Here is a 72,089-nt window from a genome sequence, read left to right as displayed (position 1 = left end):
TTTAACTATTTACTCATTATAATGATTATGGAATTTTAATTAAGCTTTGTGTATATTTAAATGAAAGTCTTGTAGACATGGTTTTTATTTTTGAAATATTGTATATAATATATGTATTTGTTGCAGGAGCATCCGACCAGGCACTGGCTTAGTGACTTGTTTTTAAGAGTTGCCATTCGGCCACCCTTAATCAAAAGTCAAAGTCAAAGCTATGGAGGAGGAGACGTGGACAATCATGTAAATCGGGAGCAAATTTCTGTTAAAAACGAGCTAATTTGATGGAATTGGTAAGTCTCGAGAAGACTTAATTTAATGTAGTAATCTGTCATGTATGTGTGTTAAGAGATTTATGGATTGTTTGAACGATTTTAGGAGAAGATCATGGATCTGGAATGATCCATGATTCTATAGTTATTTCTATATATTATGAACCTGCATGTTCTGATGGGGAACATAGATGGGGAGGGTGGATTCAATGTAGTCGAGAGGAGAATTTGTGACTAACACTGAAATGCTTTAGAATGTAATCTAATTTTGTGTATAATATAAGATATACGTGTTATGTGGATTTCTGTATGCCTGTGTATAATTTGCATATATATTCATTACTGTCAGTTAAATTCTGTGTCACGAGATTGTTGATCGACTATCGATTACTGTAAGGATCGATGGCGATCCAATGTTAACTCGTTAACTGTTGTATGAGTGTTGTGAGTGTTTAAACAAAGTGAATTTGGGTGGAAAGGTGAATTCCATCGTAAGCAAACAAGTGCAAAGGGAGGCGTCGCATAGTTTAGATCGATGGATATTAACGGCGGAGGAATAGACCGCGGGGGATAGGCGTGTACGGGTGTCTTGATTGCAGTTGAAGGCCCGCACTCAATCACAACCGTCGATCTAAATTTCAAATGCTTATGTCACAGTCAACTACGGGGGTTGAGCTGTTGGCAAGCCGTGTGCTAGTTGAAGAGCTGCAGACCGTCAAATTGAATGTAATATCAATGGCGGAGATTGAACCCAATAGGGCTTGGGCCTGAGCGAACCCGAGAAGTGTATGGATGCAAGTTTTATTTTATTTGAGATCTGGTCTTATGCATTCAGGTGGGACCAACATTAGTTGACAGATTATGTGTTATATCGTTGTTAGAAGATTGGTGGGGTTTTTTTGTTTAAACCCACAATGTAACGCTTCCAATTGGTATAAATGGGTCATAACCCAGAGGTTTACGGTAAGGTGATTATGAAAACCAGGGAAATTTCCTTTTGGTGGTTTTTCCTATGTCAATATTTAAAGATGTATATTTTGTTTGACGTACTTGTTTGATATAAAAAGTATTAATAATTGTTAATTTAAATCTAAATGTCAATACATGAAAAAAAGTTCTAATCTCTAGAATATAAAATATTCTTATAATATTGATCATCTATATTATTTGCTCCCTGTTTATATCAAAGTTTCAAAGTTTTACACATCTCATCCATGGTTGGTTGTAATATCAATTACATTTTAGATATTATATAATCTCCATGTTGAGTGGTGAAGGTTACACATCATCTTTCTACGAAAAGGTAGAAGTGGCAAATATGGATGAAATTAAAATATTTTAGAGCGAGTTACATTATCTATCTAATTATGTTATCTATGATGGGCATTGAAGTATTTTGTTTATAGGTGATATTGAAATGGTTTTTTTTCTTTATTATTAATATTTATGTTCAATATTGAATAATTTCTATTATTAAATTTTTTATGTACTTGCTATTTTATTTATCTTGATGTAACATTACATGACGAAAGCAATAATTAATATTAATATTAATACTAATTTTTTTTACTATATAAAATAAATATATAAAGTAATCACATTAATGTGTAGGTAAAATATATTCTTTTTTTATTGATCTTTTAAGTGGGAGTGGGGGAATATCTTCCCTATCTATTGGAAAGAACTAGTAATTTTCAACATATAATTGTTTAATAATAAAAATTTACATGGAATGAATTTTCTATTCGTCTTAAATAGATAACAAACCAAAGAACAAACCATAATACATTTGACATCAATGTTGAGATTAAAAGTACACCAATATTTAGTACAAGAACTGAATTTTAAAACTAGGCCTCCTCTAAGAATAGTGCATTACATTTCATTGGAAAAATAGTTCATTTCATTTCATAGGAAATTTTGTTTCAAAACTAAAGACACTAATACTTTGTAAATGGCTCATAGGCCTTTGAATTGATTCTCATCGAGGTTTATTCCCACTCCCCTATCAAAAGCATCGGCCTTGCCGCATCTTCAATGTCCAGAACTGCATGACAATAAAAACATTAAGAAAGAAAATATTTAGCATTGTTAAAAAAAAAATCTAAATATTACTAAGAAAAAATTGATTCCCACATTATGAGTGTAAGATCAATCAAACCCATATATGAATTTAAGATATGTTATTAATTTGAATTCAAATATTATAGAAAATGATAACAAAAGGAGTAACATTTTTCCCCAACTAACATGATGTAAGTGTGGTTAGAGGAATCTGACATTTGTCCATGATTATTCTATCCTTGAACTAGAATTATTAACTTCGATATTAAATTTACCTTTCATCGAACTTCACATGTTCAAATTTGGAATCAGTAGGCTTGTCGGCATGTTTGTGCCAATTTCTTGAATTGCTACATAATTTGTTTGATATTTTATCAGAGACCACGTCCCGAAAAAATAAAGTTAGAGTTGATTGCATGACATAGTGCACTAAATATTTAATTAGAGAAGATTCATTCAATTATATAAATAAACAACAATAATTTATAAATGTGTACCTGTTGAACCCTCGACAATATCATCAGAAAATAATTGTCAAATATGACTTTGTTGATTCTGAGATGTAGATCCCTCAATATTTCCATGGTTTTTTAAAGAAAGTATTTTCATTTGTTTTTCCATGCTTTTCCTTGACTTTGAGCAAACTCGCCCAACCTTTTCAAATTGTGGTTTTTCCTTCCTTGAATTTCTTTCATGACCATGTCGTATCTTTTTACTTTGTGGACTCAAAAAACTATGTTTTCTCTTAGTCATAATTCTTGATGGAGACATCACAATAGCAAAATTTTTATTTGTCTCTTCACCAAATGTGCTACACATCTCATAAATGCCATTATCAATTTCTTCTAAAATCTCCAATTTTGTAGGCAAATTGTTTAATATATCCATTAGCTTTTTGTTGATTGATGCACGTACAACTTTTGATATTTCAATCTCAGAGATTGGATTTGTGAGTGGCGTAGTTGCAAAATCAATAGGTTCTGATAAAATATGAACACGGTGAATGCTTGATTGGTCTTCTAAAAACGAGCTCATTGTACCTGGTTGATTTAAATCAACTAAAAATCTACGACTTTCAATAATTGGACTAGAAAGATTTGGCAACATGTTAAAGTCCAAACCGTGTTCACTGGCCCACATTTGAACTTGGAAGATATGCTTACAAACATTTCCATTCAATTCCCAATCACAACTACAAAAATTAAACTCGGACCCTGTGCATATGACGTTATACTAGGTATGAGGAGTATCCTTATTTTGGATACGAACCATAAATTCATTTATACTCTTAGGGTCATGCAGACAATCTTCATCTCGTATATGATTTTCTCTAGACTTTGAGAGAATCTCTTGTTTCTTACACTTTGTAGGCCTTATAACTCCTTCTTTTAAACGTTGATTGTGAATATAATATAGTTCAACTTTTTTCAACAACACAAATATTAGCCAATCCACACGTTTGTGGCAAGCATTATTTGCCTCATATAAGTACTTATACTTTAGATGCATATGGTAGGACTCAATTGAATTATTTGTGTCTTGATTAGAATGTGGAAACTTTCGATAAGCTTTTGCCCACATATCTGCAAAAGGTAATGACCACAAATTATTATCAACTATAAGATAATGACTGAAAACATTCAATTATAGACTAATAGTCATGATATGATGTTGCATAACACTTACATATTTTATCATTAGATATCCAAGTGGTGTCAAAATATTTCAAAAAATGTTCCTCTTCACTAAATATTTCAAAAACTGTTCCTCTAATACAAAACTTACAGAAGCTTAGCGTGTGATGTGTAATTGCATGCAAGTGATCAAGTGAGCATGAAAAGTGTGATAAGATGTGGATATTCGGTGATCCATTACGGGATCTTCCTAATTACACTATATTTCAATTGTTCCTTGTGTTGCACTAAAAATTATCACATTGACATTCTGCTATCTGTGTGAGTTCATTACCACTCATACTTCCCCCTCTGCAAGTCTGAAGCCTCAGTACCTCATATCAAGCCTTGAAAATAAGAGAAAGACCTCAAAAGTCTTTAAAACTCTGGTTCCGCACTTTCTTTTAGTCTTACATGCGGTCCCGCACCTAATGGTCAAGTCTCCTGCGCACCTGACTGCTCTGTTTCTGTGTTAAGGGTGTGGACCCCTGTAAAAGTTAAAAAGGCGCGAGTACATTCGGAAAAACTCACTTTCAGTCATTTCTAGAAGCTTCTGGAAGGAACCTTGAGGTGGCAAGTTCGCTCTCTTAAGGTTCATGCATCCCATACCTTAAGGAGCTAACCCCTTGATGTGAGGAGCTTATCCCTTTGAAGGAGGATTTTATCCCTTCATAGATGGACCTGTAACCTCCTCCTCTACACTATAAAATGAAGCATTGGGCTGGTTACTGGAGAGGTTGGAAGCTGAATATTTTTGAGGTGAAATGCTGCTGGAACTTAGTCTTCTTAAGTTGAGTTTTTATGAGGAGAGATTACATACCTCTAAGATCTCATTTGAAAGAGTGCAAGACTTGTCAAACTAAAAGAAATTCCTGTTTCGGATCCCAAAAAGAGCTTGTTCAACATCAAGGCTGAAAAGGTTGTAAGGTTCTTCTACTATTCAAAGTTAATACAAATAAGTTTGTTTTTCTCAATAAGCTGTTGATTCATGGTTTATTTTATGGATTCCTTGATCACCATAATAGACATGATTTATGATATTTTCTATACAACTGCTATTTAATGTTTGCTTGTTTGTGATTTTAGGTCCTCAAAGGTAACTCTTTCGAAGGACCAGAGGATGACTACTACGAACAAGAATTGGATCTAAGGTAGGATTTTAACACCTTTGTAGTATTTACTTATAAATCGCATATGTCTATAGAAAGATAGGTTTGTTTGTCCATTTGTTGCTAGACTATCTTCTGATACTAGGGAGATTAGCCTTGTCCGCAAGATCGATTTATCCGGCCAACAAATTGGCGACTCCACTGGGGAATGAAATTGATTTTTGGTTTTCCTTTGCTTTGACTTGAGAAAATTGTTTTCGTTTCTGGTTTTTGATTGATGTACACTGGCTTGGGTAGTTTTTAGAATCTGGATTATTTTTTGTTTTTTTCAAAGTTTTCAGGGGACCGCACTTTGTCTTTACAGACAGTGTGGGCATCTTCACATTTTTCCTTTAGTAAACAGAGCGGAACCGCACCCGTTTCTTCTGGAGCCTGCGGACCCTGTAATTTTTTTTGAAAAACTTAAAATACCTTCTTCCAGTTAAGTTTAGGTTTCATTTAGGATTTTGTGTCTACCCAGATCTGTATTTTTCCTGTCAAAAATCTCTTGTGAGTGAGTTCCGATAGTATTTTTGTTTTAGATGATTTTCTAGAAGTTTTGCATGCTTGGAGTGGTTTTCACTTTGTCTATGTAGTGACTCAAAGATCAGAAGCTTGAGAAACCTTAGATCACCCTGGTGTCTTTTCATCTTCTTGATGAGTCTGACTTGGTTGTGAAATCTATCCATTGTGAGAAATAGATTTAGTTTTCTCCTTGCAAATCTTTGAACAAACTTTGTTATAAGTTCTGAATTTCATTTTTACAAAAGAAAACATATTTGGATGTTTTTTGATTGGTTTGTTATCCTGAACAAATGAATCCTTAGTTTACTGAACAACTAAGCAAAACGTCCTCAAAAAGAATTGAAGCTTTTATTTAATTAGATTTTTAAAGTTTTTAGATCTCAAAATTAGTTTTTGTAGTTTTTAGTGTTTTTCTAGAACTTGTAGATCTCTTTTGAATCAAATTGTTTTTTGGTAGTTTCAAGTTTTGAAAAGGGAAAGGGATTTATTGTGAGTATTAATTATTAGTCTCGTTTTGAGTTCTTATTGAAAATGACAAAAATATTTTCTTTCCATTTCCATGTTGAAAGAAAGAATTGTTTCTTAAAGAATTGCATTCTCGAACTCTTTCTTTTAGCTAGAATTTCATTGAAAGAGAAACGAATTGCTTATCATTTTAGGTGCATTTTTTAGTGTTTTTGGAGTCGAGTCTTCACACCATCAAAGTTTTATTTCCATACCTATTGACTTAAAGAACAACCCATAAAAGCAATGCTTAATTAAAATTGATCTAGTAATCTTTTCTATTTCTAGGGCTCTTATCACCAATATAGCTTAGGCTAGTATCTTGGAGTAGGGAATAATTAACTCTCCAAGATAGTTAAAACAAACAAGTAGCTACATCTTGCGGTAGGAAATAAATCTAATTGTAATTGATACATTTTGGGAAGCTTCTCTTAAAGGAGTCAATCACGAGATCATGTCCAAACCTTTGAGACAATCAATTCTGTTTCATTGGGAAAGATAGAAGATTTGCGCGTATTATAAACGACAAACCTCAGATTAACCATTGTCGAGGAGCCTGGGGTCACTTGTTGGTAAACCTTGAATTGACCATGTCAAGGAGCCTTCAAGGGGATTGAGCTTTGTTACTGTGCCCTTGCACGTAGATCGGATCGTAGACTGTTCCCCCAATTGTATTTGTTGATGTTGGTAATCTTAGTGTCCACAAACTTAAGATTATTTCCTAAGGTGACGGTGAAGGAAGGATTTTGCTGTACCTGGAGCAGACGTCGACTAGAATCACTTGGACTCTTTCGGGGGTTCTCTTCACTCGAGATGGTTTTGTGAAGAAACTTGTGCCAGTCTATTTCATTAAGCAGGTTGTCAGGGTAATTGTTCCAACCGCCCTTTCTGTATTAAACTTCTGCTAAGTTGGATTTCATCACCAACTAGTGTTTTTAGTACGAGAAGTTACTGTTTGTGTGTGGTTTGAACTCTTAGATTTTTTAGGCGTGTGATTCAATTGTTTGTTCTTCAGAGACTTTAGGTGTTTTTATTGAAATTTTCTTTGTTTGAGTGTGATTAATTAATTTAATCGTGGCCGAATTACCCATACAATCTCATAGACTTCAGGGGACCCCTCCTGAGTATACACCAAGTCAGCTTGAAGGGCTATGAGCTCTTGTATCACCTAGTGAAAATAGAGTTGGATTACCAAAAGCCAGAGAATCATATTTAATTGTTCATCCTGATTATCAAATATAAACAACAAAGTATATTCAAGAGCCAATTTAATTTTCCAAAGTTACTGGTAGTATTTCTCCTTCCAGTGAATTAGTTGAAGAACCTGGAATTTCTGAGCCTGACACTGAACCTGTTGTTACTCCAACTTCAGGATTTGCTTCTCCAACTTCTAGTGGTTCTTGTTCACCTAGGGTAAGAAATATCATTACTCAAAATCTTCCTTCTGGCCTTATTTCTATTGAAGAACTTGTTAGTCCAGATGAATACATAACTCTTCCCGAAAACCAACAGATTTTAAATCTTAGGAGCATGAATCAATATTCTACAGTCCTTTTAGGAGTGACGCTTGGTATGTATCATTGAATTTTTTTTTAGAATACCCGGGTCTTAGTTTTTCACCACCTCGAATTCCTTTTCATCCTACACCATGAGGTTATTATCCTTCATCGATCATGTCAAGACAGTCATCTATGTTTTCCCAAACACCGAAAGCATTTTTATCCGATGGTCCTTCTGTTTCTTCGGGGTACCAGTCACTCTCTAATACTTTTTCAGGAGCATTTCCTCGACCGTTTGAACAAGTGTTATCATCTGGAAGTAATGGAACTCAAGCGTTGAACATAGAACAAATCCTTATGATGTCTGGTAGTATGCCAAATCCTCAACCTCAAGGTAGTCAGTTACCGCCTCGGGGTAAACCTCAAGGTAGTCAATTACCGCCTGGGGGGCAACCCCAAGGTAGTCAGTTACCGCGTAGGGGGCAACCCAAAGGTATTCAGTTACCGCCTGAAGGGCTACCTCAAGTTTATCAACCTTCATGACAGTACATACCCCAAGGTCAACCTTCAGGATAGTACATACCCCAAGGACAACCTCAGACTCAGTACATACCTCAAGGTCAACCCTAGTTTTAGTACATACCTCAAGGTCAACCCCAGTTTCAGTACGTGCCTCAAGGTTATCAACCTCAAGGTCAGTACCCAACTCAATTTTTCCAACCACCTTCTGGTTAATCATTTTTCAAGGAGCTGGAAATGTACCGATTAATTATCAGCCCTACGTTCAATCAGGTTATGGTCCTCCACATGCACAACCTTTTGTGGGTCCGTACTCTGGAATGAACATGGTGTGGGATCCGTCTCAAACTCAATAGACAATGCTGCCTAATGTGCAGTGACTTAATCAACCTGGATAGCCTTTGGTTTCTGGTGCAACCCAACAACCTGTCCAACCTACTATTCAAATCCCTACATCTGGTACAGTTCAGCAGCCTGGGCCTAGCTCACCTCGAACTCCGCCTCAAACTACTGCAACTACTGCAACTTCTGTTTAACCTACAACACCCGTTTCTGGAGTATCAACAGCTCCGGTTTCTACTACCCCTGCATCAGTGAAAATTCCTCAAGTCTCTGTGCCACAGTCATAAACTACGGTTCAGACTTCGGTCCAGATGCCTGCAGGACAAGCTAGTACGATTGCTACAATTGCCACAAGTCAACCACAATTCACATATCAACCGTACCAGGGACAGTATCAGTTCGGTCCTACAGTACAAAATCTAGTTTATCAGTATCAATCGTATCCTGGCTATACTTATCAACAGCCTCAACAACCCCAGTTTGGTCCGGTTAATCCTGGTTTTCCAGGAGGTTATAACATTCCTAATGAAAATCGGATTACAGGTTATCCTGAATATCCTCCTCCTGGAGCTAGTCTCGTTACTCAAGGTTTTCGCAACCCTAACTGTCAGTGACCATTTATTGCAACTTTGGATTTACCTGATTTGTTGCACCTTACGAACGATCCGATTTACTATCTTTTGTATTGGCCGCCAATGCCTAATAAGTTGCCTAGTGATATCCTGAAATTCGAGGGTAAGTCAGGAGAGGATCCATCAAATCATGTTATGACTTATCACCTCTGGTGTGCATCTAATTCCATCATTGATGATTCAATTCGATTGCTTCTTTTTCAACGAATTCTCATTGGTCTTGCCGCCAAATGGTACATTGAGTTACCCCGAGCTTCTTTTTATAATTTCAATCAGTTGGCCACTGCTTTCTTAACTCATTTTCAGTTGCCTGTCAGATATGACAATGGCATGGAACTGTTAACTTCACTCAAACAATCCATGTCCACATATATTTCTGATCATATTCATGAATAGCGACGTAGAAGGCGTTTAGTGAAAGTTTTCATTCCGGATCAAATTTTAGTAGAATGGTTCATTAAATCATTGTTACCCAAAATCACTGAACATGTAGCTAAGGGAGGAGTTGTTACTGAAGAGCAAGTCATTGCTCAAGCTCAGTACCTTGACCTCGTCTATACGCAGTCAGGTACTTTAAATGAAAAAATTCCTGATCTTCCAAAACACGGTCAAATAATTGCAGCTCCTTCAGGGTCTCATGCCACTGACGGTATGATTGGTTTAATTAGTACTAACAGTAAGAAGAAATCTTCAAAGAATTCTTCTCCTATAATAACTTTACCTCATTCCCCGACAGGAGAATCTTTCGCTGAAATTTTTTCCGACATCCATGTTATAGAGTCATCTACAGCCAAATCAAAATCGGGTAGTAAAAAGAAAAGGAAGAAGAAAAACAAACAAAATTCAAAAGATAAAATAGATAAAAATGAATCTGGTGATGAAAAACGGAAACCTCATTATCCTTGTTTCATTTGCAACGAGGATCATTTTACCAAAGACTATCTACATTGAGTAGAGGTTTCGAAAATCGTTAAAGGTTCTCAAACACCTATTGTCTTGAAGGATCCTTTTCCTACTCAAGATAGTAAGATGATTGGTTCTTCCTTGAATGCCTAAGAAGAACCCATCATGATGATGTCTCATGTCGGGATTGCGACGCGATTGCAAAATTATGGTAGTAAAAATCCTGTTGGTGGTAAAGAAGCAGAATCTTCTAATTCAAACACATCAACTACACCACCTTCTGGTTGCGGTCCACTACAGATCGAGAAACCCAACCCTGAATTAGTAATCAAACCGCCTGCTAAAGGTATACTTTGGAAGTCAGCTTTTAGTCCACATGCGAGAGCTGCTCAAAATTATAACATTGTTGAAGACTTAGCTATTTTTCCTTCAGCAATGTTGGCTTTGGAAGTGCTGCAATCGTGCCCAGCACAACGTAAATTACTATTGTCTGCTATAGGAGCTGTCAATATTCAAGATTCGAACCTAATAATCTTCGATTTAGAGAATAGTACACCCTGCCTCCCTCATCAAATGGCTTTCCAGATTCCAATTTTAATAAAAAACAGACCTTGCTTTCGGACTGTGATTGATGAAAGGGCTTTTACGTGTATTATGCCGATCCGGTGTTAGAAATCGCTTGGTTCTCCCACACTTAATCAGTCTCCGACATTTCTAAAGGCTTTTGATGGCCGAGGGTTCCATCCTTTTGGCATTTTGCAGGATTTACCTATAGGGGTCGAAGGCAAAACCGTAAATCTAAATGTGGAAGTGGTTGATGCCCCTCTAGATTACAACCTTCTCTTGGGTCGCAGTTGGTCTTATGCTATGACTGCTATTGTTTCATTGATTTTTTGGCTTATCAAGTTTCCTCTTAACGGAAAGATCGTTACGATAGACCAACTGACTTATTTTTCATCCGACCCAGCCTCTATAGATAGTATCCAGCACATCGGTAAAACGACTATCCCTTACAAGGATGTTGGCGTAGGTTTGATTAAAGATTCTGGTTTACTGGGAACTTTTTTCCTTCCCTCCTCCTAACGTATCGCCTTCTATTGCAACTATTCATATGATTTCATTGAACACTGTTACTTTTGATGATCCTTGGATCGTACCTTCCGATTATGAGGTGGATTCATTTGGTGGCGCGATGCCTCTGAGTCCCTTTGAAATTGCATATCAAGCTGTACAGTCGTTTTTTGATTCTTATTCAACCGAAACTGATCCAATGAATGTGGTCCATGAGGAATCACTTTCAATATCAATATTATTCTTGCTTATTTGGGATGAGATCGCTGATCGATCTTTTAATGCACTCAAACACGCGTTGACCCATGCATCGTTACTGCATTCTCCCAATTACAACCAGGATTACTTTTTGTACCTCGCCGCTTCTCATTCCACCATTGGGATGGTTTTAGTTCAGGAAGATGAATTCAACAATGAACATGTGATTTACTATCTTGGTCGAACTCTACATCCGACTGAGCTTAAATATTCACATGTGGAGAAATTGGCCTTGGCAGCTGTTCAAGCTATCCAAAGATTTCGTCACTACATCTTACTATGCAAAACCACGGTAATTTCTGACTGTAACCCTATGATATATATCTTGACCAAACAATTTCTAGGGGGCAAGTATTCCAAATGGATAGTTACCCTGAAGGAATTTGACTTGGAATTTGAAAAATTCAAGGCAAAGAAATCTTTGGTTTTTGTCGAACTGATGTGTGATTTCCCGCGTACTGATACTGAAACTGTGGCGGAAGAACCCATTGCAGATGAATCCTTATTTCTTATCAGTACTCTTGATCCATGGTATGGAGATATTATTGTTTATCTCTAAACCAATCTTTTCGGCTTGAAATCTCATGACCTCAGCGACGGAAAATATGTTTCCAATCCCAACAATACAATATTATTGGTGATGCACTTTATCGTCGTGGAGCGGATTCTGTTTTCCGACGTTGTTTAACTCATGAAGAAGCTGAAAAGGTTCTGAATGACTGTCACTCTAGAGCATGTGGCGGTCATATGTTTGGGTACGCCATAACCCAAAAGATATTGCGCGCTGGTTATTTCTAGCCATCCTTATTCAAAGATTGTATCTATGCAGTTCGGAAATACCACAATTGCCAAATCTTCGATCGTAAAATGCGCGCTCCACCCGCTCGTCTTCACCCTATAATTACTGTCGGTCCTTTCGCAAAGTGGGGTATTGACTTTATTACATGTAACCCTCACTCAGCCGAGGGGCATGCGTATATTATCTTAGCGGTAGATTATTTTACTAAATGGGCCGAGGCGATGCCTACATTTTCGGCAGACGACAAGACTGCTACAACTTTCGTATTCAATCATATAATTGCTAGATTTTGTGTTCCTCAAGCTATTATTACTGATCATGGAAGTCACTTTCGAAACATCATGATAACTGAACTGAAAGATCAACTTGGCCTGCGCCACGATAGTTCTACTCCATATCACCCTTAGGCTAATGGTCTGGTTGAAGCTATCAATAAAGTTTTAGTCACTATGATCAAAAGAATCATTGGTATTCATAAGTTGAATTGGCATACCATGTTATTTTCAACACTTTGGGCATATCGGACCTCAGTGAAAACATCGACTGGTTTCACTCCTTTTCAACTGGTCTATGGTTTGGAAGTAGTGTTACCTATTGAATGCGAAATTCCGTCATTACAATTAGCCATGGAATTACTCTCAGCTACTTCTGAAGAAGAGAAACGTTTTTTGTACTTAGCTTATCTAGATGAGAATCGACGCATTGCTGCAATAGCAAATGAAACTCATGCGAAATGAATAAAAGCTCAGTACGACAAAAATGTTACACCTCGTAATTTTTCAGAAGGAGACCTGGTTTTACTATACGATCAAGCAAACGATAAGCTAGGGGTTGGAAAATTTGTTCTTATGCGGCATGGTCCTTACATTGTTAAGCGAAAGCTGGCAAAAGGGGCTTATGAATTAATAGATTTTGACGGTGTCTCTTTGGGTAAACCCAGAAATGGACTTTATCTGAAGAGATATTATGCTTAAATTCTGGGTGGAGATTTTTTGTTAGATTAGTTTCTTTACGGCTGATGTGTTTTAGATTAGAAAATTGTGCCTAGTTTAGAGAGTGCTCTTATCATTATTCCTGCTTATCTTGAATTTACTCTTGACATTGCAGATGTCGATGTCTCTTCAAACATACATTGGTTTTGTTGATGGTGCTTGTCGTAATACACGAAACATTTCTTTCGCAGCTTGGGTTATCTATTCACCCTCTGATGAGTTAGTATCTATGCATGAGGTAAGCCTCGGTCAAACAACGAATAACATTGCAGAGTATAGTGCAGTGATTGAGTTATTATCTGAATCCATCTCATTTGGGATTCAGAGTTTGATTGTTAGGTTGGATTCTGAACTCATTTTATTACAGCTTAACATGGTTTATGCCATTAGAAATCTAGTGTTATTAAAGTTATTTTTGAGAGTTCGTCTCTTGGAACGTAAATTTGACTACATTGAATATCAACATATTCCAAGACATTTAAATACATTAGTAGACGCAGTTGCTTCTAGTATGATAAATAGACATTTGCAATAATCAAAACAGTAAATTTAATAACATTCGATAACATGTTACACGAGATAGCCGGTAATAATGATATATCATAGCATAGAAGTAGTGTTTCAAAATATACATCGTCTTTGATCATAGGTTGAAAAACACCTTATGATCGGAAAAAATGATAATACAAAAAGTCAAAAATGTCATGAGTCTACAAAATCGATCATCCTATCCCTGGCGATGATCACGATAAGAAACCACTGCTCGGGCCACCCTACATAGGAACCTCCTAAAAGGTCCTGGGACCCCAATCACATATCTCTGTAACCTAAGTGGAATATCATCTATGTCAGTCTCTGGAATATCTAGTGTCAAGCGCTTTAGATGATGCTCCTGTTGAAAACACTGGGGGGGGTGAATCAGTGTTTCTTACTTTTTAATTGTTCTAGTGATTGCCAAAAGCATATATAAATATGTATATGTATACACAGAACACAGAAATCAATAGCTGGAATTAATGCTTTTATTAAAAACTCAAGACAGTGCGATGAAATAAATACAATATAAGTATATATCGGATTGTGAATGGTTGCCAAGCTCCAACTTGGACTCTAGTGAGGCTCCAACCTCCAGAGCACCAACTCTGTTTTGCATTGGTTTTGCACCTAGGAGCACCTACCCCCAATGACTTCAGTCCTGTTCAATTCTGAGGCTCCAACCCAACCTTGATATAAACTGTTCTGCTGTTGTTCTCTACTCACAAGCTTGTTGAGCTTCTGCTATTCTCCTGTTCTCTTGCTTCTCTAGCCTTTCCTTCCTCTTGCCTGTTCTTCGGCTTCCTCTCTCACTGATTATCTATCCATCGATAGCCATCTCACTTGTTTTTATGTTTTTATGTATTTCAGATGTATTTGACTCTTCGTTTCCGCTTTCCACGCCTCTTTGGTTTCCTCCTCGGTCGTTGTCGTTTCCTCTGACTCGCTTGATCTTTCAGCTTCCCGATCCATGGCTTCCTATGTCTATTCGGATTCATCAAATTCTTACAAGTCACGTTAATGCGGAAGAGAGGCCGAATTGCAATTGTTAGCTCTGCTATAATCCAACAATTCGAGGATCAAATATAGGCCTGATCAGTTCGTTTACGCTCAAAAGGGATGTGCATCGGTCATTCTTCTTCTACTTCTTCACTCCGTTTGATTTTTTTTTACTCTATAACTCTGTGAAAATTCATCGTTCCTCTCCTAATCCTCAAATTCACTGTTTCCCTGTCAAAACAATCGGAAACTCGTGCGATTGAACCTGCACCGTTCGATCATTGCATCACGATCCGATGGTCTTCGCTGCTTTCCCCGCTTGTTAAACCCATTTTATTTCCCCCCACCATCGATCGCGTTCACCACAATCTAACGACGTTCGCTTCTCCCGATGCCGTAACTTAACCGCATGTTAACGCACGATAATGCGGTTTTTCGCCGTGTCCCGTCATCCACGTGTCGTGCAATGAATGGTATCGCACACCATGGTACATTTACCACCTACCTCCGAAAGCGGTGTGGGGAATACTGCTTACCGCCATCCCAGCTTGCTATCTCCCGTGCATCTTTATCGCCTGCGACCGTTGGATCCGCCCGTCGTGCTGTATCTGTCGTCCATCTGCGCAATCCGATAGTGTTAAACTCATATATGCATGGTTTTTGTCGCCGATAGTGTTATGGACTCCCGATAGTGTTTAAATTCATGCACATATATATGTTTTCTCCTCTGATGGCTCCCGATAGTGTTATCTGTGGCATATTTGCTCCTCTCGTCTCCATCTGCTCCGATGGCTCTGTTCTGTTGTTCCTCTTGGCTTCATCTGCTCCTCTTGGCTCCATTCCGTCTGCTCCTCTTGGCTCCGTCTGCTCCTTGAATATTGCATATTGACATCAATGACAATCTATGTCCAACAATCTCCCACTTTGTTATTGATGGCAATATTCTTCTGCTCTCTCCCCCTTTGACATCAATGGAAAAGGAATGCATATGGACTCCCCCTGTCCTGCTACATCTTTATGAATGAAATTGAGTGATGATAAAGAAATAACCCCCATCTTTTGACGCAGATGTTCGGATGCTTCTCGAGGAAGAGGTTTGTGAAAATATCAGCTATATGCTCCTTTGTACTGATATATTCCAGGACAATGTTTTTTTTAGCTACTTGCTCACGAAGGAAATGACACTTGATTGGTATGTGTTTGGTTCTTGAGTGCATCATTGGATTTTTTCTGAGACTGATAGCACTTGTGTTGTCACAATAGATGAAAATTGGTTGATCTGTACATATGTCGAGATATTTTAGAGCTTCCTTCATCCATAGTATCTGAGAACAACAGTCTGCTGCAGCAATATACTCTGCTTCGGCTGTGGATAATGATATGGATGACTGTTTTTTGCTGAGCCAGGATACCAAACAGTCTCCTAGGAAGAATGCATTTCCACTAGTACTTTTCCGATCATCTATACTTCCATCCCAATCAGCGTCGGTGTATGCACTTACAATCAGTGTTGAGTCCTTTGGATACCAAAGACTGAAATCAGAAGTTCCCTTTAGATATTTGAGAATTCTTTTTACAGCTAATAAATGGGATGGTTTGGGAGCAGATTGAAATGTTCCCACCATTCCTACTGCTTGTATTATGTCTGGTCGTTAGCTGTTAAGTATATAAGGGCTCCAATAATTGACCTGTAATGAGTTGCATCTACTAGAGGGGAGTCATCATCTTTGCTTAGTTTGCGATTTGTGGTCATAGGTGTGTTCATGGGTGCATAGTCCTCCATTCCATATTTCTTGAGCATGTCTTTTAGATATTTGGTTTGAGATATACACAATCCTGCTTTGGTTTGAGATATTTGAAGTCCAAGGAAGTGGGACAACTCTCTTATCATTGACATCTCAAACTTTTTTGACATGCTTTGAGAAAATTCATGGCTCATTTCATCATTATTACTAGCAAAAATCAGATCATCGACATAAACAAGAGCAACTAGTAACTTACCTTCATCTGTCTTTATGTATAGATTACTTCCAGCCACTCCCTTTTTGAAGCCTTGTTGTTGTAAATAGTGATCCAGTCTTGCATACCAAGCTCTAGGAGCTTGTTTCAACCCATATAAAGCTTTTTTCAACTTACAAACTAAGTCCTTTCCTGCTATTAGATCAAAATCTTCTGGCTGCTCCATGTAGACTTCCTCCTTGAGTTCCCCATTTAGAAATGCTGATTTCACGTCCATTTGATAGATTTTGAATCCTCTTGAGCAAGCAAATGCCAAGAACATCCGAATAGCTTCCATACGGGCCACTGGTGCAAATGTCTCTTCAAAGTCAACTCCTTCAATTTGTGAATAGCCTTTGCAGGCAAGTCTTGCCTTGTTTCTGATAACCTGTCTTTCCTCATTCATTTTATTTTTGAACACCCATTTGGTTCCTATTATGTTCTTGTCCTTTGGACAAGGTACCAGCTCCCATGTCTTGTTCTTCTCAATTTGGGACATTTCTTCTTCTATGGCTTTTACCCAATGAGGATCCTTACTTGTTTCTGCAAATGTTTCTGGTTCTATCATAGATAGGAGGGCAATGACTTTTCTCTTGGGTGTGATAGTTATCCTTCTTCAGGTCTGCACACCTTCATATCTATCGCCAATGATCTGCTCTTCTGGATGATGTCTTTGGACATACTTCATCTTTGAAGGGGTATTAGGTGGTTCTCTTTCCTCTTCTTCTTCTTTTTCTTCCTCTTCTATTTCTTCCTCTTTAGGTTCTTCTTCTTCAATGAGAGAGTCATCTTCATGCTCTTCAATTTCCTTTTCTGGAAGATCTTCATCAACCTTTACATCAATGCTTTCCACTATTTTCTTCAGTTGATAATTGTAGCACTTGTAAGCCTTGCTCCGTGTAGAGTATCCAAGAAATATCCCTTCATCAACCCGAGAATCAAACTTTCCAGGTGAGCTATCATTTATTTTTATGAAGCACTTGATTCCAAAGATCTTGAAGTACTTCACCGAAGCAGGTTTTCCTTTCCATAGCTCATAAGGAGTTTTTTCACAACTTGGTCTTAATTGAGTTCGATTCAGTGTATAGACAATTGTCCCTACTGCTTCTCTCCAGAATTTAGGTTGTAAGTATGCTGTTAATAGCATAGTTCTTTCCATTTCTTGGACTGTTCGGTTTCTTCTTTCAACTACCCCATTTTGCTGAGGTGTTCCGGTAGTCGAGAATTCTCTTTTAATTCCATGAATATTACAGAACTCACTAAACTCATTTGATGTGAATTCTCCTCCTCTGTCTGTTCTGAGACACTTAATTTTTGAATTATTTCATTTCTACAAGGGCTTTTAGATTCTTAAAACACTCAAAAGTTTCAGATTTATACTTTATGAAATATATCCACATCATTCTAGTATAATCATCAACAAATAACACAAAGTACCTTTCTCCTTGGAGTGCTTGATTTCTAGTTGGCCCACACACATTAGCATGGATGATCTCCAAGGGCTTCGATGTATAGAGCTCCTTTGTCTTGTGGCTGGTTTTGGTCTGCTTTCCATTTTGACATGGACCACACATTTCTTGATTTGGTTTGGACAGCCTTGGGATGTCTCGTATAGCTTTGATCTTGTTGATATTGATCAAATTTTCAAAGCTTGTATGTCCAAGTCGCTTGTGCCACAACCAACTCTCATCTGTCTGACTTAAGTAGCATTTATTTTCTTGAATCTTGTTCAGAATGTAAATTTTGTCTGATTTTCTCACCCCTTTTGCCACAAGTTTCCTTGAGGCAGAGTTCCTTATTTCACAGTCTTTGGTGCTGAAAACGACCTTATGTCCTTGATCACAGATTTGGCTGACACTCAGGAGGTTGTGTTTGAGCCCGTCAACTAGCAGAGCATCTTGAGCTTTTCCTTTTCCATTGATCAGAGTCACTGTTCCTTTTCCTGCAATTCTGCCTGATCCGATTCCAAAGGACACATTCCATTCCTTTTTACTTAGTGAGACAAACTTCCTTTTGTCTCTTGTCATGTGTCTGGAGCACCCACTATCTACAAACCACTAGTTTTCATTATTTTGAGAATATACAGCCAGGCCGCATTTGTCCATGCTGGAGTTCTTGCTACTCGTCTTTCTTCCTTTGAGTGGGCAGTCTTATTCATAGTGTCCATTATTGTAGCAGAAAGAGCAAATCAGATCAAATTTGGTCAAGGGATCAAAGGAATTGAACGTTTTGATTTGTCCCCACCTTTTGGGGGCATATGAGTTGATTATTCGGTCCTTTAGATTTGTCTTTCCACTTCTGTGAGCCATACAATGTCTTGCTTGATGACCGAAGTTTTTACAGTGAAAGCAGTGTCCAAGAAACATGGTTTTGTACTTGTTGAAGCAACCACGATTTGAGTCGATTTCCATCATGGGAATTAGTCCTCCCTCGTTCTTCAGATTTGCGATGGGCCTTTGGTGGAGTGCAGGTTTGTATTTGCTGTAGTGTCCATGAGTTGACTCCACATTCTTCTTTGGAGCAACTCTCTCTTCATTCTTGGGGTCTGGGATGCACTTTTGATAACATATTCTTTCATCTTTTGGATTGCAGGAAAGTGCATCGGCATAGCTTTTCGCACTACTCTTAGTGCTTGAGGATTTTCCTCTGAAACCTATTCCAGACTTGTCATGTTGAGGTTTTTGATTTTTCAGAATAGTCTCAAGTATTTGGGAGCTTTTACAACCCTTTTTAATTTGCTCCAACTCCTTTCTCAGAGACACTATTTCAGCCTCGTGTTCTTCACAAGTCTCTTCCTTTTCTTTAAGCTTTGCTTCCAAGAGATCTTATCTCCTTCTTATTTCCTCATTTTCTACTTTGAGAGAAATGATTTTGTTTCGTAGTTTCTTATTTTCTTCAATGGAACTTATTAACAGTTCATCTACATTTCCTTCCAGCCCTGAGTCATCATCATCTGCAAGTGCCATGAATAATGGTTCTTGGCTTTCATCATGATCACTTTCCTCATCTGATTTCTTTTTTATGACCATAAACTCATCCTCATCAGACTCATCTTGCTTGGAGAAGAAATTTTTCTTATTGAACCCTTTCTTTTTATGTGCCATTCTTTTAGAATTTCCTTCATCATCACTGTCATGTTTATGAGGACATTTTGCTGCATAATGACCTATTTTACCACATTTAAAACAGATAAGAGGATACTTGCCTTTAAGCTTAGATCCTCTCTTCAGCTTTCGTACAAATTGAGCCAATTCGGATTCCATATCTGACTCATCACTACAGCCATTCCTTTCTTTCCCCTTCTTTGACTTTGAGGCCTTGAATGCTGCATCTTTGGAGCTTGGGCCACCTTTCCTCATTTCATAGGAAGTGAGAATTCCATGGAGTTCATCCATTTTGAGGGTATCTATATCCTTTGCTTCTTCTATAGCGCTTATTTTGGAGTCAAATCTGTCTGGAAGAGACCTTAACACCTTTTGAACAATGGTACTTTCTTTAATTTTTTCGTTCAATCCTTTCAGGGAATTTACCACTTCAGCTACTCGGAGGAGATATGTTGCAATGTCTTCTTCATCTTCCATCCTCAAACTTTCAAATTGTCTTCTGTGAGTTTGAAGATTTGCCTTTTTTACTTTTGAGTCTCCATCATACAAGCCAACTAGCTTCTCTCACATTTCTTTCGCAGATGTATAATGAATGATTTTTGTAAACTCGGAATCAGTGATTCCACTAGTGATGGAGTTCATGGCCTTTACATTTGCGATGTAGGCTTTCCTCTCATCTTGGTCTGTTGGAAGAGTGGTAGTCGTTTTGTATTCATTTTGAAAAAAATGCCAAACTTCAGGTCCAAGGGACATTAAGTAGTACGTCATTCTTTTCTTCCAGAAACCAAAGTTAGTGCCATCAAACAAAGGAGGTCTTCCTGATGCTTCGTGATTTCTCATCATGGCTACGGATCCTTCTTAAAGCTGTTAGGCTAGTATGAAGAAGCCAGTTCTGATACCAATTGTTGAAAATCCTGAGAGGGGGGTGAATCAGTATTTCTTACTTTTTAATTGTTCTAGTGATTGCCAAAAGCATATATAAATATGTATATGTATACACAGAACACAGAAATCAACAGCTGGAATTGATGCTTTTATTAAAAACTCAAGACAGTGCAATGAAATAAATACAATATAAGTATCTATCGGATTTTGAATGTTTGTCAAGCTCCAACTTGGACTTCAGTGAGGCTCCAACCTCCAAAGCACCAACTCTGTTTTGCAGTGGTTCTGCACTTAGGAGCACCTACCCCTAATGACTTCAGTGCTATTCAATTCTGAGGCTCCAACCTCTTGGGCTCCAACCCAACCTTGATATAAACTGTTCTGCTGCTGTTCTCTGCTCACAAGCTTGCTGAGCTTCTGCTATTCTCTTGTTTTCTTTCTTCTGTGGCCTTTCCTTCCTATTGCTTGTTCTTCGGCTTCCTCTCTCACTGATTATCTATCCATCGATAGCCATCTCACTTGTTTTTATGTTTTTATGTATTTCAGATGTCTCTGACTCTTCATTTCTGCTTTCCACCGCCTCTTTGGCTTCCTCTTCGGTTGCTGTCGTTTCCTCTGACTCGCTTGATATTTCAGCTTCCCGATCCATGGCTTCCTTTGTCTATTCGGATTCATCAAATTCTTACAAGTCACGTTAATGCGGAAGAGAGGTCGAATTACAATTGTTAGCTCTGCTATAATCCAGCAATTCGAGGATCAAATACAGGCCTGATCGGTTCGTTTACGCTTAGAAGGGATGTGCATCGGTCATTCTTCTCCTACTTCTTCACTCCGTTCTCTTTTTTTTTTACTCTATAACTCTGTGAAAATTCACCGTTCCTCGCCTAATCCTCAAATTCACTGTTTCCCTATCATAACAATTGGAAACTCGTGCAATTGAACCCGTACCGTTCGATCATCACATCATGATCTGACGGTCTCCGCTGCTTTCCCCGCTTGTTAAACCCAGTTTATTTCCCCCACGGTCGAACGCATTCACCACAATCTAACGATGTTCGCTCCTCCCGATGCCGTAACTTAACCACATGTTAATGCGCGATAAAGCAGTTTTCTGCCGCGTCCCATCATCCACGTGTCATGCAATGAATGGTATCGCACGCCATGGTACGTTTACCACCCACCTCCGAAAGCGGTGAGGGGAATACTGCTTACCGTCGTCCCCACTCACTATCTCCCGTGCATCTTTATCGCCCACGACCGTTGGATCCGCTCGTCGTGCTGTATCTGTCGTCCATCTGCGCAATCCGATAGTGTTAAACACATATATGCACGGTTTTTGCCGCTGATAGTGTTATGGACTCCCGATAGTGTTTAAATGCATGCATATATATGTGTTTTCTCCTCTGATGGCTCCCGATAGTGTTATCTGTGGCATATTTGCTCTTGTCGTTTCCATCTTCTCCGATGGCTCTGTTCTGTTGTTCCTCTTGGCTTTGTCTGCGCCTCTTAGCTCCGTTCCGTCTGCTCCTCTTGGCTCCGTTTGCTCCTCGAATATTGCCATATTGACATCAATGACAATTTGTGTCCAACAGCTCCAAGTCGGTCAGAATATCTGCTGATTGGTCATGTGGGGCTGGTGCTGCTACAGCTGGGTGTCTCCTCTCGAAAGGCTGGAGAGCCGCTGGTCGTCGTGGACCCACATCTCATTTAAACTTTGGATTGTCAGTTTTGGACAATTTAAAAATAATTAAAAATTTAAAACTTAGAAAGTGTTGAAAATGATTTTACTTGAATCATCCCATTGTTCTCCTGGTGGAAGAATCATGTCTGGGTCACCACGATAATCCATCCCGGCGTATGGAAAATCCTGAATCATAAAAAGTTGGCTGTTCAACCAACGAAAATACTCAGGCGAAAATCGAACAATCTCTGTACCCTCCTTAGGGTGGTGGGCCGTCAAAGCAGCCCAACGAACTATCCTAGGCTCTCGAGGAAGACCAACATCAATAGGAATATGTTGCAGGGCTAACATGGGGATCCTCTCTAGAGCAAAGCTGACTATGATGAATCCATATCCAAAATTTTTCAGCTGTCCATTCTTTGCTCTGGTTAGTTGGCCTTTCACATTTTCCAACACAGCCTCGCACCAGTTGAATATGGTGCCTCGAAAACAATCTACAACCATTTGCATCTAGGATCCAATAGCCACATGCAATGTTGTAGTCCCGCATAGCCTGGTAATAATGAATGCAATAACCTTAAGCTCACGACGGTTGATAGTTTTAATATCAATCCGTTTGTCCTTTGTTTGATCATCGCAAAACTCCAACCAGAGACTAGCGACAGACTGGCCACCTCGCCTAGTCCCAAAAAGAGATCATTGTTCGCCCCTCTTGGACAAACCAGTCAAAAAGTATATTTCCTCCAGCTCGGTTTCAAGCCGGTGGCTTCTAATCACGAAGCACTGGTCCTATGTGTTCCATACGTTTACTAGCCATTGCAAGAGGTCTACTTGGGCCCTCATACCCTGTATGCCCCAGAACTTTAACAACCCGCATGCTCTCAATGCCTGCAATGTGGGCATATGATTTAGTGCAGAAAAATATACATCCTCATGCTCGTGTTCTCGCCAAATAAGCATTTTGAATGTTCTACAATGCATAAAAAGACATATTAGAACAACCTTGTTCGGAACATTTTGGGCAAAAATGGAGAAATTTAAGTTTTTAAATTTCATTTCATGGGGCCCGCACCCATTGCTTACAAATAGTGCATAGGTCTGCACGGGTTGCGAGCAATAGGTGCGGACCCATGACTTTTTTCTATAAAGAAAAAAGTCGCGGTTCGCAGGGGCCGCGTGTTGCACCTGCGGACCCCCGTGAGTGAATTTCTAAACCTATTTTCACCTCGAAAATCAAATTTAAAGCCTAAAAATGAAATGTAAACAGATGAAATGCAAGTTAAGGAGGATGTGGATTACCTGGAGCTGACGGTTTTCGATTCTGACGGACGGATTTTCCAGAATCTTCACAGGAACTTTTTTACCCAAAAGCTCTCACTTTTCACTTTAAATTCAAATGGTAAAAATGAAGTTAGAAAAGTCTTTTTTATAAGTTTTTTTCGAATAAATGACTTTTAATTTATTTATTTTTCACTTTAAAAAGGTAAATTTTTAAATCATTTTGTATTTATCTTAAACAGATATGTTTAATGTTTTGAGTTTTTGTGCAGAATATTGGATTTTTCGGGGAAATTGATCTTTTTTCAACAAAGAGCATACTTTTATCACTTTTTCGGACTCTTTAAAAAAATTACGAAAAAGCGAAACATTGGAGTCCTCTTTAAGCTCTTTTCAGACTCTAGAAAATTGAAAAGATTGCCGAGCACTTGATTGTTCAAACTCGTTAAAATAAATGAATAATCGTCCCTTCAGTATAACTTTACCCCTTTTACATACTAAAATGGACTATTTATGAAAAAGGTACATGTTGACTAATTACGGTCAATAGAGTCCTCTTTAAACCCTTTTTAGACTCGTTAAATATGAAAAGATTGTCAAGTGCTTGTCTTTTCAGCTCGTTAAAGTATTGGAAATGTCATCCCTCTTGTATTATTTTATCCTTTTTCGGACCTAAGAGATTATTTTACGAAAAAGTACCCGCATGGAGTTTTCTTAAGTTTTTCTTCTGATTCCCCTAAAATTGAAAAACACCGAGTTTTTCCTATACTGGACTCGTTAAAATTTAAACAGTAAAGGGCCTGTTCAATTTCAAAAATGAATGAACCACTCATTCTTAGGGTTTGAATTTTAAACTAAGTTGGACTCATTTGAAGGATGAGTTTATAACAGGTAAATGTTATCCTCCTCAAGCTTGTCAAAAAAAAGAGGTACTTGTTAGAAATGGTGGGGGAAAAGAGAGAAAAATGAACCTGTTTGTTACATTTTGTTTTGTAAAAAAGCCCTCAACCACTCTTGAACACGACTCTTTTTATTCACCCGGGTTGGGAAAATCCTTTGCCTAACAGTTAATCAAACCACATTGAAAGTCTTCAACCGGTTTCTGGGTATTAGCTTTGGGTCAATTGTCACCAACCCATATGTAGTGTCGTTATGTGTTCAAAATATTAGTTCAAACAAACCATTCATCTACAAGATATCTGTCATCCATTTTTACCATCCCTGAGTCAGTCCTTGCCAATATATTTCTTCAAAACTTAATCTATGATCTCGTGTTGTGGGCTTGCCTACGACGGATCGTTTCTATCGACTTCAGCTCATTATCTAGGAAGTTGATCTAGAAATACTCAATACCTTGAAAACTGCATGCCCTAATGGCAGTTTTCTTGCCTTCGACGATAGGCTGCATCATTGACCTTCGATTGAATGATTCTATGACATGTTCGACTTCAGCTCATTTATTCACATTTCATGGATTGTACTGGGTACTTTGAGAGCCATTGACATTACTAGTGGTTTTTTTCACACTTGTTAACAGTTCACATCATTGATTGGTAATCAAGTGGTTTCTACCATGTTCGACTTCGACACATTCATTCACATGGATAGAATCGTACTAGTTCGGTAAGCAAAAATCAAGACCCTAGATCTAGTTTCTACCATCTAGGCTGCGAGGAATTTTTTTATTCATTATACAGTGGACTATTCATAAACAGATGGTTGCGTCCATACTGTGTCTACACATGTCTATACTCTTGATGTATTACAAATCATTCCTGTATCAAAAGAGATTAATTAGTTTTCGTCAGTTTTGATCTGAGTATGGGAATGCCTACCTCAACGATGATATGTCTACATATATATATATATTCTGCATTAAATGTTTTTACAGGTTCCGATTGGGGTGTCCACAAGATGATCCTTGAAATGATAAAGTACTTCACTCTTCATAAATGACAGACTCTATCTTCATCTATTACAAACTTCGCACTTTAGGGGGGCAATTTGTTGCACTAAAAATTGTCACATTGACATTCTGCTATCTGTGTGAGTTCATTACCACTCATACTTCCCCCTCTACAAGTCTGAAGCCTCAGTTCCTCATATCAAGCCTTGAAAATAAGAGAAATCCCTCAAAAGTTTTTAAACCTCTAGTTCCGCACTTTCTCTTAGTCTTACTTGCGGTCCCGCACCTAATGGTCAAGTCTCCTGTGCACCTGACCGCTTTGTCTATGTGTTAAGGGTGCGGACCCTTATAAAAGTTAAAAATGCGCGAGTACATTCTCAAAAGCTCACTTTCAATCATTTCTAGAAGCTTCTGGAAGGAATCTTGAGGTGGCAAGTTCGCTCTCTTAAAGTTCATGCATTCTATACCTTAAGGAGCTAACCCCTTGATGTGAGGAGCTTATCCCTTTGAAGGAAGATTCTATCCCTTCATAGATGGACCTGTAACCTCCTCCTCTGCACTATAAAATGAAGCATTAGGCTGGTTACTGGAGAGGTTGGACGCTGAATACTTTTGAGGTGAAATGCTGCTGGAACTTAGTCTTCTTTAGTTGAGTTTTTATGAAGAGAGGTTACATGCCTCTAAGATCTCATTTGGAAGAGTGCAAGACTTGTCAAAGTAAAGGAAATTCCTATTTCAGACCCCAGTAAGAGCTTGTTCAACATCAAGGCTGAAAAAGTTGTAAGGTTCTTCTAATATTCAAAGTTAATACAAATAAGTTTGTTTTTCTCAATAAGCTGTTGATTCATGGTTTATTTTATGGATTCTTTGATCACCATAATAGACATGACTTATGATATTTTCTTTACAGGTGTTATTTAATGTTTGCTTGTTTATGATTGCAGGTCCTCAAAGGTAACCCTTTCGAATGACCAGGGGATGACTACTACGAACAAGCATTGGATCTAAGGTAGGATCTTAACACCTTTGTAGTATTTACTTATTTATCGCATGTCTAGAGAAAGATAGGTTTGTTTGTCCGTTTGTTGCTAGATTATCCTCTGATACTAGGGAGATTGGCCTTGTCCACAAGATCGATTTATCCGACCAACACCTTGCATGAAAAAGAAATGATGTGCAGATAATGGGCCGCTTACTCTTTCTTTTACTACATCAGGTGTGACTAAAGGGAGGTGGAAAACACAAGTGTGCTAAGAAGACTTTCATATGCTAGCCCAGGTTCGCCTACAAGACGCAAGGGAAGTAGAGATTACTTCCGTATATGCACATCTCTTTCGTATATGCGCAACTTTCGTATATGCACATCTCTTCTATATATGCACATCTATTGTATATACACATCTATTATAAATGTGAAACTTCCAAATATGAACATATACATAAGAAATGAACATATCCTAAATAAGTGCATATATGTGCATATCTTCCGTATATACACGTTTTTTATGTATCTGCATCATATATGCATATACGGAAATTGTGCATATCTTCGGTATATTTGTAACTTTCTTATATGTGCATATTTTCCGTATATGCACATCGTTTATGTATCTGCATCGTATATGCGCAAATTCCATATACAAAAATTGTGCATATATGGAAATTGTGCGTATACGGAAAATATGTGCATCTCTTCTGTATATACATAATTTTCGTATATGCTCAAATTCCATATACAGAAATTGCGCATATACACAATATATGCGCATATTTTTCGTATATGTGTATCTTTTATATATGTGCATCTATTGTATATGCGCAACTTCCGTATATTCACATATCTTCGTATATGCGTAAATTTCTTATATGTGCATATCTTCCGTGTATACACGTCTTTTATATATGTGCATCTACTATATATGCACAACTTCTATATACAAAAATTGCGCATATACGAAAATTGTGCATATCTTCCGTATATGTGTAGATTTATTATATATGCATATCTTCTATATATGTATATCTTTTATGTATATTCATCTACCGTACATGTGCAACTTCCATATATGGAAATTTTTCATATACGGAAATTGTGCATACACGGAAGATATGCGCATATTTTTTGTATATGCGAAATTTTTCTATATGCACATATCTTCCGTAGATACGTAGCTTTCTTATATGTGTATATCTTTCGCATATGCATGTCTTTTATATATGTGAATCTATAGTATATGCGCAACTTCCATATACAGAAATTGCACGTATACGGAAATGTGCACATATAAAAAAGTTTATGCACAATTTCCATATGCAGAAATTGTGCATATACAGAAGATATGCGCATATCTTCCGTATATCTCTAACTTTCTTATATGTGCATATCTTCCGTATATGCATGTCGTTTATGTATCTGCATTGTATATGCACAAATTCCATATACAAAAATTGTACATATACGGAAATTGTGCATATACGGAAGATATGTGCTGCATATCTTCTGTATATACATAATTTTCGTATATGTGCAAATTTCATATACAAAAATTGCGCATATACGGAAAGTGTGCATATACGGAAGATATGTGCATATTTTCCGTATATACATAACTTTCTTATATGTGCATATTTTCTATATATGCACGTCTTTTATATATGTGCATCTACCATATATACACAAATTCCATATATAGGAATTGCGCATATACGGAAATTATGCATATACACAATATATGCGCATATTTTTCGTATATCTCCATCTTTTGTATATGTGCATCTACCATATATGCGCAACTTCCATTTATGCGCATATATTTCGTATATGCGTAAATTTCTTATATGTCCATATCTTCCATATATGCACGTCTTTTATATATGTGCATCTACCGTATATGCGCAACTTCCATATACAAAAATTGTCCATATACGGAAGATATTCGCATATCTTTCATATATGCGTAACTTTCTTATATGTGAATATCTTCCATATATGTACGTCTTTTATGTATGTGCATCTACCGTACATGTGTAACTTCCATATATGGAAATTTTGCATATATGAAAATCGTGCATATACGGAAGATATGCGCATATGTAAAACTTTTCTATACGCACATATCTTCTAGATATATGTGCAACTTCTGTATATGCACATAAACTTCCATATATGCATGTCTTTTATATATATGAATCTACAGTATATGCGCAACTTCCATATACAGAAATTGCGCGTATATGGAAATGTGCATGGTTCTCTTGGGTGTATAGGAGGGTAATCAAGTCACTTTTTCATGATTTTACAAGAAGAACCCCTAAACAACTTTACTTGAGCATTCAACTAGGCCAAAGGTCATATACCGAAAAAAAATGCGCATATACGGAAGATATGCGCATATACAGAAGTTGTGCAGAACTTTAGCCTCCATATATGTGCATGTCTTCTGTATATGCACTTCTTCAGTATAGGCACATAAGATATGCGCATATGGAGGCTATCAGATATGCCTATATGGAGGATATGCGTATATACGGAAGTTGCACATGCACATGATATATGCACATATCTTCCGTATATGTGTAGCTTTCATATATACGTTTCAAGTATACGTGCATATCTTCTGAATATGCATATATATGGAAGATATGTGAATATACGTAAGATACACATATAGAGAGAATATGCACGCATATAAAAGTTTTGCATATACGGAAGATATGTGCAGGTAGAGCAGTTGAGCATATATATGGACTGTTGTGTATGCATATGATGAAAATTGTGCACAACTTCTTTATATAATTAGCTTTTGTATATGTGCATATACGGAAGTTTCACATATATAGAGGATATACCCATATACAGAAGTTGTGCATATACGGAAGATATGCACAACTTCCATATATACATAGCCTCCATATATGCGCATATACAAAAGTTGAGAATAACTTCAACCTTCTTATATACTCAACTTTAACCTCCATATATATGTGGATCTTTTGTTTATGTGCATATATGGAAGATATGCACATACATACAAGTTGTGCACATACGGAAAATATGCGATACGAAATATGCACATATACAGAAGTTGTGCTACCTCCGTATATAAAATTTATGCTTCTTTCGTAAATACACATATCTTCTATATATGTTCAAATTTTCCGTAAATACGCATAACGTTTGTATATGTGCACATCTTCCATATAAAAACTTTCGTATATGCGTATATTTTTAGTATATGTGAAGCTTTTTGTATATGTGAAGCTTTTAGTATATCATAATGATATGTTAATCCACGCATGCAACATCAAATAAGATATAAATATAAAAGTAACTTAACTTGTAAACTTGATAATTTGTAAATAATAAAAGCAAAATCCATTACAACTACATTCATCAAAAGTAATGTAACATTGATAGAATATAACATTGCATCCACATAAGGATTTAAAATTCAATGAAGATGTTGTCATAAACACAAGTCTAAATTTATGTATTTTTATTCAAAATTGGTCCAACTAAACATTTTTCTTTTTTACAAAATAGAACTTCATTTCCAACATAGATAATGGAATCTCAAGCCCATAAATGACATAATGGAAAAACAACATCATGATCGATCTAAAGTATGGGTCTATAAGTCACCCTCGTCCCTCTTGGCACTCCCAGGTGGATTTCCAAATTGATATCTCTGTAAAAATTACAATAATCAATTAGTTGTAAAAATTGAAAGGCATATAATCAATTTCATTAATTCATGATGATATTTTGATCAAATACTCATTCTCACCTAAGGATCTGAGGCAATGGAGAAGACAACCCTCCCTGGGTAGATGATGGAGCACTTGGTGACGGATATAGGCATGGTTCAGGGGTGCTGGATAAAGGCATGGTGGAAGTGGAATAGGGAAAAGGTAGTGGGTGTGGGCAACGATACACCCCCACCGATTGTAGAATAGTGGGAATCACTGTAGGCCGGGGGATTAACCTAAGGGGGGAAATCGGAATGTTAAGGGTGGACGATTGAAGAAATGAGAATGGTGGATGAATAAAGGGTAAGGGTGAGCATTGGGAAGGTGGTTATAGGCATGGAAGAATTTATGAAGGAAAAAGGTGGTGGGTGTGGGCGATGATACATCCTAATTGGTTGTACAATAGGGGGGAGCACCCTTGGGGAGGATATTGGGATGTTAATGGCTGAAGCAGTGTTCCCAATGCTCAATATTTTTTCAATAGCATGTTCATCAAATAAACGAATTCGACAATTTGGAATGTTGTGAGATGTGGGTCCCCAAGCTGTAACAATAAAAAAAAGTTCAAATAATGATGCAAATGTGTTGAACATGATAATATATCGCATTTAACGTAAAACAATGCATAGCATGAAATTTCCATACCAATATTGGGTATAATAGAATCTTGCATTATCTTAGGCGCGTGGTCCACATTTCTTTGTTTTTGAGAAGATAACTCTAATTGTTCATCCATTCTTTTGTTCTTGCATGAACTCGTCCAACCCTTTCAAATTGTAGTTTATCTGTCCCTGACTTTGACTTGCAACCACATCATCTTTTTTTATTCACTGGACTCAAGAAACTATGTTTTCTCTTGGTAGTGATCTTGGATGGAGTTATAGTATTAAAAAACATTTTGTTGTATTCTTGACATGCTTTGTCTACCAAGTTGTTCAATGCATATGCCTGTTCCAAAGTTGTAGGTATTATGGATCTCAATTTCTCATGAGTTGATGAGTTAACACGTTTCATCTCATCATTTTCAAAGAATGAATTATCTTGTCGTACATTGGTTGATTCAACATTATATGAGAAATTCTCTAAATCATCAATGCTTGTTTCATTATGATAATTCAGATTGGGAGGAGAATCAAAGCATGGCGAAAGATCTGTTTGGATTTCTGGGCCCAATATAGCTGTTTCATTCAAATCAAATAAAATTTTAGGCCTTTCTGTAGTGGGATCAGTGACACTAGGTGCTACATTTTCACCCAAAATAGTGTTACTCACTAACATCTCAACTTTCAATACATGTTTACAGATATTTCCATTCAGGGCACAATTGCAATTGGAGAAGTGTAGATTAGAACCCTTATATATGACATTTTACCAAATGTCACGAGTATCCTTATTTTGGCTACGAACCCAATAATCATTACTCTTTTCATTAGGCACACAATCTTCATTTGGGGTTTTCTTAGCTTTACACTTGGATGAATTCAATTGTTCCTAGATTTTTCTGGGTCGTACAGAACCAACATCTTTTAAACGGTGCATATGATTGTAATATAATACAACCTTTGTCAACAAAACATAGATTAACCAATCAACCCTTCTATGGTAGGCATTTTTCTTCTCATATAGGTACCTTTCCTTGATATACCGATGGTGCGATTCAATTGCATTGTTCGTATCCTGATTGGAATGTGGAAAATTTCTGTATGCTTTTTCCCACATATTTGTAGAAAGAAATTTATTAGTTATATATTAATAAGTATACATATGACATGAAAAATAGAGTCATTAAAACCACCAATAAGAAGCTTACATATTTTGTTGTTGGCTAACCAAGTAGTTCTAAAATATTCCAAAAACCTTTTTTGTTCACTGAATTCTTAAAATAAGCTTTCAACTTTCTTTTTCACAAATTCATCATCTTTACACGTGTGCATGATTTCTCCTAAACCACGAAAAATGCGTATTTGGTTTTCCCTCCCTTGGACCTTGTTTCCAACATTCTTCAACCATGCACGACTAACATGCCACACACAAAATAATAATTTACACTTGATTGAAGACCTATAATAACATAATTTTTAGAGAGATTATACATTAACAATATTTTTATGCCTCTTATAAAAATAATAAACACATCACCTCAACGTTTCAATTTCGGCAGTAGCATCATCTGTGATGAAGGCAAGAACATGCCAATCTGGTCGATCTTTGTTTCCAATTACAAATAAGGCCAACATCCATTTAGAAAGATCAACTATAGTATTGCGTGATGATATCACCCAAGCTACTGGAACCCCATTGTGATGTTCATCGAAAACCATTAAGGTGTAAAGTTGATACTGCATTACAAAAAATGTGCATAATTATATTTATATAAGATACATGCATTAATATGAGGTTAAATAAATGAATCAGATTTAGGATAAATATGTACTCAGCTCGTACTTATTTGTACTAAAGTTTGAACCCATTGAGATAATATTATTGTGAGAGTATTTAAGCATCATTGAACACATCCACTTTGTTTGTATGCCTATGATAAAAGGGATATTTTTGATAAGATCTTGTTTTTGGTAAAAGAAAAAACTCTCTGGGTTTCCTTATACCAGCATTCTACACTATTTGGATCACTTTGATCTTTAACATACTCTAGCCTTATGGTATCATTGTAAATGTTAAATATATATTTTCTTGTCATGTATGTATCTCGAGATATCCTTGTGTATAACTCATCAGATCCATCCTTCATATCAGAGATGAACTTGTCCCATATCATTGTAACATTAAAACCTCTTTTAATGAAATGTTGGACACTAGATCGCATATCCCTTGTTAAATGTGGTGCATAATTGAATCTCATGGGCTTACTGATTGCATCTGTCCCATGACAAATAACATTGGATTTATCAATATGCCTACATGCAGTATATATCATTACAACATCATTTGGTCTCATTTGAAGTCATCGCACAAAGAAGTGACATTGGAAACCAACATTAATACTTTCATGTTAATTGCGGTTTGTCTTTGGATCTGATGATGCACTCCTAATTCTCTTTTTCGACTGTGGACCATATGAACACCAATAATTGTACGTATAAAAATTACTACAAATTAGATATAATATTTATGCATATTGAAAAAATTATACATATCTTGAAAAAGCATATAGAGACTCACACAACGTACTCCAGATATGTTGAGTAATTGGTGTGTTTGATATCCTCTATTATTTTACTTCAATGATTCTGAAGAAGAAATTGAGTGGGTGCACTTTCATTTGATTCCTCTCCACTTATGAAATCATCAAGTCGACAATATGGAATAACTGCAACTTGGTCCCCATAAATCTTTGTCCATGTTAAGTCTTCTGCTGAAAATTGTATCATATCTTTCGGGTCTTCAACTTCGAACTCATTAATCCTCTCCCACTTAGTCATTCTTAAAATACCTATACAAATTGCATTGAAAATAATTAGTTTGAGTAAATATTATGGTCTTGATCAATGCATAGCGTACTAAGCATGGAAGTCTCATTTTTAGGTAAATATTTTATACTTTTCATGTAAACCTCTTTGGGATTAAGTAATATTGAGGGGATCTTAGATTGCATTGTACGATAAGTAAGATCATAAGATATTGGGTCATTAATAAGCTTAAATATTTTTGACAAATCTAGACTAACCATGTATGACATATGAATTCTTTCTAGAGGTGGTGCCACCATGTTATTGTCAAGGGGCGACTTGTGATGAGTCACTGAGCTGGAAGGGGTCAAAGGGAACTACCTAACACTGACACATGAGATGGTGCGCTAATGGGTCCCTTCAAATAGGGATGAAAGGGAGAGACATAAAACCTCTCCCCAACAAACCCCCCAATATTAAGAGTAAAACCACTAAAAAACTTTGTGAATTAAGACAAGAGGAAATCTCCTCTATTAAATCTTCTTTGAGAAAAAAATACACGTTGGTGGTGACTTCTTAATGTTATAGAATAGGATAGGGACTCAACTAGGATAGAATAGGATCAACTAGCTCAAAAAGACAAGACTCACCAAACCACACATCATTTTGCAATCTAGTTCCTCTAGCTAAAAAGCCAAAGCCTATAACCATCATCCTTGAAGAATAAAGGGTGGCATTGATTTGCATATATATTGATCAAAGAATTATTCCTCCTTAAAGCATCCAAGAAGTTAACCCTAGATAGTTTTTGGATACCTCCTTCACCCACTTTAGTATTAGAGCCAAAAGAGTGTTCAATGGAGTAATGTGAACCATACGCCTTGTTACATTCTAAAAATTCATCACCACCTTCAAATTTTGAAAACCAAAGTAAAATGAAGCCTTCAAAACTTCAAATAGTGCACAAGATTCAACATAATTAATTATTGAAATATCAAGAACCCAAAGAAATGCACTTTCAATTAATCCTATAGGATCTGTAATAACCCTTGTATCACCCACCAGCCCACTTTATAACATGATAATTAGTGAGTTAAGAAAATTAGTAGAGTTTTTAGAATTTTAATTAAATCATTAATAATTATTAATGGTAAGGAATTAATATTCTAGAATTTTTATGTTCTTTTTGTCTTTTTAATTAAATTGACTAATTAAAAAAAATGCCACATAACCAAGTGGGTTAGACTTGCCTTCGTTAATTTGCACCTAATCTACCCATTAGTACCATTTTTCTACCCATCAGTTCATTAGTTAATTTATCAATTTTCTAAGTAATAAAAATCATTTTTAAATAATAATAACATAATTCAAAAGCATAATATAGTTAGCAATTAAATATTAACATATAAGACATCATGTGTGAGATAAACAACTCTTTCCATACAAAAATTTCACTACTTAATTTATAAAATAAAAGTATACATATCCTCCGCTCCTTTATATTCAAATATAAAACATATAAAATAAAAAAACACATAATGTTTAACCAACTTATTGGAGTTACAATTAACTAGTAATAATTTAATAAAATAATTGATTAAATATTTCAAATATTTAATTATTAAGGAGTTTACAATTCTACACTTAGGGATTCAATTATGTCTCAGAGGTGGAACGGTCCTTCATGCTAATGGACCCATTTAAGCATCTTTCATGAGATATTTGGGAACAATCACTTATACCAACGATCGATGGTCCCAAAAAATATAATTAGTACAATTTCCATGTTTTGTCATTTAAGAATGAAGCATCGAATGAATTTAAGTTAGTCGTCCCCATAATATCATTGCTCACCCTAGCTTACATACTTAATATTAAACAATTAACCAACTTAACATAAGCTAATGCACCCCGCATCTTTGCTTTATTAGAAGAATAAGTTGAGGCTTATTTAGCCTAACAACACCCCTCTTTTTTAATTAAGTATATTATGGAGATTCCTTCACTAGATCTCAAGGTATGTGGTTAAAGATAATGAGTCATTGAGAAAGGTAACTTTTAAGTGTAAAAGCATAGGTTGAGGCTTCTCGAGTCTAATAATACCCCTCGTTTTTTACATAAGTAGATTGGAGAGGTCTTCACCATGAGATGTCATGGTATTGAAAGTTGAGAATGAATTGTTCAAAAAGTAATATTAAGTTTAAGTTATTGTGAAACAATATATAAATTATTGTAGATATTCACCTGAAATAATTTATTATAGCCTACATTGTCATTTTTGAATTTTAATTTTGTTTATTATTTTATTATTCAAATATTTAAAAATAATTTAAATAATAAATAAATAAATGGAAATATTAGTTATATGATTTAATAAAAGATGTAATTTAGAAAATATGATATCAGAGAAATCTAATTAAAAAGTAGACTTATATTCTATTATCTTTTATTTAATTATGAAACTATACATACAAAAAAACAAGTATTTATTACAGAGTTTTTTTTGACATTGTATTCTAAATGGTTCTTATGTTATGCTCTTAAATCTAACTCTTAAATGCTCTACTCAACCACGAGACAATACAATTCTAGAAAGATGGAACCCCCTCTCTTTCTAGTGACTTGGTGTTTAACATAGCTTGATAATGATTTTAGATTGGGGTTTTCACATGTCTCAACACTTCGTTAGTGTTAAATACATAGAAATATTGAAACCCATAAAAGAAAAAATGTAAATGAATATAGAAATCATATAATTTAATACAAGATATAACTCAGGGGATGTCATATCAGAGAAAACCTAATTAGAAGGTGAGGCTTATACTCTACTCTTTTTTATTTAATTATGGAAATACGAATACAAAGAAAGGGGTATTGACTATCGAGTTGCCTATAACATTGTTTTCTATATGGTTGTTGCAAATTATCTTTCTCCTTTGTTTTGATCTCAAATCCCACTCCTAGATGTTGTGCTCAACTATGTTTTAATACAATCCTAAAAAGATGGAACCCCTTCTCTTCCTAGTGACGTAGTGTTTAACATAGCTTGGAAACTATTTAAGGTTTAGGGTTTTCACATTTTTCAAGCCACTATTAGTGTTAAGGTTTTGAACCTTTTAGGATCTTCTTGAATGTCCACACGTCACTAACTCCACATATCTAAGTAATGGTGTTGATGTAGCATCCACTTGGTACCATCGTGTGAACAAGTTAGCTGAACTTGTGGGAGGCATAGCTTCTGCATATGAAATTTGATTGAGGTGATTTTCACATTGTTTGAAATCTAGAATTGGTGTGTAAAACGACATTAAGAGGCAGAGAGCTATGCTCACAAAGTTTTCACTCATTTCATATCCCAAAATAACTTTAGATGGCTTTAAATTCTAAATCTCAAAATTAAGACATATCATACAATATGTCACAAAAGATAATTCCTCCAATTTTTCTACCCAAAAAATATCAAAATAAATAACAAATTATCCAATAATTCATTTTAAATTAGTGAAAAAAAATGTTTCTTTTCAATTTTTATTTGTACAATTTATTTTAATGTATATTTCGGTGAAACAAGAATTGGAATGTTTTGTGTATCATTGTCTTGTTATTCTTAATATGAAAAAGTAAAGTATTTATGTATTCTTAAAATGGAATGTGTGTCACTTTTGTGGTGAGGAGAGGAATATGTATAAAAAGAAATTACATACATAAAGCAAAATGAAAAATAAAGCGTTACTTTCCCTTTAAGTTAAGCTACGTGATCAATCAAACAAGGAAAATAGTTTTAGTTTGTTTTGTGTATGATAGAAGGTCCTATGAAGACCTATTTGTCCTTTCTACTGTACAAGTAAGTGGGCCTTGAGGAGATATCTTTTATGACAGGTATTGGGGCTACGTCTCGAAAGAACTGGTGACGCTTCCAACAGCCAAAAAATGATGGGTACTGGGGATACATCTCGAAAGAACTGGTGACGCTTCCGGTAGCCAAAAAATGACGGGTACTGGGGCTATGTTCTGAAAGAACTGGTGACGCTTCCAGCAGCCAAAAGAATCAACCAAGGTATTGAATGAGGCTTTAGTGCTTCCCACACCTCCACCTATAGGGGAAGATGCCCTAAAATTTGGCCAATAGGATACCTTCGTCTCACAGAGGCAGTCAATTCTTTAGCTTCTTGGTAATCGGTTATCAGTACCGAGCACTATACAGGTCAGGTAGCCCCATAAAGTACCACATGCACTGAGCCTAAGCCGAACCCCCTCTGAATCGGGTTTTTGTGCTGCCTGGGTAGTCTTTTCCATGGGATGATTGAAGGATTTAAAGCACCCTAAAAGACAACTTCTATGTTTCAAAATGTAACATGACCATGGCGGCTTATTGGATGCCTACCCCCAATAGTCTTAACCTAAACTATAAATTATTTTGTGGCCCATGTGGGGAAATTTAGTTTGTTCAAGTTATGATTGCTTTTAGGTGTCATCCTTCATTTATGGTGTGAAAAATTAAGCTTAAATAAACTAAGTACAAAATGTTTTTACACTTGATTCCCCTTGTTCAAAGTTTAGAGTAGCTTAGTGTGTGTAGTGAAATGTGTGTGTAAGTGACAGAGTGAACATACAAAGTTTGTAGTCATGTGGATATGCGATGATCCTTTACAAAATTGTCTAATTACACTAAGTTATGTTTGTTCTTTACCTGCAAATAAAATAATGTGTGGTTGATGGGCCACTTACTTCCTTCCTATTACACTATGTGAGCCTAAAAAGGGAGATGGAAACCTGAGTGCTTTGAGAAAGATTTCAGATGCAAGCCCAAGATCGTTTAAAAGATGCAAGGGAAGCAGGGGCTACTCCCTTTCTTTAATAACACCAGTTCCTAGTCCCAATGCTAATGAAGTAAAAATGCTTTGGTTAGTAAAAAATATGAGTGGATTATGGGCCACTTACTCCTTTTCTAATTAAGCTATGTGACTTGGGTAAAATAGCAAAACAAATTGAAAAAATGTGTGGATTATGGCCACTTACTTTTCCCCTTAATTAAGCTATGTGTGAAATGTAAAAATTTTAAAGTAAAGGCTAAGTAATTGCCCTACTAATACTGATTATTAAAACAAGCTGAACTATCTGGAAAAAAATTGCAGAGGTGAAGGAAATTCACTAAAGGTTGCCAGTCAACCATGAAAGAAAAATTACAATGATTGTTTTTGTTCTCTGTAAACCGTGGGGTTAGGCCATGCACAAGCGAGTGAATTGTGTGTCAATCTGCAAGAAAATGATAAGTGTTAAGCCAAATTATAGATATTAAGAGTGTGAATGATTATAAGCAATATGCATTATCAATGTTCTAAATTTAAACTTATATGATTAAGGAACAATGCATTTTATAAATGATACTATACTATAAATAATTTAATTAAAATTTACAATCTCACTAAAACAAATTAGTATTGAAGAACTAAAGGCAAAATTTATACCTTTATCATAAATTCAGTTAAATTAAATGACATCCTAACCAATAACACAAGGCCCTGTGCAAGGAAATTAAAGTAGAGTATAAAGAAAAATCAAAGTACTTTCCAAAATAAATGTAGAGATAAAAAATTATACTAATTATATGTTATTAGTCAATCCAAAATGCATTATGTAATATCTTTTTCTCAAAACTTTGGAAATGAGTGGATATTGATGGTAGGAATGTAGCTCGAATACAGAAGAGGAATAATCAAGAAACCAAGTCTACTAGAACCATTGTCCATACCAAGTGAGTGTTGGGAAGAGGCCATAATGGATTTTATTACAATTATACCAAAGTATGAAGGAAAAAATTTCATTATGGTTTTGGTGTTTTGAGTCACAAAGTATGTCCAATTTTGTGAAAAAGAAGCATCAAAATGGTTTCTGAAGAACAATCTGCAAAGGAAGAAAATCGCTATCAAAGTAGAAACCCACCATGAAAAGAGCTGCAAACATGATGAGCAGGAGACAACCTTTAGAATAGACTCATTCACCCTTTATTGCTCACTCAACTTTATTGTGACACAAACACGTAACACAGAAATATCAAAAGTAAGGCAAAAAGGAAAAAACGTAACGGTATGATGTCAATATATCCATAAAATTGATATATATATATAAGATAACTATCTTCGTCAATAAGAGAAAATTGGATAAAGTCACCGTATAAGATGACTCATCAATAGTATAATGATATATCTTATATATCATTAAATCAATAAATCAGAACAAGATCCAATAAGACCCATGGATAGTTGGTTCACTCATATTAATTTTGAAGCAGAAAATATTCAAATAAAAGAATTATATTTTTTGAGGCCTAGTTTAAAGAGATAATTTTTTAGTATGACCCATGATGAAATTGTAATGTTCCATCATTTAAATTATATATTTAAATATGATATAGATTTAATACATTAAAATTTTTATGATATATTCCATTAAATAAATTCAATAATTTAAAATTATAATTATCTCAATTTCACACACTGAATTAAAAAATCTTAAAAAACAAAAAATATGATTAAATATAAAATAGATTTAATGCATCAAAAAAATTATGATGCATTCCATTAAATAAACTTAACAACTTAAAATTATAATTATCTCAGTTTCACAAACTGAATTAAAAAATCTTAAAAAAATAACAGCATTAAACCACACTTCATGTTAAAATTTATAATGAATTATATAAATATCATTAAACTCATCATAGAATTTAAGTAAAGAATTAAAAAATTAAAAGAAGAAACAACTCGTAAAATCTAATAACTTTAATAATTACCTTTTTAATTTTTGACAATCTCTTGATAGTATTTAATGGAGGAGGAATTGCACACTATGAATCCTTAGTATCCTATCCATGTTGGAGAGGGAAAAAACAAATTCTGTTCAAATTTCTAGCATTGTTCTATTGATTACTCCTACTGATGGGGATGAACAAAAATGAGTCTAATCCTATATCTAATATAATTCTATGTACAATACTCAAAACTGTCAATGTAAGAAGTGTATGTATGAATTTGGGTTTATACTTTGAAAAACTGAAGGCACTGTTCTTTGTCTTGTAAACTTCACTTGATTTGTCTGTAGATCTTCCAGTGTACCATCCACCATAGTTGTAGAATTTTAGTGCCAATAGTAACCCAAAAATGTCTTTGCACCATCCACACTAGGGAAATAAGGTGGTTCAAAATATGTCTGACACAGGGCATCACAAGCACCTAGATATGATGGACCCGTCATTTCAATGCTACCCATGGCTGCTACTACCAGCTACTGATATGAGAAGAAAAACCTTTTCACCGCGACTTCTATTGCCTCGAAGGCCAACATAACATGTATTGTTGTAGCATGATAAGCACCTGAAGTGCTATGTGAGGGAAGTCCATGTGAATGAAACAAATGCATAAGTGCCTCCTGGAGCCTTGGTCCACCCTTTGGATCAGCCTCCACACCCATGAATTTGGGCACCAGATGCCTTAGTTCCTTGCATGCATTCGTAAGGTCTCTGAGGGGCGCAGACCGAAGGCAATATGCACCTGTAGGAGTACTGGTCCTGCTAATTGCCAACTGGTGTTTAAGGCGAAGGAAATCATCTGGGTCCATCACTAGAAGCAAATTCACAATTTCTGTGAGCATCTTCCATATCCTTTCAACCATCCAATAGTCTGCGGATGCTCCTACGAAATCCCCAGAGTTTATTCTTTGATATATTCTGTGCAACAATTCTTGGCCTACAAATACCCAGGCCTCAAAGATCTGGAGGACATTGCGGAGTGTGGCATCTTCTGGATTATGGAACTGTTTATGTTGTTTTAAGGAGTGCAAATATCTTGGCTTGCAAATTCTATCATATTCAAGAATAGGCTTACCTGACACATTTGGTTCCCCCAAACCTAAAGTGAAGGGATTCCTCTGCATATGGCCTTCAATGGCAAGCCATATTCTAGAAACCATAGCTTCAACTCTTTTCCATGTACCCAAACGAGGAAGTAAGCTCTCTTCACTTGTTCTGCTAACCACAGGTAAAGCACCAGGTCTCTGCCATACCTCATGGGCAACTTTCGTAGCAAGAACACCACTACTTACTGACAACTGAACAGTGGGAACCTGCTTGTCATCTTCACAAATCATTGAAATCAACTCAATCTGGGAACCAATTAAGGATTCAAGCCTTCTTTTCCATTCCTCTTTGTCAATGTAAGTCCTTGTGTCACAGAGGACAGATGAAACAAACTGAAAAGTAATCTCCAATGAATGTAAGGCAACCTTTACCAAACCCTCTCTAGACCAACCAAGCCATTCCTTGAATTTCCACATGGCACTGAGCTCGGGGAGATGCACATACTGCTTGTAACCTGCACACTCCATGGGGGAGGGCTCTATGGACTCTTCAACAAAGGCAAAATAGGATGCCATTTATTTACAGGACATATTTTTTCCCTGCAAACAAAACGAGGAGAGTAAAGACACCGATGCTCTCCATATACCATAATCTAAAAAGGACAACATAATAATATATATACATGCATATATGTGTCTGAAATACACACCTCAACTAATGGGTATATTAAATATATATAAGATTCCATTTTCTTAATATGCCTTGACAAATAGGTGGCGAATTCAAAATGATGATTAGAAATGAACAAATAGCCGAATAAGGTAACCTAGGGATATGGCAATCACTTTTAGCAAAACTTAAAGTTGAAGAAAAGAGAATATGAATAACATATTAGCAGAGGTGTTACCTATACTTGTTGACATGGACAAGTCACTAAATCAATGTTACCCCAAATTAATACCTTAAATGCAATTTTTATGGATACAAACCAAGATTTGGTTAAATAATTGAATGGAATGAACTATTGTGTACAAATACTATATCAAGATGACTACACAAATAATGTGTTGAGAAACTTAAAGTTGAAGAAAAGAGAATATGAATAGCATATTAGCATAGGTGTTACCTATGCTTGTTGACATGGACAAGTCACTAAATCAATGTTACCCTAGATTAATACCTCAAATGCAATTTTTATGGATACAAACCAAGATTTGGTTAAATAATTGAATGGAATGAACTGTTGCGTACAAATACCATATCAAGATGAACACACAAATAATGTGTTGAGAATGTGTTACTTAATAAATAAATGTATGAAATACTTATTGTGAAAATGGTAAATGAAGAAAGTGTCCAAAAAAAGAGTGATAACAACAAGAATGACTCCTATTAAAAAAATTGAATAAGTCAGACTGTTATTTATTTTAAAGTAATATGTTGATGTAATGAAGAAAATGACATGCTAAGAATTAACATTTAAGAGGCACTACACTATATCAACAGCAGAGGGTAAGATAATGCAAATGAGGGAAATTCCATGATTACGTAGGGAAGCAAAATGCCTACCACTTTTATCTACCAGGGAAATTTTGGTGTTGCGTTGAAAGGAAAAAGAAAAATCCGAGACACATAATTAAGCTACGTTGTAAAGACAGTATAGCCATGTTGAATAGGGTAAGCAAACAGAGCTACCTTAAACTCTACTCCTGTATGACCAACGCATATGGAACATTTGAATCAAGATAAAGATATAGCATCACTACTGAGTACAAACTCTTGTAATGACAAACACATTAAATGATTCCTGAACATATTATTATTGTAAAAGCAGATAGTATAGGCAGAATTGATGCCTTTGTGGTCTAAAATGTATAATGGAACCACGTAATGGGATCTTTGTCAATTGGCCTAACCATTCAATAAGTAAAAGAAATTACAATGATGAGTTTACGAGGATGTTGTTAACTTTGGTTGAGTGCAGATCACCGATTCTTGTTGGGTCGAGATGCATATTGATGATTTTTGTTGGGTATATGAATAACAATTGACAAAGTTCATGAAAAAGAAAATTAATAAATAAATAAATATTGAAAACTAATTACTATAATAAGTATGAATGTAGGGAAAATTGGAAGGAGTAACCTAGTTGAATTTCTTTGCATTCTTACTCAGACAAAATTACGTTGCAAAAGCAAGCAGTTACTAAGGAGAGACTACTTGAGAAGATGAGAGTGAAGATTCTAGGCACAAAGCTTACTAAGGAGAGGCTACTTGAGAAGACGAGAGTGAAGATTTTATGCACAAAGCAAATCGCACCCAATTTTGACAGGCAGGAAACATCGAGCATGATGTAGGGGAAGATGTAGCACCTCTCAGTGAAAAGTAAATATTTGATTTACTTTTACTATAGTAACTTAGTGAATGTGTAGAAGCCAGATGTAAAGTTATTTATTTATTTATTTGTTTAAAAATTGGTTATGGCTACTTATGTAAAAAAAAGTCGTTAAGCAAAATTTTTTATTTTTATTTACTAGATAGTTGGGACAGTTACTCCCACCCCTAGAAATAAATTATCTCAATTGAGAAAAGGTTGGAAAGAGAGATGAGAGGAAAAATCCTTGGGGAAGACTTGAAATGTTGTTTTGTCAACAGGACCTTGTTGGAGGAAGGGCAAAACATTGCAAAGTTATTCTTGAGCTAGATTATAGACCAGTGGAAACCTGCAACAGACTGAGAAATCTATAAGTTCCAGGGTAACGCTTGTAAATGGACTTTGCTAGGTCACTGTCCATAGCTGTTGTGGAAATGAAAATTGGCTTGAGGGGAGAATTGATGAGATTGTTGTTCTGGAAATGAAAATTAGCTCGGGGCAAATTGGACGAGATTTCGGTTCTGAATGGTTGGGTGGAGTGACTTTTCTCCCTGTGGATTCCAATTTCCCAAACAGCCTACACCTTAACAGATAAGTATTTCAATTTTTTTTTTTTGCAGAAGTTATATATTGCTTCTGTAATTGTTGTGGAAATTATGTAATTACTAAAGAAAGAGTAAATTCTGTAATTACTGTGGAAAGAGTAAATTCTTTAAGGTTATTGAATGGAAATTACACATTTGGATAATAGAAGTAAATGGTAATTCCTTTTTGTAATACAAGAGTATTGAGTTCCCTATAAAGTTTTTGTGATGAGTCACAATATTGTCTGGATGTATTAGAGTAATTTTACAGAATGATTGGGAATTTTGTAAAAGGATCTGCACACTAAACGAAATTCTGAAATAATGAGCAGACATTATTTAGAAGTAAGGTCAAACCGTGTTGGTATAATTATCTATATTATGAACCTGATTAGTTCCCAGGCCATTGGCTTAGTGCCAGTAGCTGAAAAACAATTCTATGTCTATCTCTATAAACTAAAACAAGTCCGGCTATATCATGAATCTTTAGAGTTGATAGTAACTATAAAAATGATTGAATAATTATACTACAACAGGGGTTGTGTACACAACAGATTATGCACAAATAACCAAAATCTGTCCTTGGTTAAAAGGAAAACAGTAAACATGTGGTCGCTACAAACATGCAAATAACCATCAAATTATACAGTGATAGATGGATGAATAATATGTAGCATGCTAGCATTTAGTAAGTTGTAATAAGGTTTTGGAAACTACTATCAATACAAGAAATACATATCTAGAAAAGATATATGCCAGACATGCAGCCATTGTGGCAACCCCTATTTCCAACTCTATAGATCCATTAATGCAGTGACTAGAGTAACGAACCTGGAGCATGGAAGAGAAAAATATGCCACTGGCGGGTTCCAAATTGTTTAGAAAAGGAGTTGCTAGGCGATACAAGTTGCAGAGGGCTTAATCCCTATCGAAAAATGATTGTAATTAACCTCGGAGACGGATGGGAATTGGAAATAAGATAACAGAAACCATGATAAAGACATTGTCAAGCCGATGGCTCAGAATCTGAGCCTGCCTTCTTTGAAGATGAATATTAGTTAAATCATTCTTATATTATGATAACAATTTTATTATGGACCGGTCTTTACACATTTCCATAATACATAAAATTAGGATTTAAGACCCTCTGATTCTCGCTTAAAGGTCACAATCTATGTCCATTTTAACCATTTAGTTTCATGGCTTAGATTTGCTTTATGAGCTCACATTCCATAGTCAATGTATCGTTGTTCTAAGAAGTTTCCTTTATTCCAAATCGAAGAAATAAAATTTAATATCAACCTCTGTGTCCTGCAGTCAACTCTCAGAGATCGTGCAAAGACAAATATGTACAAAGGTGTTTCAGCGACATACACTGTTATCATTTTAATCTAATGGATACTGCATTCGTGGGCAAAGCCCCGTGGTTTTGGGTTATAACCTCTGAAAAGGACCAACTTCTCATTATGACTCTCATTAAGTAATAAGTGATTAGCTCCTGATCGATGAATTCTTGCTCAATAAGATAAAATATTGTTTGATTTCTTTGGTTCCAAATAATTTTCCTATAACACTATGAACTAATAAGAAAGTCTTGTTTTCTTATCAGAAAATGGATCCGTCAGGAATTAGTTTTTTGGATTGGTGTTTCGTTTATTGATCAAAATTTTTAAAGGGTAAATTTTAGAATATTTTTGAAATTTAGGTAAGATTTCAAAATAATTTTTCAAAATATTTCAAAATTTATAATTAAAATATTTTATTCTTAAAAAAAAGGCACCTTTAAGATATCAAAGTTTTCCATATAAATCATCATTTCTCTTTGGAAATATGCCAGATTTTATTATATTGTTTTTGAGATTTTTAAATGTTACAAAGGTCTATGAAAGAAGAAAGAAATAAATTATTTTAACGTGGCTAAAGATAGTCTATGGGAAAAATTACTTCTTTCATATGCTTGATGTCTCTGCCCTTTTTCTGTGAAGTTTCAAAATAAATACTTAACTATTACAACTAAAAATCTTGTTGACTTATGAATATTATTTAATAAAATTTTGTTTTGTTTTAATTAATGAAAATAATTAAAAAATCAAACTTAACAAAAGGTGTACCATCATGTGGATATTTTTTTAATAATGATGTTGAATTGGTAATCATCTATTGAAATAATAGGAATAAAGTTTAAAATTAATTCATTGATTATCACTATAAGACCAAGATGTATCTAATAGTAAAAGTATTTAGTTTTTAGTTTTATCACATAAATTAAACATATTTTTAGAAATTGAATCTGAGTAAATGAGAAAACAAATATATTGAAATTTTAAAAAATACAAATTAAAAATTAAAAAATAAACATCTACAGCTAATTCAGTCTCATTGCAACTAAAATTCAAAAAAAGATACAGAGCACAAATAGCATACAGAGATTAAACAAAGGGAAACATCTTAAAAGTGAGGGGAAAAGGAAACTTGAAGAAAGGAGACTGAACCTGAGTGATGCCATAGTAAACCCCTGGCTATGAATCATTTTCTCAAACAACGACGTGTGTCCTCTCTGAGGAAGGAAACCTGTTGGAGATGGGAATTGGCGTGTGTCCTCTCTGACGAAGGCAACCTGTTGGAGATGGGAATTGGCGTGTGTCCTGGAGCAAGCTGTTGGAAATGGAAATGCATGACCGCGTGCATTTCAAAGAAGATCAAGGGTGAGGGCGAGGGTGAGGCTCCGTTATGATCATCAATGCATCAATAATTCTGCAAATAAGGCTACCAAATGCAAGGCACTCAAATGTGGCGAATGATCAATGAGTGCTTTAGATTTGACTGTTTCTCGTGTTATATAAGCCTGGCATCACCAATTCACATTTTGCACAATTATCCTTCATCTTTATAAATGGAAACTGGGCTTCCTCACCTAGAAGAATGACACATTGCTCGAATTTGAAATGGAATCTTTAGAGTTGATAGTAACTATAAAAATGATTTAATAATTATACTACAACAGGGGTTGTGTACGCAATAGAGTATGCACAAATAACCAAAATCTATCCTTGGTTCAAAGGAAAATAGTAAACATGTGGTCGCTACAAACATGCAAATAACCATCAAGTTATACAGTGATAGACGGATGAATAATCTGTAGCATGCTATCATTTAGTAAGGTGTAAGAAGGTTTTGGAAACTACTATCAATACAAGAAATACATATCCTATTTCCAACTCTATAGATCCATTAATGCAGTGACTAGAGTAACGAACCTAGAGCATGAAAGAGAAAAATATGCCACTGCCTGGTTCGGAATTGTTGAGAAAAAGAGTTGTTGGGCGATACAGGTTGCAGAGGGCTTAAACCCTATCGAAAAATGACTGTAATGAACCTTGGAGGTGGATGGGGAATTTGTCTAGGCTATATGAATTGAATTCCAGGTACCGCCCAATGTATGATGTATGGGCCAATACTGGATGTATGAGCCAAGGTATGTTGGATGGATGTCATCGGCTCAAGCCAGATGACATTGCCGATCGACGCAGGTACTGTGAGGGACGATGACGGTGGGTACTGTCAAGATGATGTCAAGGATGGGTTGCCAAAACTTTGGGGAGTTACGACAGGTATTGTAAGAGAGAGTTTTGGGAGTTGTATCTGAAGGGAGCATTAATGGATCTATAGAGTTGGAAATAGGCATTATCATTTAGATCAACCTTTTTATGGTTATTGTAGCTCTCACCATCCAGTATCAAATTATAGTTTTGAAGCCTTCAAAATGTAGGTGACCCCCTCAAGCAGAGATGTCCTGCCTAAGTGCTCCATTCAACATTATTTGCAGTGTATATTCTCGCATGCACTGTTTACACTATCGTGCGTCAATAATTTCTTAAATATATGTATTGTTCATTAAGCAAAACTCAAGGTGAAATTCATCCTCGTATAAGGAATTAATTGCATATCTTATAGCCTATAATACATGTACACATGATTTTCAAGTGGCAACTTACACCCAGAATTCGAACACAACACAATATAAAAGAAAATATCATTTTATAAGGACACTTATACAATTTCTATTGCAGTGGGAAGCAAACAATTGACACTTACATAATTGTTATTGCTATTGCAGAGGGAATTAACTAAAACATACCTGACGAAGGGAAGCGGTCTCCATGAAAAAGATAAATATCGTGCTACTAAGAGAAACAAGGGAAAAGTTAAAACATACTTATAAGTAAACTAGGATTTTGCCATAAGAGCTTGCTTTGCCGATAAAACTGAGCGGTAATACTTACATGAGAGACTAATTTTTTTTCATTGACTTGAAATTGAAGTGGTGTGTAGCTTTTAGGATTTGTTATATGGGTGAATTTTTTTTTCCAACCTCTTGTTTTTGTGTACAAAGAAATTGTGCCCATGAGAATTCATAAATATGATAAATTGAAAACATAATTTAATAAAATAGAAAATAATTATAATGAATACTTTTAAATTTATATATTAAAGTGATTTTATATCGCATATCATGAAATACATGATGATGTTAATACATCACTTGTCCTATTAGTGACCACCGAAGCCATAAACCGCAATATATCACTCAAGAACAGAAATGTGAGGTATTCTATTTCAAATTGAAAACAGTATCTATAGCTTGCAATTGGGTTTGGGGACTGGCACAAATAATTTTGCTAAACTTATTACTCTTCGTCTCGGGCTCCACTTTGCACTTGATGACTTCAAAGATCTACAAATTTTTGGGGATTTAAAAATCATTGTACACTTGTTTAACAATGCATCCACTTGTCATATGCATTCACTTAGAAATATATTGGATGAAGCATTGCTTTTTAAATCCCAATTTGAATATATCTCTTGTCAACATATTTAGAGGGAGCCCTTCCCACAAACTATCCAAGGAGGCCATGCCGATCAACTATCCAAGGAAGCCACTGTCATAAAGGAACAACAAGGTGATGAACACTTCTAGTACTGCCATAAACAGTACATAGATCAACACTACCTTAGGGTCAACATGCCCTAATTTTGCAGTATATTTTTGTCTCAGTACATGATATAGTTTTTATTTGTATATATTATTAAGAAGTGTTTAACTAATTTTTTATGGCCATGGGCCGAACATATGCATATGCCAATCATGCATTTACAACATGTAATTTGCTTTACTAATAGAAAATTGTGATTTTCCACAGGAAAACAAAATTAAAGTGATTTTATATGGTTATAAGAATATGAAAAAACTGTAAAGGAATTAATTGATTTTTTTTTTAAAGCTCTATCGTGTATTATTATTATTATTATTATTATCCAATTTTAAGGTCACTTCTAAGCCATACACTAAATTGGTGCAGAAGACCCCCTTGTTTGTGGGACAAGGGACTTGCTTAAAGTGATTTTATATGGTTATAAAAATGTGAAAAAATTGTAAAGGAATTAATTGTTGTTGTTGTTGTAGTTGTTTTTTGTTTTTGTTGTTAAGTTTGATTGTGTATTATTATTATTATTATTATTCAATTTTAAGGTCACGACCAAGCTAGACACTAAATTGGTGTATAAGACCCCCTTTTTTGTGGGACAAGGGACGGCTCAACTATTTTGACTACTAAATCTACCAAAGCATACATACTCTACTCCCTTTGGGTTTTGAACTTGTGACCTCTTAGAAAGAAACACATGCTCTTAATCATTATGCGAAATTATTATTTAAAAGTAAAAATTTAAAAATTTGGAAATGCACATTAACCTCTAAAATTTGAAAAAGCAATTTTGAAAAATAAACTTTGAAGATTCAAGGAAAACATTGAAAAATAAACATTGAAGATTCAAGGAAAACATAAAAAAATAAACCTAAAAAAAGAACGTCAATTTTAAAAAATTTAAGAAAACATAATTATCTTTTTCATTTTAATCACAAAAATATTTGAACATTTTCTCCTTGGAATATATATATATATATATATATATATATATATCACACAAAGCAAACAATTTCAAGTAAGATTGCATTTTTTTCCTATACTTATTTTTTAATATACTAAAATTTAAATCTCAATCTATATAAAATTTGAGATAATATAATTTTGATCACGGAAACTTAAAATCATTGATTGTTCTGAGAGGCACTCTAGAATCTATTATTGAATATATGTTTTAGTGTTCTATTTTTTTAAGTAAACAGTTTGACTTGAGCAAATTACATAAAAATAAAATTAATAATTAAAATTCAATTGAGATAAAATAATCAATTTACTATTTACAGTTTTTGATAATTTTCAAGGCTATTATGACCTTCTACAAAACTCCTAGTTATTGTATACCTAGTGTGGGTAATTTTGTGCAGACATATATTTTTTGATGGCTACACCCCAACTTACTGCATATGCTGTAAAGACATCTACAACATGTAATTTTCTTAATTAATAGAAATTTTTCCTCGGGGAATTATATATGTGCGATCAACATAGCTCAATGCTCTACGAGATTTTCATCAACCTAATTTCAACCTCTTTTTCAATGCAATTTGTATAGGTATTTGAAGAATGACTAAGTGGGTGAAGATTAACATGTTGGAAGTTGAAGAACCAGAGGATATGATGGAGTTTTCAGCAGAAGACTTAACATGATGGGGACCAAGTTGTAGTCATAACATATTGTCAAATTGAAGATTTTATAAGCGAAGAAGATTTGAATGAATGTGCACCCACTCAATTTCTTTTTCGGTGTTATCAAAGTAAAAAAGTAGAGAATATGAAACAAACATGTTTTCCAAGAGTATGTGCTATGCGAGTATTTATATATTTTTTCAATATACTATAATTTTTTTCAATATGCATAAATGTTATATTTAATTTGTTGTAAATTTATTACATATAGTATTGGTGTGTATATGGTCCGGAGCCCAAAAAGAGAATTATGAGTGCATCCTCTGATCAAAAGAAAAAAATGCAATTGACATGAAAGTAATAAAGTTGATTGCTAATGTCACTCCATTGTGCGACCACTTCAACTTATACTAGATGATGATGTAATAATATATATTTCATGTAGGCATATTGATAAGTCCAATGTTGTTTGTCATGGAAAATACGCAATTGGTAGGCTTGTGAGATTCAATTATGTGGCACATTTAACAAGGGATATGTGATCTAGTGTCCAATATTTTTTCAAAGAGGCTTTAATGTAACAATGATATGAAACAAGTTCATCTCTGATGTGAATGATGGATTTGGTGAGTTATACACATGGAAGTCTCGAGATACTTACATGACAATACAAGCTATATTAAAAATTTACAATGAATACCATAAGGCTAGAGTATGTTAATGATACCCTATGATATTTAACATAACATGTGTTCATAGGCTAACAATGTATTCATGATTTGCAAGACAAGAACATTGAAATAACACTCATTATTCATGATTTGCAAGATAACAACATTGACATAACATTGACTAAAGAACAACAACCATTGGAATATTCAAAGATAAATATGTCGAAGAGATGTGTTTCCCAACACTATTCTTTGGAGATCCATGCGACGATGACATTAAACAATGATTTTGTTACAAATAAATATTCCAATGTGAATCAACACATTACAGTGGTGACTTTTCATATCACATCACATCACAAATTTGTTCTTCAAAATAATGCAGATAATCATTGCAAAAATCATTTCATGCATTAGCCCACATCAGGAAAATAAAACTACAAGGAAGAAAGTTATTAGCAAAGGATATTATGTACAAGCCCAAGTTATAATGATTAGTAAAAAGTCACATTGGGTACATAGATTTGGAGCACATAACGATTTCTTCTAACTACCTAAACCAAATGAAGAAACATATATTTGCAATTAAACAACAATGTGGCCCTCCAACTTTCTTAGTTTCGTTCACAAGTGCAAAACATCGTTGGAGTCTACTAGTAGAGACACTAATTGAATTATGTAGGAAGGACGAAGTAACTTGTACATGTTACTATAGACATAAGATAGATGTCATAAAACAATTGATCTATCAAGATGATAAATTATTTGGAAAAATATTAGATTACTACTTTGTAACTAAGTTGCAAAATAGAGGGAGTGGACATGAACATGGTCTTCTATGGATAGAAAATGCTCCAATATACGGGTTAAACAGTAACTAAAAAATTGAAAACTGCTTGTACACATATTTAACTTGTAAAACATATCACGTTCATGCATAGTTTGCAAAAATACATGAACACCGTTAACCCAAAAGTTGTAAAAAGACAAAGTGTCACATTGTAGGTACAATTTCTTAGTGCCACCAATCAAAAGGAGAATAATTCTCTAACCCTTTAGTCCAATATATGAGCCAACAAAAGAAAAATTAATGCTATTGCATAGTACCCTAGAACAAAGGCATTATGAGAAGTCAACTACTTTCAAAGAGTTCTTGGATGAATTGCATTGAACAAAAATTGATTATATCAAAGTAATACAAAGTACATGGACAAAACTAATGGTATTCTTGGAACAAAAACCATCACAAATATGGAACAATAGCTTTGCAAACAATATGCCACATTTACTCAATATGTGCTCAATGCATATGTTGCAATGTCATATTGTAGTTCATATATGACCAAAGTTGACAAATCAGTGAAAATTGCATTCAAAGGATATGACAAGAACATGAAAAGGAAAAAATCAATGTTATTCAAATGATATGTTCACTAGGAAATTCCTTAATCTTTAAATTTCAGCTTAGCAAGCATTCCATATAACACTCTCCCTACCATTGAATCATAGTTCATGAGAATGAAACTTTATAAACACAACTCCATTGGGTGACCATGCACATATCCTTAAACCATCATTTTTTCTAAAACAATAACTTGACAACTTTGAAGACGTTATCTAAAATTCAATCATTGACTACTATATAAACAAGAGTCATGCTATTAAGCATACCTGTTTGGATGGATTTGTATCAATTACAGTGAAATTCATATTTCAAATACTCATGTGAATTTATGATGCATATCACACTACAAATCCTTTTAAACCAAAGGGATTGATACTGGCATATACAGGTGAGATTGCACATAATGTAGGTGGAGTAACAATTCATTCTGCATTGCTAATGCCTTTCAATAAGTCTAGTTTCCTTCCACTTGACAATGAAGTCCTAAACACCCTCACAAAATTTTACCAAGAATTCATAGAAGTTCTTATTTATGAAGTTTCTTTGATTGGGAGTCATTTTCTATATTAGATGGATGATCAACACAAGAACATTAAGCATGTTCAAACAATTTTTTTTCAAAGGCATTAACATCATATTTTACAGCGATTTATAGCAGGCACAATCTATACGGGATTCACTAATATTTGAACAACTTATAATGAGAAAGCAACCAATAACATGTGACTTTTTGCAAAAACATCTAAGTACTACAAATTTCGCACTACATTTTGTCAAATAAATGAAAAATTAATCGACATTTTGAATAGGATGCATACAAATAGTACAAAAAAAAGATGATTTGCATTACATGAATAGAAATTGTATTCAAAATGCGCTTAATGACCCCACCTTTCCTTATCTATTTTTTAGGAATAACAATGTTGCATTGCACAAGAAAATGTTATCTACCATTCCTTGTGATGAAATTGTAATTGATGAAATTCATGATGACGAATAAAACCATGGCAACATGCCTTGTCATGCACATAACATTTCCTTCACAAATCTTGCTAAAATTAAACATGCTACTTGAAATATTTTCTAACAACTATGACTCACAAGATGATCTTACCAATGGTTCGGGTGGTATCATTAAAGCATACAAAAAATTAGATAAATTTGATGTAATATGGAGTAGATTCCATGATCCAAGCATTGGAAGATGACAAGCTCAAAATTTTGCTTCTTTATGTAGCCAACAAATTTGTCAAGATTGGACTCCGATACTGTACACAACAAAAACAAGACATTTGAAAATTAGAAAACAATTTGTAGTTCAATTGGCATGTGCACATGCAATACATAAGTCACAAGGCTTAACACTCGACAATGTTGCATTTGATTCTTCAAGAATACAATGACACAAATTAGTATACAAAAATTTGTCTCGTGTAAGAAACATATGATCATTGTATTTGCCAAACCCACTTAAGAAAGAAAACTTCAAAATTAAACACAAAATTGCTCTGGAAATAGAACATCTACAAAAAAATGCAAAGCGGGAACTAGACTACAATAATCCATCCATTGAAAAAGATCTATATAACTCAACTTTTTCTCTAAACACTCGCAATTTACAAACACATGTTGAGGATTTGCTAAGCGACTATAGTATATTGCAATTTAACATCCTATGCTTATAAGAAACATATTTTAAACAACCCATCTTACTACAAAATATTGAAGCATTCAATTGCATACCAAATTATAGTAAACATAGTTTACTCATGTCAAAAAACATATAAATATTTAGGAACATATGCACATTGCAGAGAAAAATGTAGAAGCTACAATAGCAATGATGATTATTCATGACATGTATATTGAAATTCTTAATTTATATGTTGCGCCATATGCAATATTGACCAATACATAATGCGCTCTTGCAAACACACTATGCAATATACCCTCAAATTGAACAATAGTCATTTAGGAGATTTCAACATTTATATGCTCCAATGCAATGACAAAACAAGCAAACTAAAATGCCACATGTACAATTAAAGCCTTCACTTTATTTTGGACAAAAATAACAATTCACCAACATCAATAATCAATCATATATGGTCAAACATAACTTGTAGCTACAAAATCTTTAGACTATATACATATTGGACAGATCATGACACTATTTGTCTCATAATCAATCATAACTCTGCGAAAGAACCATAATACACATAAGAATACTTTCATGGCTTTGTTAGTGATTAATGTCAAATCCACACAATCATTTCATTTTGATATAAAGCATAGGAATGGTGAGTATTACTATCAATGTTAATTTTACTTTGTTTCTGAATAAGTTACCAATGCTTATATTCTAGTTTCTCAACAATGTCACGGAGAACACATAGATATTTCCAAGAAGAAAACATCTCACTGCCTTTACATAGAGATATTTGCTTCCTTTTACTTAACAATTCTATTATTTTTATTTGAACCGCTTTGCCTTGTGCAATTATATTACTTTCTACAATGGAACAAAGGTGCAAAGTCATCTCATGAAAACAAAGAAACATAGCCAAGTTCATTTATTGCATTCGATTCAATATTTCCTTCCTATATGTGTGTGTGTGTGTCTATGTCGATCTATTTCTTTGTCTCTATGTCTGTGTTGCAAGATATATATGTATTATTTCTATCTGTGTCTTCTATGTCTGTGTGTCTTTGTGTTTATTGTTGTGTTACAACACCATATTGAACCATTTTCTTGTCTTCATAGACTCTGCTACATCTAATTACTCCTTCTCGATGCCCTATAGCTACATCCTTAACTAAGTCTTGTCTTTATATGTATTTAACTCATAGTTTCCACTTGTTCTAACTCATATACTCACTAAAATCATTATTTATGTTTCTATACTTGTAATATTGATGTTGCTTGTGCCTGATCTTACAACTTTGAAGAACTACCAAACATAAAAACAACTAGAAACACCAATTGCAACATAATCAAATAGATAAGTGCATTTGAAACGAACTGTCATAGCCTTTATTATCACATGTAATTCATAGTCATCAACATTGTGTCTTAGTTCATGTATATCTATTTCTTTGTCTCTATGTCTGTGTTGCAAGATATATATGCATATATGTATTATCTCTATCTGTGTCTTCTATGTCTATGTCTGTATTTGTGTTTATTGTTGTGTTACAACACAAGATTTAACCATTTTCTTGTCTTCATAGATTTTGCTACATCTAAGTACGCCTTTTCCATGCCCTATAGCTACTTGCTTAACTAAGTCTTGTTTTTATATCTATTTAACTCATATTTTCCACTTTTTCTAACTCATATACTCACTAAACTCATTATTTATGTTTCTATACTTGTAATATTGATGTTGCTTGTGCCTAATCTTACAACTTTGAAGAACAACCAAACACAAAAAAAATAATCTAGAAACACCAATTGCAACCTAATCAAAGAGGTAAGTGCATTTGAAACGAATTGTCATAGAATTTATTATTGCATGTAACTTATAGTCATCAACATTGTGTCTTAGTTCTAACTTTGGCATTTTTCACACCGACATTGCCAATACATAGATTGAAAACATAATCACTAGTTCAAATTTCAATTGAAGAATTAAACATTCGCAAAACTGGAAAGTTGTTCAATGGATATGTCATGGTTATTTATCTATGTATCTTGATAGAACGAACAAAACACAACGAATATTATGTGAAAATTTGATAGATGTTGTGATAATCACATTGATCATGCCAATCAAGCTCATGGAAGAGCATCACTAAAAACTGTCATGACGAAAAGGAATATCAATTACAAATTTTCAAATTCTTCTTAAAACAAACTATGATTGTGATGATTGTGATTAGATCCTATTGCTAACTCAATTAAGTATTGTATAGAACATACCACTAGTTTGTAAAGACTACAAATTAATTCGAAATACAACTGATTTGTAAACTGTCGTGAATATTCCATTGGACAATTTGTCACAACATATTTGATAATATTATATTAAAAATATGAGATTTTGAACTATTACAGTTTCATTAAACTTTAAGATCTGTATATTTAACTCTAATTAGTGCATGCATGTGAATGAAAATTACGCATAAAAATAGAGATGGACAAAATAAGCGCGCACACATACAAATCGTGTAACCAATGAAAAAACTTAAAACGACGCCATAACATTAAATGCTAACTGCTACATATGTCGCCAATGGTTACCATTTTAATACACCGATGTCAAAATAGTTAGAACAGGGGGAGGGTCACGATTTTGAACCCTCGACCTCTGCCCCAAACTTTTCCACTTAGCTATTATGCCAAGTGGGCTCTCATTGTTATGTCCGCCCCAAAATATTATATCTAAACCGACATTCATATTCATTTGCCAATTGAGGAATGTCGAGCCGAGGCGGAGTGGAACTAGGAACCATCACAACAGATTTGATAATATTATATTAAAAATATGAGATTCTAAACTATTACAATTTTATTAAACGTTAAGATCTGTATATTTAACTCTAATTAGTGCATGCATGCGAATGAAAATTATGCAAAAAAAATAGAGAATGACAAAATAAATGCACACACACTAGTACAAAATGGCTAATTAGTTACTAAAACAACAACTAAAATTTGCACATAAATGACAATTTTTCAGTTGGTGACCAGTAATAACTAATTTATAGTGTCTTATAACAAGACCAAATTTTAGTCATTTTTAACTTAGTCATTAATTGGTTGTCTCAACTTTATCATCTAGTAGTGTATTTAGTCATAAATTTGATCATTAATTTACTCATTGATTTAGTCATTAATTTCCACAATTAATGACCAAATAAATATGACCAAAATGTTTGTCATGTTATAAGATACTGTAAATTAACTACTAATATTCATATATATACAAATTTCAGTCATTGTTTGAAACCAATTAAATACGGCTAAATTTTTGTTGTGTTATAAGATACTGTAAATTAGCTACTAATAGTCTTATATATGAAAAATTTAGTTGTCATTTGTAGTAGTCATTTATATTTTTTTGGTAGTTTCATATTCATTATATAAACAACCTTCACATTCTTTTGGACACAAATAACAATGCACCAACATCAATCATCAATCATTTATGGTCAAACATAACTTGTAGCTACAAAATCTTCAGATTAGATACACATTGGATAGATCATGACAATATTTGTCTCATAATCAACCATAATATTGCAAAAGAACCATAATACACATGAAATTACTTCCATGCCTTTTTTAGTGAATAATGTCAAATCTACACAATCATTTCCTTTTAATACAAAGCATAGGAATGGCGAGTATTACTATCAATGTTAATTTTACTTTGTTTCTGAATAAGTTACCAATGCTTATATTCTAGTTTCTCAACAAATTCATAAATAACACATAGATCTTTCCAAGAAGAAAACGTCTAGTTGCTTTTACATATAGGAATTTGCTTCCTTTGACTTAACAATTCTTCTATTTTGACTCGAACCATTATGCCTTGTGCAACTATATTACTTTCTACAATGGATCAAAGGTGCAAAGTCATCTCATGAAAACAAACAACATAGCCAAATTCATTTATTACATTCGATTCAATATTTCCTTCCTACATATATATACATTTATGTCTATGATTATTTGTTTGTTTGTCTCTATGTATATGTTGCAAGATATATATGCATATATGTATTATCTGTATTTGTGTCTTCTATGTCTATGTGTGTAATTGTGTTTATTGTTGTGTTACAACACAATATTGAACCATTTTCTTGTATTCATAGATTCAACTACATCTAATTAGTCCTTTGCCATGACCTATAACTATTTCTTTAACTAAATATTGTCTTCAATATATATTTAACTCATAGTTTCCACTTGCTCTAACTCATATACTCACTAAACTCATTATTTTTCTACACTTGTAATATATATGTTGTATGTGCCTGATCTTACAACTTTCAAGAACAAACAAACATAAAAAACAACTAGAACACCAATTTCAACAAAAGCAAAGAGGTAAGTGTATTTGAAACGAACTGTCATAGACGTTATTGTCACATGTAATTTATATTCATCAACACTGTGTCTTAGTTTTAATTTTGTCTTTTGTCACACTGACATCATCCATACACATATTGAAAGCATCATCACTAGTTCCAATTTCAATTAAAGAATTAAACATTCACAAAATTGGCAAGTTGTTCAATGGATATGTTATGGTTATTTTTTTTTTAACAACAAAGAGTAATATGTTGGTATTAATCTACGCCCATTCGCGGGAAAGAACCAAGAGGATTACAGTTCGAGTACATTGCCAACCTTGGGCATCAATGTTTGTAGGCAATCTGTCCAGGCCCAATTTCCTTCCAAAACTACAAAAAACAACATAGCTATTACATGATTACTACTATATACCTTGCAGAACTGACTTAAAAGCAAAATACATTTGTATTTCATCATAAAAAAATAGACATGAAAAGCTAGTATATCTTTCCAACCTTTTCTTTTCAATAACAGTCCAAACAACAGTCGAAGAAAACAAAACAAAGTTTTCTTTCACACTGTCCAAACAAAATTACTCCTTGTTGAACATAGTTTTCTTTCACATTGTCCAAACAAAATTACTCCATGTGGAATTCCACGTACTAAGATTTGGTGTTATGTAGAGTGCAACATTAAAATAATAATAAAATGATTTAAAGTCATTCCAAAATCAATTATTGGTAAAATGACCAAAAATACCAATGTATAAAATGTTTAATAATATCTTCTTTCAAAAATTATTCCAGGCTAATATTTTGACAAAAATAAAAAACTTTAAACTACATAATGCAAATGGATAAATCATAAAATCTCATTTGCCAAGAATGCATATAAAAATTACCAAGGTTATAAAAGACTACCAATGTTATAAAAAATTACCAAGCTTAACCTATTTGAGAAAATATTCGAGACCAACACTTAAGCAAAGATATATATTTTTCTTTTCTACAAAACGAATAAGTGTTATAGTTGAAAGAATACTTTATTTTATGCAAAAAGAGTAAATGCTATATTTCAAGTGGACTTTATTTCCTACAAAACGAATAAGTGTTATAGTTGAAAGAATACTTTATTTTATGCAAAAAGAGTAAATTCTATATTTCAAGTGGACTTTCTTTCCTACAAAAAGAATAAGTGTTATATTTCAAGGAAAACATAACGCGAGAACAATGTACCTAGTGTCGTCAAAACAATGACTGTTAAACTCTGAAACAAGACTTTTGAGGAAAGCTATTATTAGATGAAAGATAAATATATAACCTTAAAGGAAACCAACTAAGACAAGAAGGATATTAGAGAATAGGAATATGAACATCATCTCTTCCAAAAATTAATAGAGTAGTAACTCTTCCTCAACATATGCTTTCATAAACAGAAATGTACAATAGAGAAGTGAGTCAAAAATTGAAAATAAGAGCAATACACTTATAATGGATAGAAGATATAGAGACTACAATTGACACTACCATGTTGTCGGTTCACAACCCATTTAAATGAAGAATTACTAATTGGAGCCGCTATTCACCCATCAGTTAAAATAAGAACATATTCTTGTAGTTTTGTAATTTCAACATATGTATAACCAAAAGAAATAAATGCTAAACCATTGACTATGATAAGAACGTTTAAAACAAAAAGAATTATTTTAAAGGTAAAGTAGCTACATCTTCATCCAATAAAGGTTAATTAAAGAAAAATATAATAAAAAGAACTATTTTGAAGGTAAAGTAGCTGCATATTCATCCAAGAAAGGTTAATTAAATAAAAATATAACAACTGGAAATGTTATTTGATAGTCAATTGTTCTACTTTGTTGAGAAACTTCCCTCACCAACTCCAACAGACGACTCAGATTTACCACCCAACCATATCCAATGGAAACCTTTTTCCTTGGAACCCCCGAGCTCTATGAGCTCATAAACAGTACCAACTTCAACAATAGTGAGAAATTTTGGGAAAACTAAGGAATATATCCTATCTTCCTATTGGGATTTTAATTTAGGAATTGGGTACTCATTTTCGCAGCATTTCCCTACTCTTTCTAGTCTCCCCCCAATTGGGAAAAACCCTTCCATATTTATAATTGTGGAGTGGAGTGACACCTCACCCCTTCATGCAAAAATTAATCAATTTCTTTTATAAAAAATTGTATTATTGACCACCCCGCTAATGTGGCACCTCTCCAAATTTTCCCCTTTTATTTTATTTTATTTAGGTACCTAAATTATGTAATATTCACCACGCATGTGTATACTTAAGGAATTTTCCTATTATTCCTTTTTCAAAAGTAGATAATTAATATTTTGCATTAAAATAATATTTATTTCGAATGATTTTCTAAAGTGGGTAAATTGGCTTTAATTCAACTCAAAGTTTAACTTAGATTAATTCATTTGGTTCATGTAAGCCCTTAAGTGGTGTTTTCTAGTTAGAGAATAACGGTTCTTCACCCCTATTTTGCACTTCTCCTGACTTGTTAAGACTCCGCGCCCTTGTCCTATACTTAGGGCTCCACGTCTTAGTAGAATCAAGACTCCACGCCTTGATATATTCCAAAGATCCAAGACTCCACGTCTTGATCTTTTAAAAGTTAGGACTTTGCACCCTATTTTTTTCCATATATTCTCATTTATTCTTCTTTGAAACTACATGGTTTGCCTCAAGGTACTGGTTGTGAGCTCATGTGCATCTAATGATCGGTTGGCAAGGCCTTGTTTCCCCAGACTTGCACATCATAACCTCATATAATGAAAGCATCAACAAAATTCATAATGAATTTAATTCAATCACATTTTACCCAAATGTATACATGACTTCCATAGTCATCTGAGCATCATTCTTGGCAGTAACTAAGTTCGCTGCCAAATCCTGCTAAATACAAGGTCAAGCATGTATAATCATATACATCATAGATCATCAACAAGATTATGGTTCGTTAACTAGTCCACATAGTAGTTTCCATTCATATGTGATAATCATTTGGCATGAGCTAGATATAGAACAAAACGAGACATAAATCAACGTAGATATGATACACACAATCAATCACATAGCCACACATAAGAGGAAATATAACTATGTATGTAATATATATAACATTTTTCCCCAATAAAGTGATCAATTCAAGTTGATAACATATAAGTTTGTCATATATAATTTGTCAAAAAGTCACCCTCAATAGAGGTCAAAAAACTGCACTAGGCAAAATAGAATTCTAGATACTCCCCCTCTTGGAGAAAAGTTGGACCGAAGTTTGATTGGAAAAAAATGGGAACTCAAGAAGCCTAGTAGTTGCATCCTCCCAAGTGACAGAACTAGGACTATACATATCCCATTGCACCTTTACTTGGTCCACCATGCGACGTCTGAGTTGTCAAGTTTGATGGTCCACCATGCAAACTGGCTTTGCCTACAAAAACCCCTCATCTGTTATATGTAATTTATGCCAATCTAAAATGTGAGAAGTATCATGAACATACTTAAGAAATAATGAAATATGAAATACATCATGCATGCAATGATAAACTGGTGGCAAAACAAGACGATATGCTACGGGTCCAATCCTTTCAATGATCTCAAAAGGCCCAACAGATTGAGTAGAGAGCTTGGATCCTTTCCCAAATTTAATAAAGATTTTTTGAGGTTTTACACTAAGAAAAACAAATTCTCCTTCTTTAAAACTACAATCCACTCTATGCATATCAACATAGTGCTTTTGTCTATCCTGTGCCTCTATTAATATTTTCCTTATATGACACACTTTTTCTTCCATTTCTTGAAGCATTTCAGGACCGACCAAGATCCTGTCCTCCAACCTATCCCCTCATCACACTCACAAACTAAAGGGTTTTACTTCGAAAATTAAGCACAACCCAATGGGCTTTGAACCAATCCATCGCAATTATTACATCATAATGACCAATTGACGTCACATAAAGATTCACATGTGTGACACAAATTCCCATGTCTAAAGGGAGCTCTTGCACTAGGTATTCTACCTTTCGAGAATGCCCTTAGGCCATCTTGACCTGATCAAAATAGTTTTTCTCTTTTTCCACCAATTTACATTTTACTAAAGCATTAGGAGAAATAAAACTTTTAGTTGCACCATGATCAATTAAAATTGTAACCATCATACCATTCAATTTTCTCGGTGCTTCAAGCACTTTTGACTAATGTTCAACTTGATGATTGTGCATAACTGCATGAATCCTATGGACTCTACCCATATCTCTAACAATGGCTTGCTCTTGGTATGATTGTGCTTTGATCTTCTTTTCTTCGAAATCTTGCTCATAATTAGGTCCTCCACAAGTTCAACATCCATTAGGAGAATTTTTCATCACTTTGTCCCTTTTATTAGGTGATTGCACTAAACTCTGAATTGATCCTTGAGTGCAAGTACTATTTTGTTGAAGATGTTGCCTTGGGTAATTTCTATGGTTCTTAAAAGTATGATTCTTTTGAAATCCTCGATGATGTGATCCACTTGTCTTATTCCTTATATCTGGGCCTCCCCTTCTAGGGGGGTTCCCATGGAGTGATAGATTGGGGGATTTATCCCCACTTTTGCTTCCCAAAATTAAATCTTCTTCAGCTATAAGTTCCTTTTTCATTGCCTCATGAAATGTAGTAGGCTTCAAAATGTGCACGTTTTCCTTTATAATATGATTCAATCCATAAAAAAATGTGTTTACCTTGAGAGCTTCAGTATTGAGATAGGTAGCATATCTGAGAAGCTCCATGAATCAAGGCTAATATTCAAGTATCGTCTTAGTTCCTTGCTTAAGATCATGAAACTGAATCAACTTCCTCTCCAAGTATTCAGCAGAAAGTTACTTTGCTCGAAATTCCTCTTCAAATCATTCCCACATCAAGGTAGAAATAGAATATCCCAATTGAGATTCTAAGTTCCTCCACCATAGTAGTGCACTCTCCTTAAGGTGGTTTGTAGCCAACTTGCCTTTTAGGTTTCTATGATAGTTCCACAACTCAAAACATAGGCGGGTTTTTTTTTTTTTTTTTTGTAAATCATATAAATCCTTTAGAGATGTTTGAATATATAATTAAATTGTCTCAAATCCAACTATAATATTGAATGTTGAGTTTTAAATAATGACATATGGCTTTGCATATAAAAACCATCCATGTTTCATACAAACATTGAAAATAGATTTGATCTGAAATGAGGGTTTAACATCTTATTATACTTACAAGAACCTCCCACTCCAAAGCTTAACAAATATATGATCTATCTTATGTTGACAATTACGAAATTAAGTACTTGCAACAGGTGTATGTTTTTGTTTGTTTTTAACTATTTTAGTGCTTTAAGTGTTTCTGCTGATATAAACCACATATAACAATAATATAATGCAAAAAATAAGCAACACACACATAGCAACAAATTTAATCTAGGATTTCATCCTAATATCATGGGCTACGTCTCCTTGAGCTCTTGTCAACTTGACTTGGATCTTTGGGATTATGATAAAGCTTCTTTTACAAGTTCCACACTTAACTCCAAATGTTACTGAACTGAACCAATGGGCTTATAATACCATCTATATCCTTAGCTGTCCTCACACTACAAATAGATCTAAGCTTCCTTGGAATTGATTCCTTCAATCAGTTCTCTGAGCTGTCTTGAGCTTCTTGATGGCACTAACTCCCTCTGAATTATTCAACTGTCTCTGGAACTTCTTCTTTTGTCTCCAGCACATAACAGACACCTACAACAGACTAATCATTTGATCATTTGCTGCCTAAAACTTCCCTGTAGATTATTAGGCCTTAGATGTCCCTAAATGCTTTTGAAAATCCCTTCAATGGATTCAGAAGGTCCTTTACAGTCAGAACTGACTATTGGATCACTGAGAATGAGTACTGGTAGCTCCTAGAACTACCTCCAACCTCTGGTGGGTTTTGAACTCCAAATAAATTTTCCTGGATGAAATTATCCATGAAGATGACTTCTTCAACTTCTCTGGATTATTCCATTGGCTTCAGAAGACTCTAATTAGCCTAGCAAGCCTCTTGTTTCACTCTCGCTAGTCTTCTGAGCTTCTCTGTCTCTTCTCTGGACTCTCTCTGTTTTCTGCCTTCTCTCTTTGAAAACTGCTCTTGGAGTGTATTTATTCTTTATCCTCTAGGGACACTCCAACAATTTTGGCCAACTAAACTTAGCATATCCGCTAAACTTTAGCCACTGTGCCAGGCTGACCGTCGGAGGTAGCCGTTAGCATTACTGTAACTGTTGGGCGCACATATGTGCGGTATAATCCCTGCGGTTAGGGATAATCCTCCATAGAGCTTGCGATTGGGTTAAATCTCAATCGTCGATCTATCCCGTCCATCTAACGGCTCTCACGTTGTCTGCTGGCCAACTAGCCTAGACAATCTCCATTGTTGACGTGACCCCGCTCGATCCAATAGACATCGCGCAATCTCGTGCAGATTTATGCACGACCGATATCAAATCGAGAGCGCGCGAGAAAAGCAGTTTTGCCTTGCTACGTGTCACCTGCTGAGGCTAATCGCGTGATTTTGGTAGAATATCGCTTCCAGCCTTTCACTCGCGCGAGAAACTATTTACCATCTTTCCAAGACCACCCACATGCTTAATTCCTATTTTAAGAAAAAGGCGCTTAATAAAGGTTTTAGCGCTTAAAGCCAATATTAAACTTTTAATGCTAATTCACGTAGGACTAGCGGTCATGTGAATTGCAACTGCATGTACATTGTTTGCAACCTTATTCTTAACTGCAGTTAAGGTCCTTGATCAATATCTGATCAAGATCCATATTATTTCTATATGTTAAAAATACTCTACATAGACTTTGTATCATGCTTTTGGCCTTTCATAGTGCATGAAAACTAAAATAATTAATCATCACATAAATTTTTAGTATTCCAAAAATGAAGAAGAACCCATCATATCCAAAAACATTCACATAAATTATAAGTATTCAAAAATGAAGAAGAACTCATCATATCTTAAAACATTCATTCCATGCAACATAAAGTTCAGAAGTTAACATTTGGTCCATTCATTTGAAAAAGATTTCTTTGCAACAATACCCTATATTTTAAACATAAAATTCTTCCATTTTAGTAATATTTGATACCATTATGAAACCATTAAATGATCACAACATGATGATTCATTTCCATTTCCTCTTCTCAATAACTTATTTGTTGACCTCATTGTGAGAAATTCTTCCTCGTGATGGAAAGAAATCTTCCTTTTCTTTTGGCTCATATATTGTTGACCCCACTAGAATACTTGCGTTTTAAATCTATCATACTATAACTTGAATAATATTGCTGATTTCAAATTCATTTATCTTACTTCCAAATTAGTTATCTTATTTACCCAAGCAACTAAAATTAATCTATTTATGTATTCTGAGAATCTTTCATCAATACCATATCTTTACATGCCAAATATTCCAAGGGAATATATATATATATATATATATATATATATATATATATATCCTAAAAGGAAAAATCTGACATAATTCTTATTTCAGTTTTTAAAACATATGATACAATTCCTAATACTTAATAAATTACATACAATTTCAATTACCTAACAATATGGTAATATTTATATTACTTTAAAAGCATGAAAAAAAGGTGATGTCATTAAATTCAATTCAATATTCAAATAACATCCATGTCAAGGAAGGATACCAGAGTATGGTGTCCATAAGTGATTGGTTATAATTACCAAAATCGATACTATTTGAACTAAAGATTCTTATTGTTACCATTTCATATTGTATGAAACAAAATCAAAGTATACCTCTCTAACCTACATGAAGACTTTGAAGTATTCTTTTCAACTACAGTCCAAACAAACAAAACAAAGTTTTCTTTCATACTGTCCAAACAAAATTACTCCCTATGGAACAAAGTCTTTTTTTTCACATTGTCAAAACAAAAATACTCCCTATGGAAGTCCACGTACAAAGATTTGGTTTTATGTAGAGTGCAACATTAAAATAATAATAAATGATTTAAATTCATTCCAAAATCAACTATTGGTAAAATGACCAAAGATCTCAATGTATAAAATGTTTAATAATATCTTCTTTCAAAAATGATTCCATATTAATATTTTGACAAAAATAAAAACTTTAAACTACATAATGCAAATGGATAAATCATAAAATCGCATTTGCCAAGAATGCATATAAAAATTGCCAAGGTTATAAACAATTACCAATGTTATAAAAGATTACCAAGGTTAACCTCTTTAGAAACTATTCGAGACCAATACTTTTCGCAATAATGAAAACGTCAAAGTACATATTCCAAAGGGAGGAATCATAAAATCATATTTTCCAAGAATGTATATATAGTAAAAGTTACAGAGGATTACCACACTAATTTATCTCGTAAGGTTTTATAATAAAAATTACAAAAGATTACCACACTAATTTATTTCATGCATTAACCAAAGTAAATGTAACACACCAATATATACACCTATCAAACTAAAATCATTATCCACTTTTGCATTTAATGATATGACGTTCTAAATTAGCACACTGACATTGGTAAACAGAAAAATTAAATAGAGATATATGTTTTTCTTTGATGCAAAATGATTAAGCTTTATATTTCAAAGAATATTCTCTTTTCCGCAATAAAGTAGCACACTCACATTGGTAAACAGAAAAATTAAGCAGAGATATATATTTTTTTCTTTTATGCAAAATTAATAAGCTTTATATTTCAAAGAATACTTTCTTTTCTGCAAAATTAATAGATGTTATATTTCAAGATAACTTTCTTTCCTACAAAAAGAATAAGTGTTATATTTAAAAAAAAAAACATAAAGCGAGAACAATGTTTCCAATGCCTTCAAAACAATCACTGCTAAACTCTAAAACAAGACTTTTGTGGAAAACTATTAATAGATGAAAGATAAATGTATAACCTTAAAAGGAAAACAACTAAGCCAAAGAGAATGTCAGAGAATATGAATATGAACATCATCTCTTCCAATTATAGTTTACATGACATGGTTTGTTTTTTTTCTTTTTTTAGTAAGGTGAATTACAGGTTTAAATTGTAATCCTTTTTTTTCTTCCCCAATAACAACTAATAGAAATGTAACTCTTCTTCAACATATGCTTTCATAAACAAAAATGTATAATGGAGGAGAGAGTCACAAATTGAAAATAAGAACAATACATTTATAATGGATAGAAGATATAGAGACTACAATTAACACTACCATCTTGCCGGCTCACAACCCATTTAAATGAAGAATTACTAATTGGAGCCACTATTCACCAATCAGTCAAAACAAAAACATATTCTTGCAGTTATGTAATATCAACGTATGTATAACCAAAATAAATAAATGGTTAACCATTGACTATGATCAGACCTCTTAGAGCAACAAGAACTATTTTAAAGGTAAACTAACTACATCTTCATCCAAGAAAAGTTAATTGAAGCAAAATATAGCAATTTGAAATTTTACCTGATACGCAGTTGTTCTACTTCGTTTAGAGACCAGTTAGATTTATCACCCAACCATATCCAAAGGAGACCTTTTTTCTTGGAACCCTTGAACTCTATGAGCTCACAAACAGTACCAACTTCTATAATAGTGAGAAATTTTGATAAAACTAATGAAGATATCCTATCTTCCTCTCACACCACTTAGTCTCGATCAACCAAGATAAATTATTTGGATTTTAATTTACGAATAGAGTAGTCATTTTGGCAACATTTCCCAACTATTTCTGGTCTCCCCCCATGGGGAAAAATCTTTCCATATTTATGAGCATGGAGTGGAGTGACACCTCACCCCTTCATGCAAAAATTAACCAATTTTTTATTTGTACAAATTTGTGTTATTCACCACCCCTCTAAGGTGGCACCTCTCCAAATTTTCCCCTTTTATTTTATTTTATTTAGGCACCTAAATTATGTAATATTCACCACCCATGTGTCTACTTAAGGATTTTTCTTATTATTCATTTTTAAAAAGTAGATCATTAATATTTTGCATTAAAATAATATTTATTTTCAATGATCCTCTAATGTGGGTAAATTGGATTTAATTCAACTCAAAGTTTAACTTAGATTAATTGACACGTTTGATGTAAGCCCTTATGTGGTGTTTTTCAGTCAGAGAATAGGGATTCTGCACCCCTATTGTGCACCTCTCTTGACTTGTTAGGACTTCGCACCCTTCACCTATACTTAGGACTCCACATCCTAGTAGAATCAAGACTCCACGCCTCAATTTATTCCAAAGATCCAAGTCTATAGGCATTGATCTTTCAAAAGTTAGGACTCCACGCCCTAATATTTCCCATAGATTCTCATATATTATTCTTTGAAGCTACATGGTTTGCCTCAAGGTACTGGTTGTGAGCTCATATGCATTGGATGATCTGTTGGAAAGACCTTATTTCCCCAGACCTGCACATCATAACCTCATAGACTAAAAGCATCAACAAAATTCATAATGAATTCAATCACATTTTACCCAAATATACATGACCTCCATAGTCATCTAAGAATCCTTCTCGGCAAAAACTAAGTTCCCTATCGAATCCTGCTAAATACAAGGTCAAACATGTATAATCATACATCATAAATCATTAACAAGAATATAATCTGTTAACTACTCTACATAGTAGCATTCATTCTTATGTCATAACCTAGACATAAAACAAAAGGAGACGTAAATCAGTGTAGATATGATACACATAATCAATCACATAGGCACACATAAGAGGAAAGATAACTATGTATGTAATATATATAATAGTGTTCCCCAATCAAGTGATCGATCCAAGTCCATAACATATAAGTCTATCATATATAATCCATCAAAAAATCACCCTCAATAGGGGTCGCAAAACTATACTAGGAAAAATAGGATGCTACACCAACTTTTGGCTAAGAATCTGGTTCCAAATTTGACACCTAGAAGATGAGATTCCCTTACCCCCAATGGATAAAGGTAACTTTAGTGGCCAATGTTTTAAGAGAACTATTCTCTAGGTGGTGGTTGTTGTTACATGACATTTTATCACATTAGGAAAATGACTATCGGTTTGGATCTTTTGCTATCCATCAATATGTTCCAAAGCAACCCCCTACAAGGAGAGAATCCAAACTATCCCAAAGGGAATGAAATTCTTGGATCCCATGGCTCAAAACCCTATTTTTAGCTTCCTACGCAATTCCCTAGTCAATTTTTGTGCATATGCAGAAAGTTCCATTAAAAACGGCACATAAGTGCGCTCTGTCTTACACTATGGCCTGCACGCATGACTTAACGCATGTAAAAATAAGAAGTAAAGTCTATAATCATTGTTAGTCAAATATTTCCAAACTGATAAGCTTTGAATGGATGCCTATTCAACGTTGATTCCTCACATCATGGAGCTACCCCCCTCTCTTTGTGTAACCTCTATCCCACCATTAGTGGATCTCCTCCCTTGGGAAATGGATCCCAAAATTCCCCTCCTTGGCCTATCTAGCTAACACAAGCCTGAGGATTGAGGAGGACTGTTGGAAGTAGGCTTACGCTATCGAAATAAGGCTAAGAGGCTATTCATTCAAGGAGAGGGATGGAGATTGTGAGAAGGAACTTGTAGCATCAAGACTTTGAGGTTGTAAGTTTATTCTCCATTTTGTTAATATTAAAGCAATTTTTCTTTCCCAATCATGTCTTCTTTGATATCATTTGTAGGATTCCTTGATCACCCGCATTGGTTATGATTGCATATTGATCAATTTATGATTTATGATTGAGTTAATTAGTTCATTTACCTTTTATGCTATATACTGGATGCTTTGATTTTGTGTATGCTTTTGTCTATGTAGATCTCGTTCAGGACATCATGTAGAAGCTATCGGAAGCGTTGGAATGATCTATAACGCATTGAGGAGAAACGAATGGTCAAAATCTCTAAAAGGGACTTCATCAGGCATTTCGATTAAACGGTAAGTGACCTCTGTCTCATATTGTTTGTTTGAGTCAATAATTAGCTAAGGAAAGGTAGCAGTTATTTGTTGTTTGTTACTAGATTTGTTTGAGGTCTAGGGAGATCTCTCTTGCCCACAAGAGGGATTAATCCGCCTAAATAAATTCCAACTCCGCCAGGGAACGTCTCACTCTCCATTATTCTCTCTGTTTGACCTTTTGATCCTTTCGTTGAAGCCCTCTTTGAGTGCTTGGAAATGTTGAAAATATGGATTTTGTGTTTTATTTGTCTTGTTTTTTTATTTTATTTTATTTTAAATTTCCCGATTTGCACACTTTAACTTAGGCGCAGAGCGCACTTTTGTGCACTTTTCTTTCGGAAACAGTGTGTATGCGCACTGGTTTGTTCTATGACCTGCGCACATACCTAGAATTTTTCAAAATTTTAGTTTTATCCTCATCAAGTCTAGATATTTTGATTTTTCCTATTTAGTTACACTTGTTTGTACCTTCATTGAGTCTATGTCAGTCTGCCTGAGTGTTGTGAAAGGATTTGTATGTAATTTTCTCTTTTTCACAAATTAGGGTAAGGTCTCATATGTTGAGTGGTCAATCTATCAAAAGAGAGATCAATAAGTCTTTCTTTGTTGTCTGTCTATCTTTCTTCTTTCGATTAGATAAGGCCTTGAGTTTATTTTTCTATTTTGTGAAAGATTGTTTTGTGAGTGAAAAATAATGATTTACAAGAATGAGTATTGTTTATGAAAAGTACTTCTTATAGTGAATGTGAAACGAAAATTCAT

The 72,089-nt window shown here is 34.5% G+C and overlaps 1 pseudogene; it reads right to left on the bottom strand.

The window, feature by feature from the left end:
- Positions 1 to 14,595: 14,595 nt before the first annotated feature.
- LOC149253224 (nematode resistance protein-like HSPRO2) lies at positions 14,596 to 42,166 on the bottom strand (annotated as a pseudogene).
- Positions 42,167 to 72,089: the final 29,923 nt, after the last annotated feature.

This window comes from Pinus tabuliformis, chromosome 7 (assembly GCF_031772625.1).
Source record: "Pinus tabuliformis cultivar Carrire ecotype Pingquan chromosome 7, CPIR1, whole genome shotgun sequence".
NCBI classification, from domain to species: Eukaryota; Viridiplantae; Streptophyta; class Pinopsida; order Pinales; family Pinaceae; genus Pinus; species Pinus tabuliformis.
The sequence above is the reverse complement of the archived record's forward strand: the minus strand, read 5'-3'. Positions and strand labels throughout refer to the sequence as shown.